Source organism: Mustela erminea, chromosome 7 (genome assembly GCF_009829155.1).
Source record: "Mustela erminea isolate mMusErm1 chromosome 7, mMusErm1.Pri, whole genome shotgun sequence".
Taxonomy (NCBI): domain Eukaryota; kingdom Metazoa; phylum Chordata; class Mammalia; order Carnivora; family Mustelidae; genus Mustela; species Mustela erminea.
The window spans coordinates 127,225,454-127,297,542 of NC_045620.1; the positions used below are offsets into that span (position 1 = coordinate 127,225,454).

Below are 72,089 nucleotides of genomic sequence, written 5' to 3' on the forward strand. Positions count from 1 at the left end.
TTCTTTGGGTGTCTTTGAGTGCTCCTTTATCTTTCTCTCTCACCTTACCTCATGCCATTCATGGAACTCCCTTCTTTAGACTTCAGTCATGCGACTTTCTTGTCCCTCAAACAAGCCTTCCTACCCCAGGGCCTTTGCACACGTCTCTCCCCTCTACTCTGTCCAAATTTCCTCTTATCTTTGCTTTTTGCCTTATGAATGTCTATTAATTTTCCAAAGTTCAGCTCATACTGCCCCTTTTCAGGAAGGCTGGACAGAGGTCCCCTGCCGCACACTTTCATAGCACCTATGTAATTAATAGTTTCATGTTGGTCAGCCTGCTGGAAGGTAAGCTCCTTAAAGTCTGGAACCCATTTTTTTTGGTCATTTTTACCATTGTATCCCCTGTGATGGATATAATAATTTGTATGCTCAGTAATGAATAAAAAGCTCAGATGTTCCTCAAAGGTAAATATGGTATTTTACTCCTAGAACCTGGTACAACTCAAACATTAGTGCTTAGAAAGACGACCAGGTGAGAGTTTGAGCTTGGAGTCCAGGGATCTGGCTTTCTGACATTAACCCCATTTGGGCCACGCAAGCAGATAATATCTTGAGCACCGTGGTGAAATGGAGAGGATGTGTGTTTCAGAGTCCAGATCTGATTTCAAATCCCATTTACTTATTAACTCAAAAAAAGTTTTTTTGGGTGCCAGACCCTGGACTGGGCATGAAGAGACAGCAGCAAACAGTATGCATGCCTGACTTCAAGAACTTGACATTTGGAAGGGGACATCTCTGGAGGCAGTGAACCTCCTTAATGGCAGGCATTCTAGATGGTTCGGGAAATTCCAAGACATTCTATATTCTCTCTCTCTCTTAGACATGCAGAGAATGGGTGATGGTGCCCTCTCTCCCCTACCTCCTTAAGACTCCTCCTTGAACTAGGACACACATGGTTTTTTCTGTATGTTAATGCAATTGCAGAGATCAGAGATTAGTCCCGCCTGATACGGCAGGGGCTCAGCAAACGCTAAAGCAATAAAACTAAGAAAATGGGTGATGGCAGTGCGTGGGTGGCTCAGCTGGTTAAGCAGCTGCCTTAGGCTCAGGTCATGATCCAGGGTCCTGGGATCGAGCCCGCATCATGCTCCTGGCTCAGTGGGGAACTTGCTCCTTCCTCTCCATCTGTTGCTCCCCAGCTTGTCATCTTTCTCTCTCTCGCTCACTTCACTCTCTCAAATAAATAAATAAATAAAATCTTAAAAAAACAAAAGAAAGAAAGCAGGTGATAGCTCAGAGTTTCATAAGTATTAAATGTTATTTTGAGGCTTTTATATGAAACCCCCCAAAGGTCCTGATAATAAATTTTCATTCCCTTTTCCACAGCCACTCCTCCTTCCCCATCCCCAATTCTTCTGCACTTCAAAGCCTCCCCCGGCCCCCAGACAGTCTCTCTGGCCATGAGCAGGGCAGCGAGTATGGGAACTGACAGATTTAGAGCCCTGTCCGCTCCCCTTTCAGTGTGAGAGCGCCTGTCAACTTGGGTCACTGTCCTGTGGATGAAGGCACATTTTAAAAACACTCTGAGCCAATGACTCTAGACATGTTGGTCTCCTGTTAATACAGGATAATAAATTCCTAAATTCGGCAATGACAAATAGCCCTTTGCAAGTTATTAATACTTCATAAAACAAAATGTTCCAACTTTTGTTTCGTTCCCGGCTTTCTCTTGCCCTTTTCCTTCTATTGTTCTGTTGTCCTGCTGGTTTCCCTGGTCCCTTCGTACATCTGTCTTTTCTCAGGCTCCCTTCAAAGTGGTAAGCTTGGTTCTTCAAAGGTGCCAAGTAGACAGTTGGCTCATCGATACTCTGATAACCTCTTGAATTTCCAAATGGGGTTTTTAAAAAATTGCTTGTCTTTGTGGTGCCTGTTGTGGCTTTGCTTCAGGATCTCTTTTACCACGAAGTTAAGGGGGATTTGGCAATCTGTAATTTTTTTTCTCGAAGGCTCTGTTTTTATTTGCTTGCTCTTTCCTGTTTATCCTTTGTTCCTCTCCTAAGCTTCCCCCCACCTCTCTTTTCCTTTCCCATTTATCCTGAAGTGTTGCTCCCACTGCTCTCTCTCCCTTCTCCTCTGTTTCTCTCCATCTTCCCCTCTTCTCTCTTTCTGGTGTGGATTTTTTCATTGGTAAGCTTTGCACATTACAGGAGGGAAAAAAAGGTTCTGCGACCAGACCAGCTGTGGCTAGAAGCTATCAGAACCTTCTATGAAGGTTCTTTTAAATTTTGTTTAATGTGACTTAAGGAAAAAAAAAAGAAAACAAAACAAAAAACCTTACAACAGAAGACAACAATCTGAAATCCTTAACAGAAGCATGTAAAAATCACCTATGCAAATGTACATTTCCTTTATACAGCTAGCATCAGCCTAAATGCTTCTCTCTGTTGTCCCGATTCAAGTTCCGTGTATGTGTGAGTTCAAGGGCACATGCACCATTTAAAGGCCAGTCCCTCCTCTTCTAATGTATGCATCCTACAAGTCCTCCTCGCACTTGCTCTTCTAAGCAGACGTCACTAGCACTTTCCTGCCTCTTCTTAACTCTCCGTGTTTTATAGCCTTCCTGGGAGAGAGGAGCCTGACGGCTTACGAACCCCTCAAGGCAGGATGGACAGCGTCTCCAAATATCTAACAGATGTCGCCCTGTATCTCAGGATGAATCCATTACGGATTCGGAACTCTCGCTCTGGTAACTTCTGCCAGGTTTCCTTTCACACTTGCGAGGAGGAAATGGACGGAGCATCAGTGAGGGGACAGGACAATAACAATAAACAGACCCAGGCTTAAACCCAGGCAGCAATAACAAAAACACTCCGGAGCCCCCTTGACAGTGGCTCTCCCTCCAGCGCCAGGCTGCAAATCACTTTCTGTTTCCTTCTCCCTGAGCTCACACACGTGCAGAGTCACAGGATCTGAAAACGTGCCCATTTGCGTTCTTGTTCGAGGAAATATTTGGATAAGGGAGACAGGACTAAAGAAATTCCAAGTCATCTTGGAGGAAGTTCTCGAAAGTGATGGTCGGTTGGGCTGGGAAGTGAGAGGGGCGAGTTAAGTCTTCAGTCTTGTCTGATCCGAGCCGCTTGCAGCCTCGAAAGCAGGCCCTGATTGCAACGGGCGCCGGAGGCCAGAGGCGTAGTTCCCATGTTCCAAGCGGAATCCATCGTATCTCGTGTCTTCCCCCTCCTTCCAAACCTGCAGTCTCCCATCCAATTGACCTAATCCATCACTGTCATCTCGTTTTTCTAAAGCTCTTTACTCTCGACTGCCTTGGATATTTTCAGACAGTTGGTGTGATAAAAATAGAGGAATCAGTTGATCCAACATTATGCATCGAATGCCTGCCTGAGGAGCACAGGGAACAGTATGCAATGGTGACGCCCAGTGGAGCAGGAAATGGTCCTGCAAACAACTACAAGGAAATGTGAGAAGTACTGTCACAGACCTCTTGTGTGGTGCTACCATGGAGAAGACACGTGGTATTAACTCGATAGGAGGAGTAAGGCTAGGGATTATCAGGAAAGGCTTCATGGAAGAGGTGATGTTTGAGCTTAATTCCCAAGGGTTCGTAGTATTTTCCCGGATGAGGAGGCTACTCACCCAGGGGCACAGAAGTATGAGAAATCATGGTGTTTAATGTGACGCTGATGAATTCTAGGCCAAAATACAGGGAGCACAAGGGACGTGTATTTGTGGAGGTTACGGGTAAAGTTCAGAAGATGGCAGGCTTTGTACACCATGCTGAGGGTTTGGATGTTATCCTACAGGAGAGAGAAGCCTACTGTTCGGTGGTCTCTCGGAGCTTACTAAATGAAGTTGCAATTCTGCACACTCCAGAATTGGGGACCCATCTGTTATTCTGACTTGATTTCCCAACATTCTTATGCCGGGAGAACAAGCTGAGGGATGCTAATGGCTTTCCCGGTTTTCCCATTTCCCTCTCATTGCTCACGCTTTCTGGTCCACGCTGACAAGCCTCTTAACACTTCTGGCCCAAAGTCTGCTGTGGCCCAACTGCTCTGTGCTCCTTGGTCATCATCCCAGTTGAATAACGGTCTGTGTTCTTGGAGAGCTCGTATGACCCCGAGTTTATTTCTCTTACTTCACGTATTTCTACAGGACGCTGTGTTTGTTGGCTAGTCTCGCCCTTCCACTCCCTTATCAACTAAGAGGTAATCTTACTGAGAGCTGAGATTCTCTTTTCCGTGTTTCTATCCCCATTCATACCTCTCATTACGGTCATAAGTTGTTTTCAAATTAAAGATTGTTACTTCAGTTGAATTTCCCTAATTACAAGAAATAAAGTGGACGCTTAGAGCACGTAAGTGAAGAATCCAAACCAAAGGGTCTACTTTGACCATGATATCTGGCCATTTCTAATAAAATCTCATGACAGTATTAACGTAGATGAGATTTACTAATTGAGCAAAGGAAAACACATATAAAGTTTTATGCCCCCAAATATCATATCCATCAGTAAATCTTGGTTATGTTTGGCACATCTCAAAAAGCCCAGTGGATTGTAAAGATATTAATGATAAGATTCTATAAGCTTATATCCTGCTATTAATTTTTATACCAAATTCCTATCGGCTTTAATGAGAATTCTGATATTTTTAAAAAAGACTTTGACTCCATAAAAGTTTTAAGTGATTTTGTTTTTAGTACTGTGGTGAGGTATGTGCGCGTACAACAGAGAAAAGTGCTTTTGGACATATTTATGGACCATATGTATTTATGCATCTAGAGACGTTTGAGTGAAAAGTGTCCTCAAAGACCACAGACATGAAACATTACATGAATGTTTGCACCATTAATATTTTGTTCCTCAGTGCGATTATCCTTATGATATTTATATGGTGTTTGTCCTTGAGCTACAATGAGTATACCTATTAAACCATAGAAAAGAATTGTTTCATCTCAGCAGAGTTCTTAAGGATCAGTGTTATAGCCATTCGAATAATGTGGGGCCAAAGGATAAAGCGGTGCAGCTAATTGCTTGAGAGTATGCAAGGTAGTTTGGGGAATGTCTTTATCTGGAGAGACTCTAGCACAGCCTTCAAAGTGGTTCAGTCCCACTTCCAGTTGGTTTGCCTGGCCATCCTGAGCCCCACGGACTCTATATTGCCTCTCTTGACTTTGTGTCTCTCTTCTGTTTTGTGGACATCGGTCATCTCTCCGCCTAGACTGTACATTCCTTTAGAGATATGGGAAGTGCTCATGTTCACTGAGAACTTAATACGTGCCAGGTGCCAGGGATGGTGAATGGAATAACCCAGTACAGTACCCTTGCAAAGTCTGTAGGAGAGACAGGAAAGTGAACCTACAGCTATAGTCTGGAGGGACAAATGCTTTGTGGAGGAAAGCATGGGGTGTCACTGGCTCACGGAGAGGAGTCTGCTCACACAAGCTGTTTCCATTTGCTGTAACAGAAGCTCCCAGAGGGCAAGTAACTTGTCCAGTGTCATGGCCCCGTAAAGGGCACTTCCAGGAATTGAACCCGATGACAAAACCCTAGATCCTAGGATTTTCTATCAGGTTACCTACCTTGTACACTTAAGGTGTCTTCCATGGGCATTCCGCACATAAACAGCACTCAGCGGCCCATAGGAAATGGGTGTTTTGTGGAGTTACTGAGTAGGTGACGAGATTTCTTACTGTATTTCATGTCAAATATTAAAGGAATGCTAAATGACTCACCAAAGCATTTTCATGCTTTCAGAAGGTGAAAACCACCCTAGAGGCATGCTTTTCTAGAATGAGGGAGGTTGGGGGAAGGTTAAGACAGGGCATTACCCTATTTTCCTTGTGCCGATAAAATCGAAAGAAAGAAACAGAGAAGGCCACTGTTACCCCCCAGGGATGGAAGTGGGAAGAACTGGGGTCTTGCAATGAGTGATAGGGAGAAGTCTACTGCAAAATTAGTACGGGGTTGGCTGCTTGTATCTCTATCAATTTCAGCTCTGTTTTTATGGGTATCCAGGAAGATTCCAGTGCGGGGTGCATTTTGGACATAAGTGGCCCCTTTTTTTATGCCCATTGCTCTATCATTAACCCTCCCACTTAGTCCTGGAAATGCAAAGCCCAGCATCTTCCATCTGCTCCACGTTATTTATGATGATGCCTCCAATTATGTCCAATTGAGTTGCTGTCGATGATTAAAGGTAATAGGTAATAATAACTTGGCCTCATCATTACCACCATTATTATTAGGTCATTGATTGCAATAATTTCTAAAATTACCCCTTGGAATAAAATATGTTAAGCACCTGGTTTATCCTTTTTAGGAACATCTGCTCTAAATGTGTGATAGTGTAGGACTGAACGTGTCTTGCTTGGAAAGGAAAGCAAACAGTGTTGACATTGGGAGTCTTGTCTGTGCTGGTATGAATATATTGAGAGATGATGAGAGGATGAAATAATGATCAGTCTCAAGTTCAATGCTGGAATTAGAGCTATTTAAGAAAAGGGAGAAGAAATACACACACACACACACACACACACACACACGCACGCACACACTTGAGAATATTCTGCAGCTACTACAACCTTTGCTCCTTTAGAAGAATTCACATCTTCACAGTGGCCCAAACTTGGCCATGGCAGTGCCTCTCCTGGCCCAAATAAGCAGGCCATTGTGGTAAGTGGGAGGGATGAGGAGGTGGGATTGATGATAGAGTCACATAGGGAGGTGGGAGGGAGGTGGTGTCTAGGAAACCCTTTGGGGAGGATTCTTTTCCTAACACTGTGTGTTCCTGCCTCAGTTCTGGAAATCTCACCACTGACTTTTCATTCCTTTTGATTAAGTGTTGCCTTCTTGAGGCTCCTCTTTGGGAGTGTGTGTCTGCCATGAGAATGGGGAGGTGCACTGTGTGTTTTAAATGCTCATTATGCTTTAATTCAAGACATACTTCCCACCTCCGCAGGGCTGGAAGTCACAGTGGAGACAGACACTGCATCTTGGTGGTGCAAGCTAGTAGGGAAAGCTCTGGAACAAGCTATTTCAAGCTTTTAGCCTGCCTGCCCTGTCTAGTGGGGGTAGCTACTAGCCATCTGTGGCTATTTGTAGTCAATTAATCTTCGACAAAACAAGAAAAAATATACAGTGAAAAACAGACAGTCTCTTCAATAAATGAGTGAAAATGAAATAAAACTAGAAATTCATTTTGTCAGTTGCATTGATCTCATTTCAGAAGTTCAGCCTCCAGTTGTATCTAGTGGCTCCCATTTTGATCAGTAAAAATACAGAACATTTCCTTCATAGTAAGTGCTGTGGAACAGCACTGATAGAGCCTCAGAAATAGTTATTAAGTAAGGGTTGAGCATGGTGAACTTCTGCTAGGTGCTAACTGCTGATTTGCGAAGGAGTCCCAGAAAGGTTTGAGTAACTGAATCACGGATAATCCATCATAGCTCTGCAGGACTCAGACTCTTTTTTTTTTTTTTTTAAAGATTTTTTATTTATTTATTTTATTTGACAGACAGAGATTACAAGTAGGCAGAGAGGCAGGCAGAGAGAGAGAGAGAGAGAGAGAGGAGGAAGCAGGCTCCCCGCTGAGCAGAGAGCCCGATGCGGGACTCGATCCCAGGACCCTGAGATCATGACCTGAGCCGAAGGCAGCGGCTTAACCCACTGAGCCACCCAGGCGCCCCAGGACTCAGACTCTTAAAAAAAAAAAAAAATCTTAAAAAAAAAAAAAAAGGCTAACTGGATATATGTCTCTGTTACCAATATATAAACAAATGAGTGATCTGCTCTCATATTTGTTATCTCATTTACTACTCATAATAATACTGAAAGAATGGATTATGCCCATTTTATAAATGAATAAACAGGCCCAAAGAGGTTAGATAATTTATCCAGGACCCCACAGAATACTAGTGGCAGCTCGCATGCCATAATAAGGGTAGAGCCAGTCAGCACTTTGAAATCCTATTTCAGGAGGCACCTGGGTGGCTCAGTGGGTTGGATGTCTGCCTTTGGCTTGGGTCATGATCCCAGGGTTCTGGGATCAAGCCTCACGTTAGGCTTTCTACTCAGTGGGGAGTCTGCTTTTCCCTTCCCCTCTGCTCCTTCCTCCACTTGTGCTAGCTCTCGTGCTCTCTCTCTCAAATAAATAACTAAAATCTTAAAAAGAATCTTATTTCAATGCCTTTTCCAAAATATCCTACATATCTACATGGAAATACACACACACACACACACACACACACACACACAGGTATATGTATTTGTATGTGATATGTATTATGTATGTATTTATATATTTCATATAAAATATATGTTACATATATAAAAATATAAATATATGCTCTTTTCATGTAAAGTATTGTGCCCCAAATGAACTCAATTATATCATGAACAGAACACATACAAATTAAATCTTGAAAATGAAGAGAAAAAAATTCTGTAAATTTATAAATTCTGAATTAAGTTGCTCTGCCAAATCTCTGACACTGGGCCAACAAAATGCAGTTCAACAGCTCTTGATCAAATGGTGATTTAAAAATAATCATTGAGTTAACCACAAAATTGATTTTCTAATTTTCTAAATGTTGCCACATTTTGGTACCAGAGGGGTGGAAGTTTAACTTCCTTTTTCATTTAAATCTTTAACTTTTCTCTTGGCTTTGACCAGCATCAGTTCTCTGCCATCAAACATGGCTGTGGACTATTCTGCCCAGATCTGGGCGGCTCTCGGACCCCGGGCCATGTTACCTCTGGTTTTTCAGGGGCTTTGTATATAAAGCTTCTGATTGCATTCACAGAGACCAAGGAATATATATGTCACTGGTATACCAGTACTTGTGGGGCTTCTATGTGACTCCAGGGGTACAATTTGGCCCTGGCATTTAGTCCTTTTAATACTTTCAGGGTCCCCGAAGAATGTCATATTTCAGGAAAGAGCTCTAGTCACGTTGTATCGTTAACTTTATATGGAGTGTTGTGGAATAACATTTAGTTTGATTCTGATAGAATAAAGGTGCAAATCCACATGCATAATTTAAAAGTAAAAAATCCCTTTTCTGGTACCACATAAATACATGCCAGGTGTGAAAAGAGAACTGAAGTGGTCTCTAAGGATGTTTGCAAGAAGGCGGCTGAGCTTTCTCCAACAGCTACTCCAGGTCCCTGGGGCACCCCTGTGAGTGGCTGCCCGTTCCCATGGTGCATGTGATGCTGCTCCTAGGGATTTTTCAGGGATCCCTTCATTCTCCTCACCCACTCTTTCTCAGCCAAAAGAAAAATTGAAAGTGAATTTCTGAAGGCTCAAACTGGGATACCTTGCTATCTATATTGGGTTGTGATGCACAAAGGTCAGAGAAGATAGTTACAGAAGTTCTCTACTAGCTTCTGTGCTGGGCTGATTTAAGGGAGTCATTTCCTTATTTGTGAAAGGGTTTAAGTTTCAGCTAAGAGTACGATGCTAAGAAAATCAATGGTAAGATGGAGATTTCTGGACTATCATTCTAGAACAGTAGATGAGTAATTTGGCTAACGTGGGACTACGGGATACGGGTGTATTAGAAAGCATCTGGGTCCACATTCCCTTCCTCTGTCCCCCATCAGGCATCCTGGTCTTTGACTGGATTTCCATTTCTTCTAGCCACATACAGAGGCAGTTCACTGCACACTTGCGCCTACCCTCAAGAAGTATGGTGGGCAGAGCTCCTCTGGCACCTCCAGACTCCCCCTTCTGGACCCTCTTTCCCCCTTCTTAGGGTCCTCATCTCCTTTCTTAACTCACTGTCTTTCTGCTTCTCTAGGTCACCCCTGTCAAAGAGGGAAAGAATATAAGGATTTCTTCATACTGAAGTGTTAGGGGCTTACCAGGGCCTTTACCTAGGAATGTCAGCATTTAAAGGCATAAACCAGCATGGAAAATGATTTCCTAAAGCAATGAGTAAAGTCAGGGTTTCAGGACCTGTCGACCATGAATATGAGAGAAGCTGTGTGTGAGCATCTTGGCCAATATTGGGAAACCCCCATAAATGAGATTGTTGTCTTCTCAGCCATTGTCTGGCAGAGAGAAGCAGGAGGGGGCTTCTGTGGGGCCCCAGCACCAATCAAGAGGACCTAGATGAAAAATCTGGATTGGGGGAGGCCCTTAGCCACAGAGCACTTGGAAGAAGAATAGGAACATGTGGTCCACTTGTGATCTGTGTTTACTCGTCTGTCTGGTGTGTCTGAGGAGAAGGCGCAGGCCAGCCAGAGGTCAGCGAGTCAAAACCCTTTGAAGACAGACCCAGCTTCTGAAATGGATTTGGCATTCCTTTGCTGGCTCAGTGTCCCACAGTAGTCTGCATCCTTCCTAGTTCATCACCTTCTGCATGTGTCCCTGGTAGAAATGCAGGTGTGCAAAACTGTGACGTTCTCAAAATTTCTGGAACCAAACACTGACTTTCTTGAGCCCCTTTCTGCCCAGTAGCTGGAACTTTAGTCATTTCTAGGCAGGCTTAAATTGCATCCCAGTCACTCAGTGTGCTTCCGCTATCCTTTGTAATCCCAGAGTGCATCTAAGTGTTTTTGGAGGGGTTGGTATGCTGATGATGGCGTTAGGGCAAGGGGCTAGCGTAGATGTCCTTGACTGTTGTGGTCACTGATGAGGTTTATCTCATGCACAGTGACACTGACCGTGTCTCTCCTGTCCAGGATCTATCCGTGGCCTTGGGTTTGTCCCACCCATCACTGCTGATGATGGCCTCTTACCAGTCCTCTCTCAAGGACAGGGTATGTTTGGATGCTCGCCTGCTTCCCTAGGGCTGGAGGACATTCAGAAGATGGTCTCAGTCTCTTTCTCTCTGACTGGTCCCAAGTCTTCCCTTCTTGTTCACTATACTGAGTTTGGAGAGGTCACATCAGATAGATTCTCCACTCAGCCTGCTGGACAGGATGTGAGATGCCAGTCGTCTGTGGTTACATTTCCTATATAGTTACAGTTCTTATCAGCCTTCCCTGGGGCTAGGCCTGGCCATGTATGGAGGGAAGATGGAGACATGCCTCCCTCCTCTGAGATCTGTGCAACAACTACTAAATCTTGCCCCCTTTTCCATCTCAATTCTCTTGTTCCTCTAGCAGTTCAAAGCTATGTAATTTCTGGAGAGAAATCTGCCTTCTTCTTTACACTACTATTTATAGTATAAGATTTGTATTCTGATTCCATCCAAGTTTTTGAAGACTCAGAAAAACTTTTCTCTAACATAAAAGCCTGGCTCTCCCAAGGAAAGCCTTGGCTCTCAAGGTTATGCTCTGTTTCTAGAGTATATTTTAGAAATATAAAGTCAACATCTGATTCTTTTATCTTCTGCATTTTCTCTTTCCCTAAAGCAATAGCTTCAGTTCAAAAACAAAAATTTAGGTTTTTAGGTGATGATGCTATGAAGAAACAAAGTTTGTAATAATGCATTGATTACTCTTCCAGAGAATTACCCTGCTACACTTAGAATTGCCACAATTTGCTTTGCCCATTTTAACAATTGTCATATTTTCATGAGAAAGGGGAAGGAGGTAGACCATTGGGAGTACCAAGGAGATAAAAAAAGGGAAGATTCCAAAAAATGAGTAGTGAATGGATGTTGAAGTTATCTTTATGACTATGGGTCTTTGTAAAAAGCATCATGAAACGGTGCCCTGGGTAGCTCAGCTTGAGCGACTGCCTTCAGCTCAGGTCATGATCCTGGAGTCCTGGGAAGCGTCCCACATCAGGCTCCTGCTCAGTGGGCAGTCTGCTTCTCTCTCTGACCCTCCCCTCTCTCTCTTTCTCTCTCTCTCTCTCATCGCCTCTCTCTCAAATGAATAAAATCTTTTAAAAAATCATGAAAAAATGGGAGGCAAACTAACTCTACCATTTAGTATCCATATTATATTGACAAGACAAGCTTATTAAACAAATAAGTTACACCCATGAAATGGGTATAATAATACTTACATCCCTTGGGGCGTATGGGTCACTCAGTCGGTTAAGCATCTACCTTTAGCTCAGATCATGATCTCAGGGCTCTGGGATCGAGCCCCAAGTTGGACTCCCTGCTCAGTGGGAGCCTGCTTTTCCCTCTCCCTCCCACTTTCCCACTGTTTGTGTTCTCTTTCTCTCTCAAATAAATAAATAGAATCTTTAAAAAATAATACCTGCCTTGTCTACTTCAGAAGTACATGTGCTCATAGAAATTGAGGAGGTATTATTTTTTAGTAAGTGTTATTCTGTGTGGAACAGACATAACGAGGCCTAACAATGATTGTAGGAAACATGATAATTAAGGAGGACCATGTTCCTAAAATGATGGTTGATCATATTTTCAACTTAACGGACAGTTATTTTCTTGACAATCTCAATATATATTTTTTTCTCTCTCTTTCTCTTTCCTCCTTTTCTTTTTTCCTCAGGAAGAATTTAGGCAGTGCCCACTGTAACATGGTCATGGTATGGTATTTGTCTCCAAGGCTGACATGCAGCTACAGTCTGTGCTGGGCTTCTGGCTGACTTCTCAGTTCCTGGGCATCAGAGAATGGTGAGTGCTTGGTAAAGAGGATGTACCCACAGTGGATTGTGGGGAGTAAAAATAAAAGGGTAATAGTATGGTCCTTGCCCTCGAGAGGTTCCAGGTTATACTAGGGAGGCGTTGTTTAATGATGTATTCATTCAACAAGTATTTATCAAGTCCTCGCATATGCCAGGCACTTTTCTAGGTGCTAAGAATACAGCAGTGAACAAAATTTGCATTTTAGGGAGACTTGATCAAAATGCATAGAACAAGAGTATTCAAAATATAATCAATGGCTGTTACATGGTCTGAAGGATCAGTGCTATAGAAGTGAATGTGGGGTGTTGTTTCCAGAATGCAAACTTCAAGGAACTACATTTCAAACTGGAGTTTGAAGTTTGGAAGAAATCCTTCAAATGGGAGGCAGGAAGAAATGGGAGGAAAAGACTCAAGAGCAAACATGGCTATTCTGGAGATTGGGAGAGTCTTTCTTGATGTGAATGGCAGATGTATTTTAGAGAGGACTGGGGCATTTGACTAGAGAAAAAATGTGGAAGATAGAGAAGTTTAATTGTAATGGTTGGGAGTAAAAGACCATGGAAATTTTGGGTGCAGGGGCAGTAGGGTGATGTGATAAATGTTGTTGTTAAAGGATTTAGACTTGGTGCATTAAAGATCCAGGCCACAGAGAGAATTGCACATACATTGTCATTCACAAAGGTCTACTACATGCCATGAAAAAGATTGGAAATTACCAGAACAATTATTTATTTGTATAATGGTGATAAGTCTGGATAAGAAAGTAAAAATAAATCCCCTGAAGTCCAGATTATTTAATTAAGTGGACAATCTTACTGTAAGCCCCATCTGGTTTATACAGATACATATAATTCTGTATATCCCCTTTCATGACATTTATATGTGGGTCAGTTGATGTGGATTTAATGAACTGATTTATGATTTTTTACTTAGAGTTACCAAGTCATATTTCCACTGAACACCAGGGACTAACAATATGAATTTCAACTTCTTAGGAAAAATCCCACCGCACATGGAGGAAAAGGGCTTGTGGTATCAACTTGGAACAATTTTCTTTTCTTGATCAAGTGGCCAAGGGCGAACTGGTGACCAGGCCTTATTTTCCAGAGACCCTTAAGGAACTTACCATTGAAAAGCTAATTACCCTCTGTTGAGAATTTAAACCACAGCAGCCATGGTGTTTATAAGACTTCACTGTATTCAGGGAGGAGGTTTCTTTTGCCACTAAAAACTAGGACTTGGTTAGGGATAATGTGGTTCAGGTTTTCTCATAATTGTTTGGAAATTCCCTGGGTGAAATGTATGGGTCTGGGAAAGATCAGAGCTGACAGTGCTCAATGACTTCTGATTTTCCAATCCATCAGAATGCCTGGTGGTGTCTCCTTGGCTATCTGCTCATCAAGCTTTACGTGGGTAAAATCCTTAGCCGCTAAAACAATGCTTCTCGCTGTGTGCTGTCATTGAACTCTAAAAGGAGTAGAATGTGTGTTTGGTCAATGGAATTGGCAAACAGAGCAGGCTTCTGGGGCATCTGGACATTGTTCATACTGAAACCTTTTATTTGTTCATTTAGAAACGAACAACCAGGAAAGCTTCTGCATTTCGGAGATATTTGCAAAACGAGTTCTTTCAGGTTGGGTTTGGCTACAGTCCCATGTGAAGCAGTCACACTTCTTACTTCTTACTCAACGGATTGTGGATAAAACAGGAAAGCTTTGACTCCTCAAATTGTTTGATCTTTGTTGCATTGGCCATTTTTGCAGATTCTAACATCTGGAATATAAATTAGAACTACACATTTAATATTTCTGTTTAATGTTCATTATTAGTCTCCCCTGAAGATTGTTATTCAGGATTGACTGCCAAGGGCCTGCTATTCTAATTGACAAAATTCTTATCCAGTATTCTGGCTATTTTTTTCTCTCCCTGAGTAGACCAAGAAAGGAATAGTGTACTTCTTCAATTTTCACTGCAAACAGTAAATCATCAGAGCTGTGTAAGTTGACATTTGTGTTGAGCATATCATAAATGTTTGTTGAATGGGCCATTCTAGAGGCTTCTAGAACATTTCTGTGTGGAAAATTCTTATTTACACTCTAGGAATTTTGGAAAATCAATATTCTAAACCCCAGACACATCATGTTATACATCTTGTTTCACTCAATCCTGTGAAGTTTAATCAACAAATACTAGACATGTGGCTCCAGATGCTATTGGGAATGCAAAGCAAAAGAAGGAATAGCTTCTGCTCTTGAGGTATTTTATTAGTTTGCCATAACAAAATGCCACAGAAATAAAATACCACATAATCAAACAAGAGGAATTTGTTTTCTTACAGTTTGGGAGACTAAAGTCCAAGATAAAGCTGCTGACAGATTTGGTTTCTTCTAAGCCTCTCTCCCTGGCTTGTAGACCACCACCTTCTCACTCTGTCCTCACATTATCTTACCCTTGTGTGTGGCCATTTCTGGTGTCTCTCCTTGCGTCCTAATCTCTTCTTAGAAAGATACCAGGCATATTGGAATATGGTACACCCTATAAAGTTCATTTTAACTTAATTACTTTTTTAAAGGTCCTATCTCTAAATACAGTTACATTGGTTAGGCTTCAATGTGAATTTTCAGGGGACACAATTTAGCCTATAATGGTACTTTTAGGGATAACTGGGAAGCTATACACTGAAAGACTATTATACAAACATAGAATCAGCCAAAGGTAGGAGCAAAGTTCTATGATTAAGGAAGAGAGTATTCCCATCTGTTTGGGAGAACTGGGGAAACCTTTATGGATGAAATGGTTTTGAGATGGATACTGAAGAACAGATTTTAAAGAATGAACTCTTAAATTGAATTATATGAAATTGCTGTCTTAAAAATCAAAACGGTCAAATATCAGCAATTTCATATGTTACGACGTATTTCTTTTTTTAAAATTTAATTTAATTTTTTTTCAGTGTTCCAAAATTTATTGTTTATGCACCACTACTGGAATAAGGGAAGGATTGGCAGACTTTTTCTATATAGATCCAGATAGTAAATGTTTTAGGCTCTCTGGGCTATGTGGTCTCCTTCACAACTACTCAACCCTGGCAAAGATACATGGACAATATGTAAACAAATGAGCGTGGCTGTGTTCCAATAAAACTTTATTCACAAAAACAGGCAGCAGACATAATGAGTGAGTAGATGAGTCAGGGCAAGAACGCAGTTACCCTGACTTCCACATTAATGTCCTTTACTTCTATGCTATGTTAATTTTATTTCCTAGGAACTAGAGCGATTCTGAGTAAATACAAGAAAGTGTCTTTTTGTTGTTGTTAGTTAAAAAAATATCCATTTGGGAAAATAAAAACGAAAACTGCCCCCCCATCCGCGCCCCACCGCCCCATAAAAGAGGGCAGGCCAGATTTGGCTCTGGGCCATCCTTTGCTTATCCTTTTTATAGGGGAAACTTTGAATTTCCTAACTCTTCAATTTGTGGAAACACATCTTCCCTGACACTTTCACACCCCTGCACCGGGCACAGAGTTCCTCCTCTGTGACATGCTGGTTCCCTCTGTTCCAAAGCAGAGCCTTCCAACATCCAGAGACTGGAGAGAACAGAAAATACCTTGGCTCCAACTCAATGTTGTCATGTGGTAACAGACCACAAACCTAAGCCACTTCCGTCTTGTCCCTTAACTCTTGGCACATGTGTGTTTTGTTTCTATTTTATTGGCTCCTGAGTAGAACTGCAAAAAGACTCGTGGCCTCCTTTCATCCAGCGAGGGAAAACAGGCAACCACCTCTCCTCACAATGTTCTTGGTATCCCTGTTGCAGAAAGGGCTCTTTCACAATACCAGATTTTTCCAGATGACTGAGAATTTCCAGCAAATACAAACAATCCGTTGTGGGCAGGAGATGTACTAAGTGCACATAGATGCCTCCTTCATGGCGAGGAAGGACACTGGCAATAATGTCACCTCCTAGGGAGAGCTCGGTGGCATCACTGGGGACCCCTCTTCTATTAGTTCTTCCCAAGTATTTACAGAGCAGCTACTCCCCACCTTACTAGTACTGGAGATAGAACTGTGACCAGTCAAGACAAGATTCATTTTTTTCATGGAGCTTTCATTCAAAGGAGAGAAGACAGAATATAAACAAGCAGAAAAGTATAGAAATCATGGAGTCTCAAATTGTAATTGTCATTTCTACAGAAAATGAAACAGAGTAATGGGCTGCAGATTGGTGGTGTCTGGTTAAGGAATGGCAAAGGGCTTTGAACAGAGTAGGGGCTGGCTATGTGGTGAGCTGCCTCAGAGCATGAGAGGCAGAGGCAAAAGTGAGGTAGGGCTCTGACCTGAGGACAGGTTTGGTTCCCACAGCAGCCTTGAATGGAATGAACCGGAGCGAGAGTCATGGAGAGCAGGGTCGGAGATCTGCTCTGAGACAGTGAGGCCCCAGGATACCCTGAGTAGCAGGACTCTGTCCCAGATCCCAGTAGCCTCGTCTGAATACTTTAAAGGCCTCATGTCCTTTGCATATGTTTTCTTTCTTTCTTTTCTTTTTTTTTTTTTAAAGATTTCATTTATTTATTTGACAGAGAGAGAGATCACAAGTACACAGAGAGGCAAGCAGAGAAAGAGAGGGGGAAGCAGGCTCCCTGCTGAGCAGAGAGCCCAATGTGGGGCTTGATCCCAGGACCCTGAGATCATGACCTGAGCCACCCAGGCGTCCCATATGTTTTCTTTCTTTTCCTTTTCTATCAAGTTGGCTTAGCGTATGGCCACTCTTTTTGTGCCCTGCTTCTAATCTTGGAATGAGCAACTAGATAATTAGTTAATTATCTAATAATTAGATAATTATTAAAACCTGTTGCAGGAGATCAAATTGGGCTCCAAGGAGGGTGTGGGAGACTCTTCTATGGTCAAGTTTGCAGAGAGTGTGAGAACCCCTCGAACACAGTGTCTTTTCATACTGACCTCTCAGTGGTATCTCTGCTGGCTAAGGCTGCTGAGTGTCTGACTTCTGGGTGAGAGTGAAGAAGCTGTAGGAGCACAGTCCCCTTCCTTTACAGACATATCTCCCACACTCCTGTGTCTTCTGAGAGAAATCTAGTAGATTTCTAGAGGAAAACCATTGTCCTGTGCAATCATTATGCCTTCCCAGATTCCAAATAAGCAGGAAAGACTGTGGGAGCTGGATGTTGGGCTTACTGTCCATTTTGTTCCTCCTTCCCTTTTCTCCTTGAGTTCAGATGAGGATTCATTATAGAAAACATATTTTCTTTCTATTTCTTCTAATGCCGTTAGTAACAAGAAGGAAATAAAATCCTATCTATGGAAGGAGCGGCAGTTGAACAGGCATGATTTCTATTGGGATGAGGAAGATGTTGAAGGTGAAAAGGCTTGCAGCCCTCAGAGCCTGAATGTCTCTGGGCCTGAGTATCCTTCCCTGTTGCTCTTTCCGCCCTCATATCCTTGTACCATGATTTTATACTGTGGGATCCTGCCAATACTGTTTTTTTCCTCTGCAAACTCCGTTTTTAAAGCTCAATTTTACTGTATATGTTCAGAAGCACTGAAGACCAGAATATTGTTTGGCAGGACCAACCTTGATATTACCACCAGGTGCAGGAGACAAGAGCCATGAGTGACCTCAGGGACACATCATAACCACACTACATCCTCCCCATGCCCTGCCCTGAAATCCTATCACAATGGCTATAATATTTGACTTCAAGTTTTTATCTTACATTAAAATATAAATGCCCAGGGGAAGAATAATGCCTTATACTTTCTCTACACATTTATCCCGTAGGGGGAGTTAGATACTTTACTGACATTAGGTTTTTATAGGAGGAAGAGAGGAAAGTGTGAGAACACTAGAAGGCTTGAAACTCAGGAAGCTGGGGTTGAGATTCAGGGTGGTTTCTGGTGCAGGTGAAAGGAAGATGTGTGGGAGAGGGCTCAAGAAGAGAAACTAGAAACACTGAAGACAAATTTGGCCAATTTCCCAATCATCTAAAGCTCTGGCCTCAGAAAATGCCACTGGGCCAACTGTTCCCTTCCTTGGCTCATTAATCTTGGTCTCTTTCCTTACATTGCTTTCCTCCATTCTGCCCAAGGCACCATATCCTAGTCAAGTACTTCGACCTCTGTGTGGACCGATTTGCTAGGATTGCTGAGTCTGGCTTTCAGAATCATCTCGAGACTTGGTGCATTTGTCCTGTTGTTTGGCTCTCCTTCAATGCATATTATAAATAAAAGCTATCCCAACCTGGCTGACCATTTTGTGTTACTACTGTCCCCTCCTCCAGGCAGGTAATCCTTTCCCAAGTCACAAAGCTCTTCCCTGCCTCATCCATCTCTCTGTCTGGAGCCGGTTTTGTATCTTGCACCCTACATTACCCACCTTCAATGACTTCTCCTTGACCATTAATCCCAGATGTGGAATCTTGTCAGATCTTATTTAAAATCAAAGTTCTCTTTATTCAGCCACTAAATCTCCTTCATCTTTCATGACAGGGATATCTCAAGGAAACTCCGTCTGATTTGTTCGACATGACCTCCTCTGCCTGGGTCCCTGCAGCCTTCCTTCAATAAAGTGGGCTTTTCCAGGTGCTTTCCTTCCACATCTTTTAAGAATGCTTCCAAGAACTCCTCTACCACATCCCTTCTGTTCCTAAACAAACCAGATGTTACCCAGGCTGATCTTCTATCTCCCTGCTTGTCTTAAGAGGGATCTTAAAAGAAATATGAAGGATGGATCTGGCTATTTTCAAATCCTTGGGAATTACTTCCAAATAAGTGAAATTCGGTTACTGCCTCTTTACCTTGTCTGCTCTTCCTGTGGTTGTAAATTAAAAACAACAACAACAACAACAACAACAACAACAACAACAACAAGATAAACGGCCATGTGTTTTCTACTGTGTTATATGATGTACTTATATTAGGTCATAGTTTATTGAAGCTTGCCTCCAGGTCAGTTATCCTCAAATGTAAGTTTGGGATTTGAGACAGCTCAGTACATTCCTCAATACATAACATGCCTCAGTTCAGAACCAACTGAGAGAGAGGAACGTGGGTAACCTAGAATAAGATATCACCTTTAATACTTGGAGTGAATAGATTGATTTTCTATTGTTTAAATCCTATATTAGATACACTTTTTAACTCGGGCTCCAGAACAGTTGGATAATCACAAGTTTCCTCCCTTGGGGCAAAGCCTACCCCACAGAGTGAAATATACTCTCTTAGCAGCAAGAAGATCCCAAAGAGAGAAGAAAGGTGCAGGATGTGAGCCAAGTTCACTGCTCAGGAGAGGCGATTCTCCCTAAAGAGTAGATAGAATACATTAGGCCTGGGGGAGGGGCCAAGGGAAAAATGTCTTGATATGGAGGTTCAAATGGTGGGGAATAGGCTCTCCAGGAATGTCAGGTTGTATAAGAATTAGCTGTTTGTTTTAAATTTCAAGTTTCCACTGGCCCAATCTTGACTCGAGATCTGTGTCCAAATATATAAAAGAATCCCAAATCATCTGATGTAAGAGGTTAGTGAACCCCACTTTGATAAGGTATTCTCCACAAAAAGGATTATATAGTTGAATATTTTAGCAACACTGGATTTAAAAAAAAAAGCATATTTCTTCCCCAAGTTATAGTGTAAATATTTGAGAGGAAGGCACATGGTATTTTTCAAACTTTTACCTATTAATCACTTGAAGGACACTACTAGACTGTCTCACACAGTTTGAAAAGCATTGAGTTGAATGTGTACAACAAATGGAATAACAGTTATAATCTCTACTGATTAGAACACACCTGAAATTCACTTTGTGGTGCTATTATACTTGAAAAAAGAGTAACAGGTTGAGAGAAGAGCAAATAGGATCTTTAGGGTGTACTAATCATGTCACCTAAACAATGGTTGAAAGAGACTTAAGAGACTCCTACACTAACATGGAAGCTCAAATGTGCATATCCAAAGTCATCCCCTTGTCAAGACCCCATTAAAGCCATGGGGAGGAGATTCGAAGAATTGGGAAATAAAGAGGAAGACAACAATTATACTTGGAAGCTGGAAAGCATACAGAAAATCTTAACTGAGCTAGCAAACCAAACAGCTGGTCCCAAACCAGAGTGGTTAGCTATCACAGATTCCTCAGAATGCACAGGTTGGACAGCTCCAGTTACCCTTGTAACAGTGCATAGTGGTGGGAACAAAAATAAATAGAACTGGGTAAAAACCATTGGCAAAGGTCAGATTTCTAGTTCTTCCAAAATCTGTGCCACTGGCAAACTGACCCTTCCCAAGCCCACAGAGGCTTAGATGTTTATTCTTTGAAGAGAGTCAAACCAAAGAACTTTGAATTGGGCGTTGCCTGACAGAGATGTTCATGTAATTGACGCTGTAGTGTCCCGCTGAAGACAAGGAGATAACCAAGCTCTATGCATATCAGCATCAAATGCTGAGTGCCCCAGTCCTTTCCCCTCCAGTCCCCATGAGTCTTCTAGGATACAATCCCCCCAAGCAGGAATTTCAAAGAATATACTTCAAGGAATCTGATTATTCCCAAAGGAAATACTAAAACCAATGCTTCCCTGAAAACAGCCAACCAGATCACCCTTCAAGGGGAGCTCAGAGTCAACAAACCCCATTCACAAATGGCTGCAACAAGACCCCCAGTCCCTCAGGCAGCTCCAGCACCTTACTTCTCCCCATTAAGAGGCAGTATCTATTTCTCTTCCTCTTGAGACTGGATGGGATTTTATGACTACCTCAGTGAATGGAATGTGTTGCATAATTTGGTATAATAGGTCATAAAAGTTGATGTGGCTTCTGCCTGGCCCTTTGTCTCTCTGGATTCTTGACCTTAGAACCTTGCCATCATGCTGTGAGGAAGCCCAAACTAACCCACATGGAGAGGCTCCCTAAAGAGAAACTGAAACCGTCAGCCAAAAGCGAGCCTCAACCACAAGACCCATGAGTGATGGATTCCAGCCCCCACCCCTGGGAGATTTCAGCTGAGGTCTCTGACAGTGTGAAGCAGAAAGACCATCCTTGCTCTGCTCTGTCTGAATTCCTGACCCAAAGAATCCATGAAAATTAAAAATGGTTGTTTTAAACCACAACTCTTTGGAATAGGCATTAATTAAATATTTAAAGAGTTAAACTTACAATAATTATTTTGGAAGTCACATTCCCTAAATGTTTCAGGATCCTTAGGGGAAGCAATTTGCCATCTTGGAATTTAGAAGAATGGTGTTTGTGTGAATAGGAGGAGCAGGGAGATCAGACTATGATGGAAGGTAAATTAGTACAGTATTCAGTATGATCCAAAATTCTCCTAAGAGCTTTTCTGGAATTTTAAACTCTTTTCTTTTTCTTTGGGGAAAAAAAAAAAACAAAAAAACCAAAAAAAACCAACCAAACAAACAACAACGACAGAGGATGAGACATGAACTCATTACGAGAATAAGTTTCAGGATTTCATAAAATGAAGAGAAAGTTTTGAATAGGCGAATATGAATTCAAAGACTACTTATAATACATTCCAGAGCTCAGCAACTTTTTTTTCATATTGCCTGCTGTTTAGGATTATAGTCATCACTGCTGAATTCAGTTACAGGTGGGGACATTATTTTGGAAACCTCTCTTTGTATTGTCTTTGTAACCTAGATCTATTGCCCATGACATTTTAGCTATTTAATAACTCTACTGTTCCAACAAAACCTCCCCAAGGAGTACTTCAAGCTCCCAGTGTCCACCAACCTAAGCTCTCCATAGGAGCAATGAAAAACCACAGGTGCGAGAAATGAGGATTCTTTCTCTGAGGGGTCTCTTTTCAGTCAGTTCTTTTTTGTCTTAAAATAGATCTTAAGCTCTAAGGAGTAGTTAATCTTAGAAATTCAGAAATGGATGATTAGCCCCCAAAGATTAAGTGATTATCTAAGTATGTTAATTCCATGTGATTGTTAATTTATTACCTTCTGTCCTCATGATGAATGTCAATCTACCTCACAAACTTCACACCAATTATTTTCATCAGAAAAAACTTCCTTGCGAGTAGGGGAAATAAAAATCTTTTCTCCAAAATGAATAACAGAAAGACAAAACCATGCTCATGTAGCTTATAAAAGGTGTGAAAGAGACTGAAGTTTTTTGACTCGCTCATGTGGTCTGACATTTTTCATTTGGCAAAGCAGTGTTTTCAGTTTGTACTTACTGTAAAAATAGGATTCTGATAGAAGAGTATTAGGGAGGGCATGGATTACGTGGAGCACTGGGTGTTATTTGCAAACAATGAATCATGGAACACTACATCAAAAACTAATGATGTGGGGCGCCTGGGTGGCTCAGTCGGTTAAAGCCTCTGCCTTTGGCTCGGGTCATGATCCCAGGGTCCTGGGATTGAGTCCCGCATCGGGCTCTCTGCTCAGCAGGGAGCCTGCTTCCTCGTCTCTCTCTGCCTGCTTCTCTGCCTACTTGTGATCTCTGTCTGTCAAATAAATGAAATCTTAAAAAAAAAACAAAACAAAAAAAAACTAATGATGTACTGTATGGCTGACTAACATAACACAATAAAGAAAATAAGTTAGAGAATTTTTTTTCCTTTTTAAAAAAAATTTCAGCTTAATCTACCTTTTTTTATTCAAATTCAATTAACAACCTTACAGTACATCATTAGTTTCAGATGTAGTGTTCAATAATTTATCAGTTGCATATAACACCCAATGCTCATCACATCATGTGCCCTCCTTAATGCCCATCACCCAGTCCACCTCCCCTGCAGCAACCCACAGTTTGTTTCCGATAGTTAGGAGTCTCTCATGGTTTTTCTCCCTCTCTGATGACTTCCTGTTCAGTTTTCCCTTTGGTCCCCTCTGCACTGTTTCTTATATTCCACATATAAGTGAAACCATATGATAATTGTCTTCCTCTGATTGACTTATTTTGCTCAGCATGATACCCTCCAGTTCCATCCATGTCGATGTATATTGTAAGTATTCATCTTTTCTGATGGCTGAGCAATATTCCATTGTATACCATTGTATATATACACCACATCTTCTTTATCCATTCATCTGTTATTGGACATCTCAGCTCTTTCCAGAGTTTGGTTATTGCGGACCTTGCTGCTATAAACATTGGGGTGCAGGTGCCCCTTCAGATCACTACATTTGTATCTTTGAGTAAATAACTAGCGGTGCAGTTGCTGGATCATAGGGCATGGTGGTTCTTCCAGAAGTTAAAAATAGAAATGAAAAATCTTTATCAGCCTTTCTCCTCCTAATGGGACTTAGGGTTACTGAATCACTGGCAAACCCTTCTGAGTCAAGAGATACTTGACTCAAGTGTGTCAGTTTTTCCTGGACTTTTTGATTGGTCTGGAGAGACAAAGACAAGTTAGATGTGGAATGTGCCTTCAAAATGCTTACAGGCTACTAGGAAGGTAAAAGCAATTAAAATGTAAGGTAGAACGTGAGATGGACCATATGGAAGGTAGAGACACACTGAATGGGAGTAGAGAAGAGGGAGAGAAACTTAGCAAGTTGGTAGTGAGGAAGGAGGCGGGGATTAAGGGGAAGTGGAGTCAGAGAAAGGCAGTTTCATGATGGAGGTGAGCTCAAAGAACCTGCAAAAGATTAGTTCAAATGAATAATAAAGATGGAATTTGGCTGGAACATCCAAACTAGATGTCTTTCAGTATCAGTGGGGCCCTAAAGGGGGCATCTAAAAGATCAGCATCTAAAAGGGGGAATTCCTAGACCCTACACAAGATGTAAAGACCCAGCTTCCATAGGGAGGATAGGGGAATCCATGTTTTTGAAAGGCTCTTCTTGGGGCTCTCGCTACAGCTGGATTGGTTAATCTCTAAAGTGCAAGGTTCATAATGAGGGATGTTGGAAACAAAGTTAGAAAGGTTGGTTGGTGCCAAATCCTAAAAGGCATTGACATCTAGAATGGATATGGGCTTTATTCATTAGTTAATAGAGTGCCAAGAGAGACCATTGAAGAATGAAATAACACATCAGAGTGGTGCTCCAAAACAGGGATCTTCTGGTGTGTCTCGGATGGATCAGGAAGGAAGGGGACCAGAGGTAGGGAGAGTAAGTAGACACTAACTATAATTTCTTAAGACAAAGTAATGAAAGCATGAACTTATGTGGTAACAGCAGGGCTGGGTAGAAAAGCATGGGTGGACTTCTAATCTCATTCACTTTTGTTTACTTGAATTCCTGTTATTTCTCTTGCTTTGATGTTGCCTCCCATTGAAGATGCTTTCAGTAAACCCTTAAGATACTCCAACTCAAATGCTTGCTTTTAGGTTAAAATACATTGTGCTTAATTAAATGTATGAGATTGCATTTGCTGTCATTATTTTAAGGAAAAAAATATGTTCAGGCCATTGAGTCCTCTGGACTGCAGGATGCTTAAAAATGTCTCAACTCTGGGTGCAACTGATTCTTTACCAAATAAGAAAAGGCAAAGAATGGCAGAGTTGTTGACTTTCTATATGTGCCATAATTACACCACGTGCTGGGCACATACAAAATTTTAACAGCCCCAGCCAATTCTCATAGACTTAATGAGCCTTACTCAGGTCTCGGATCTCCCAAAGTAGTTCCTTTGGAGGAGTAAGATGGAGCCTGTGACTTCTCATAGGAATCACCTTGCTTTGAACACATAGTGTCTATTTGGCAAAAGCTGCAAATGTTTGGCATATTACTGGCCTTTCATATGAATTCTTGCAGTAGGTAGAAGCAGGTATTCCTAGTTTCTCTGTATAAAGGGACATAAATAAAAGAAAAAGATAAGTACTATATCCTTTTATTTATGTATGCATTTATTTATCCATTTATTTAAAGTTTTTTTTAAAATTCCAGTTAATTTACATACAGTGTAATATTAGTTTCAGGTGTACATTGTAGTGATTCAACATTTCCACATAGTACCTGGTGCTCATCACAAATGCACTCCTTAATCCCCATCACTATTTAACCCATTCTCCTATCCACCTTCCCTCTGGTAAGTTGTTCTCTATAGGTAAGAGTCTGTTTCTCGGTTTGCCTCTCTCACTTTCTTTCTTTTTTTTTTCTTTATTCATTTGTTTTATTTATTAAGTTCCATGTATAAGTTAAATCATATGGTATTTGTCTTTCTCTGACTTATGTGACTTAGCATAATACTCTCTAGCTCCATCCGTGTTGTTGCAAATGGCAAGTTTTCATTCTTTTTTATGGCTGAGTAATATTCCATATATATATATATATATATATATATATATATATATATACACACACACACACACACACACACACACACACACACACCATATATGTGGTATATATATACCATATCTTCTTTATCCATTCATCTGTTGACGGAGACTTGGGCTGTGGCCATAATTTGGCTATTGTGGATAATACTGCTATAAACATAGGGGTGCATGTATCCGTTCAAATTAGTATTTTTGTATTCTTTGGGTAAATACTTAGTAGTGTGATTGTTGGGTAAGGTAGTTCCATTAACTTTTTGAGGAAACTTCTACTGTTTTCCACAGTGGCTGCACCAGTTTGCATTCCCACCAATAGGGCAAAGAGGGTTCCCTTTTCCCCTTGCCAACACCTGCTGTTTCTTACGTTGTTGCTCTTAGCCATTCTGAGAGGTGTGAAGTGATATCTCATTGCGGTTTTGATTTGGGAAATGCTACATCCTTTTAAATGGAAACATGAGAGGAAGACAAAAAAACTACCTGTCTCAAAATATGTTGGTTTAATAAATTCGGTTTAAGCTTAACCTCCAAAATAAAAAGAAAAAATGGAAATCAATTTTGAGAAAAACTTAAAATTACCTCTTGTGATCTCTACAGTGCCTGAACTGTGTTTCTCCCCCCAAATTAATATGTGGAAGCCCCAGGCCCCAGGACATAGTACAGAATATGACTATATCGGGGGAAAAGGGCCTTTAAAGAAATGATTAAGTTAAAATGAGGCTCTTAGAATGTGTCCCAATCCAATCTGACTGGTGTCCTTTTAACAAAAAGAAATGTAGACACGCAGAGATACCAGGGATGCTCACAGAGAGAGGGATGACCATTTGAGGACATGCAAGAAGATGGCTCCCTGCAAGCCAAGGAGCGAGCCCGGAGAAACCACACCCGTTGACGCTCTCTCTTGGCCCTCCAGCCACCAGACCTGGGAGGAAATACACTGCCATGGTGAGGCTGCCCAGTCAGTGGTACGTTGCCGTGGTGGAGCTAGCAGACTAGCGCAGTACCCCACACCTATAGGGAACCTGAGGGCTCAGGTGGGAGGCCCATCACGTACCCCACAGGATATAAGTGGTGGTGCTTGGTGTGACTGGATCTGCCACTGTCACCACTGAGCATCCCAGATCCCACTGACAGAAACCTGGAGGGACTAGCATTTCAGGGCACATCCCCTTTCTATCAGATGCGTTCATGTCACAACGCCAGGGATGGAAAAGACCAAAAGGAGAAGATGTTCCAAGTCTCCCTCCCTGTGAGCACCTGTGTCACAGCTGAGATGAAACGGAGATTGTTACTAAGGATCAATTTTCAGGTCATAGTAGACTGTGCCCCACCCTCGGCTTTCTTTTGGGAATTCTTCTCTCAGTGTCTGAGCGCTTACCTCCCTCCCCACTTGACCTTGGGGAACCCCTTCACGGTGTATTTATCTCTTATCTCTCTTTGCCCCCTCCCCCCACAGTTACTATGTGTTTCCACTGCCACTTTGTCTTCTCTTTCAGAATGTCCCCTTGATCCTCAAGCCTACCTTTCCCCATGAAGGTTTCCTTCTCTCTGACTCCACGACTGTAAACCCACCCCAGCTAGTTAATTAATATGCACCGGTAATGCCAAGTGCCATCAAATCTAGGACACAGTCAATTGAAACACTCAATATTATTTTATACACTAATGAAAAGGAATAAATGCTGACAAACTATAACACATTATCAACTGTAAGGTGCCTTAAATTCCAGGGTAGTTCCAAAGTAATAGTAATAATAATAACAATAATAATAAGTGTTCCTCTTAGAATCCATGGCATGAGACATATAAGCATGAAAATATATTACTTAAGAACAATGGTGTTTTTGGTGTTTTTTAAAAAACATATCGCAAAGCATGGTAACCAGCTGAGGTCAGGTGAAATCATCACGCTGTGTTTCAAGTTTGTAATATGTCCACTCATTTCCCAAACGTGGGGGGACGGAGAGGGGCAGGGATGTTCAGTGTTTGCCTTCAGGTTTCTATGACTTCTGGGTCACTTATGTCCCCATGCTCACGGCCTGCCGTGCTTTTCCGCTACTCTTTGCTTCTCATGCCCCAAGGTTGTTCTCTTTTCTGTGTCTCAGCTGAACAGAGCCTCTTTTCCTCCATATTTTAGAAGATTTCTTGTGTTTTATTTTCATATGTATTCAGTTTTACTGTAGATTTGGGGCAACAAAGGTGGTTAACATTGCAGTACTTATAAGACTTCCTCCCCTTAACACAAAGAATGTCCTGGCAGATACCTCCTCATGATGGCCCCCAGCCACAATTTGGTTTTCTGTCCACTTCCTCCTTCCCTCGCTACTGTTCTCATCCAGCAGCAAATTTCTCCTCTATCACGAGTAGTTTAACTTTTCTCTGACTTTCTGTCAGCTTCTGGGACTCCGTGTCTTCTTTTTTCAGTCTAACTCAGCTTGTCAATGTATTTCCCCCAGAAAGAAATAATGGTCGTCCTCCTAGGAGACAAAAGCAGGTTCCTTCCCTTGTGCCTACTGTTTGTTTGGTCTAGTCATAGACAGTATGATACACAGATCTTCTATATCCAGTTTGATGAATTTTGACAATTGTATCCCTCACCACAAGGTCCCCTGTGTCCTTTCCAGTGAATCAACAGCCCTCCTTCCTACAGGCAACCACTTCCTAATGTCTATCACCACAGATTAATTTCGCCCACTACTGAACTGTGTATAAATGGATTCAAACAACATATATTCTTTTGTCTCTGAATCTTTCACTCAACCTGCTTTTGAGATTCATTCTTGTCATTGCGTATTTCAGTCCTTTATTCTTTTTTATCGCTGAGTATGATTCTGCTCTATGAGTATAGCACCGTCTCCTTTCCACTTCTGTGGATGAACTTCTGGGTGTTTCTGACTTGTAGCCATCATGAACAAAGCTGCTGTGAATATTCTCATCCAAGTATTTCTGGGGACTTCGGATTTTCTGTTGTGATTTTTAAATTTACAATGTAATTTCTCTACTGCCCAAGAAATAAGTAAAGTTCCCTAAGCTATCATCAAAATCTACAACAATACCATGTGCAGTTTCCCAGGACAAACTAATGAAGGCATGAATTCAGGGTGAATAGAGACATTTTCATGACTGTTGAAACTTGTGACTCTTGTGTTTGAGACTGTTTCCAGAGGCTCTGCCTGGTCTGTGAGTGATACTTCATTGATGAGGTCACATGACCACCCTGCTATCCAAATTCTCATTATCTGAGCTTTTGTTATCTAAACTTGGGGACTAAATAGATTTATATACTTTTTTATTTCTTTTCTTTTCTTTTCTTTTTTTTTTTTTTTTGAGATGGTCTGACATCTCTCAATATCTCAACCCTCATTCCTATTTCTCTGAGGTCCGGGAGCAGTCTGATTTGGGTACTGTTTTCACCATCTGTGATGAAAAATTTTCATACCTAAATGGAACTTTCCAATGACAGAATTGCTTAGCTTCTGTTTAGCACCATACTCATTTTAGCTCTACCCATCCTCCTCCTATGAAGAACCTAGCAGTTCTGTCTTTGGAAAGCTCCATTGTCTAACAGTGGAAGGGTAAGTTACTTTGCTTTTCTAGCCCTCAGTTTTCCTCTTTGTATTATGGAATTATAACTGTGTCATTGAGTTGCGGTGAGGAATACATGTGACTGATGATATATGGGAGCTCAGGAGTATCCAGGACTTTGGGGTGGACTCATTCTTGTCTCTGACTAGTCTCTGCCCCTCGTGACCCACTCTTCCCCTCCGCCCTGCTTCCCCACACTCCCAGAATGCAGCACCTGAGTCTATCTTCCCTGACAGTTACCAACTGGTTTTGGCCAACGGGAAGCACCAGTAAGGGGCAGGGAGGAAATAGAAGTTCGGGTTCTATTTCCCTGGAGTCCTCCCCTCCCCTCCAGATGAGGCTGTGGGTACACAGTGACTCCACGGTTCCCACTCAGATCCATGACTGTCCCTCTAGCTGGCTCCCTTCTGGCCTGGAAGTTGTAACAGGCTCTTATTACATATAGTCCCCGAGAGCTCCCATTCTTGGTTGGTTCCTTTAACTCATACCTTTGAGCACAGCCTTTTTTGTTAAAACATCTTGAGCTACTCCTCTAAGTGTGCCATCTGTTTTCTGCTAGGCCCCTGACAGGTGCCCTTTCCTAGGCATGCAGGGGGTGGCATTAGCCCCGATAGAGTTCACTGCTTAAGTGATTGTATCTCAGCGCAACCAAGGGATGTCTTAGCCAGAAAAATCCACCATTTGGAATCTGGCTCCATGCAGGCTTAAGCATTTTGTTTGTATGTTGAAAATCAGGAGAATGTCATTCTTGAAAAGAGATTCCTTTTTTTTTTTTTTTAAACTTTTAGCCAAATACTCTTTCCCTCCCTCCCATCTGACATGCACACCTTAAAAAAAAAAAAAAAAAAAAAAAAGGAAAAGGAAAAAAGGACGCTCTGGCTCCTATTTATGAGGGAGTTAGGCGTCCAGTTCTCCTTTCAAAGCTCTCCCACGGAAAGGAAACCGGCCCTGACATTTACACACTCCAGGAGAATTCCAAATAGAATTTGGACAGTTGGGAAGTTACCATCTTGAAGTGTGTGGGGGAAACAATCCTGGTGGGAAGATGTGGTGACATATATGAGACAATCCATGGATGTCAGGAATGCGCAGCTCTCTGTGTGCCTCTGCACTTCGAGATCTGACGGGATTGCCAGAAATATGCATATGTTCTTTATGATATCACATGAGAAGGCCGGCCAATTAAAGCACTCCGCAGTAAATGCAAGGAGGGTAATTTCCAAGTCTATTTATGATTGCTTAATGTCAACAGAAGGGTCTTTTAAACGCAGCACATTCCTTAGCCTGCACTCGCAGATCATGCTAAACACATCCAAATGCACAAACTATAAAAGGAGGAAGAGGCCGGACCGGCACACCAAGCTCTTTGGTTTCTGCATCTGGCCAGCGTCCACTGGGAGAAATGTAAGTCAGAGTTTACCACATGGATTACAAATGTGCTGAATTGCAAGAATGATTATTAAATGAAAATATCCATAGCACCTGCAGCTTGTCCCGGAAAATTCCTCCAGGGTATTGTGGGTGCTTTTAAAAAAAAAAAAATTTTTTTTTTTGAGGAAAAAAAGTAAGACATGGTGAGATGCAAATGGGAAGCCCAGCTGCTTCTAGGAGCGGCTCCTTAATGTGCTGAAGGGCTCGTGGAGGCGATCTGGGCAGTCGGAGCTGCATCCATTCCCGTCACGAGCGTGGTGACGGAGGGGTGACGGGAATATCATTAGCCTCTTTCCTTTGAGGTTCGGGTGATCAAGACAGTGAAAATAATACTAATGTAAATGGCAAGGGCTTTAAAAACCCAAGCACATCAGTGCTAAGGGAAGCACGAGCTGGCCCCATAGTTCTGGCTGGCAGTACTCTTTATTCTGTCACAGGTCAGGGAGTCTTCTGGAAAGAAAAACTGAGTGGCTGTGTGGATTTTGTTGATTTAAGACATGATTGTGCATGTGTGCGTGTGTGTGTGTGTGTGGTGTGTTTGTATATCTGTGTGTGTGTGTGTATATATATATATATATATCACATTTTGGACATATGTAATATTTGGCCATGTTTCAGTTAGCTTCTCTCTCTCTGTGTGTGTGTGTGTGTGTGTGTGTGTGTGCGTGTGCATGTGAAAATGAAAAGAATAGAGTTAGGAGAAATTCAGTGAAGTAGTTCATTTCTGCAATGTGGAACCAGAACAGCTAGAGTCAGTTACCACCCTATCCCTGTAAGCACCTGGACGAGTCACTTCACCTTTCTCAGCCTCTCCTCCCCCATGCATAAAATAAGAATGATATTGAACCCATACCCCTCTCACAGGTGGACACAAAGATCAAATAAGGTCATTGGTGTGAAAGTGCTTTGCATATGTTATGTCGCTAACTAAATATTGGTTGTTATTACCAGAAGGAATTCCCTGCCGCTAAAACTCTCACACCTAAGTGTGATTCTGTCAGATGTATCAGCATAAACATGGTTCACACTTACGTGGAAACTGGGATCTGAACAGAACACTTCACCATGTAAGTAACCTTATTATGGGTTATCGATTAGTAAAGAGAACGCATACACTTAAGTTTCTTTTTAGGATTGGAAAATCAAAGGTAAATCGATGTAATACATGTTTGTACCTTTTTCAAAAAGTGAGCTTTCGTAACACAGATGTGACAGAGATCTTTAAAGAGCTTAAAAAGGTGACACCTGGGTGGCTCAGTCAGTTAAGCATCTGCCTTCAGCTCAGGTCATGATCTCAGGGTCCTGGGATGGAGCCCTGCACTGGGTTTCCTGCTCAGATGGAGTCTGCTTCTCCTTCTCCCTCTGCCCCTCCTCCCTGCTCATGCTCTCTCTCTCTTCCTCAAATAAATAAATAAAATCCTTTTTTAATAATAAAAAAAAAGAGCTTTAAAATGTGTTTGCGCCCCTTTCTTGCCCTCTGCCTTCTCCCACCCATCTTCTAAAGGAGATGCCTGCGGTGATTTTGGACTAGGGCCTTAGTGGTGCTGATCCGGGTAATTGGTGGAAAGAGGGCTGACATAAGCCTAAGAAAAGCCAAGCAGATTTACCTTACAGAAAAGCCAGAAGAAAAGCAGACATAGGAGGAAGGTGAGAGCTATTGATTGTTGAGTTTTTGGACTGCTTTTGAACAATTTTGAGATAATAGGAAAAGATATTTGGTTAAGACGGTTATGCAATGATGAGTGGAATTTTGGCAGACGGCTAGAGCCAGTTCTGAAGATTATTTTCCTGCCCATTGTGCCCTGCCATTGCCTTTCACCATTTTCTCAGACTTTAGGAAATAATTAAAGTTTTCTGCAATTTCTTTTGAATGCCAGTCTTCGATGACTTCTGAATTTCACTGTGTGTTGAGCTAGAATACGAGCATCTCAGCTTTATGTAGGTTATGTAAAGATAATAAAAAAAAGTGATCATCATAAGAACTGCAACATAAATTTTGATGTTGAATAAATAACAGGTTATATTTTCAGCTATCAAAAGATTCTGGCACATTTTGATGAGCAATATAAGGTAAAATGAAGGAAAACAAGAAATTCACCAGACATATATGAATTATCTGTATCTCCACAGCAAAAGGTGGGAGGACAGAAGCCTGAAGAAAAGTCCCAAACTCAGGCCTACTGAAAAGTTCCTCCTCCAGTGCCGACCCTCTGCATGGGTCATCAGACACCTTTCCTGCTGCTCTGCGTCTTTACCTGTCTAAAGGGAGTTCTGGACCCATGGTCTGTTCTAACTGAATGAAATTGCTGGGATTATCTACTCACATCCCCTAATTTGATATACGAACACTCAGGCAAAAAACTTGGAAGGACTAACCCAAGATCAAATAATTAACTAAGGACAACTAATCCCAGAGGTTCAGGGTCCTTGGGACCACACCAAACTTCCCTGAAAAGCATCCTAGAAGGGATGCACCAGAGAGGTAGGTGATGGAAAGTGAACAGTCGTGCACACACCAGAACCACCTTAATAATTGTGCCTGTTTTCTCTGCTTACCTCCAGCCACTAAGGAGCATCAGGAAGCCAACTGCTGTGGGATGCAGTGTGACCTCCCACTGGGAAAGCTTCCTTCATTCCACGAATCCATTTCTAGTACACGGCTATCCCTGTCTATCCTGCAAAGGGCCTACAAAGTTCTGTTAATCATCTCCCTGCCCATTAAACTGAGCTGTCATGCCTGTAATGTTCACCTCTACTTAACATGTACACATAATAGTAGACAGGAGGTAAGCCTAAAGCTCTTAAAATGACTGCATATGATAACATACAGGATTCCTTTTATCTTCTTTCTTACAACAGATTGGCAAAGGTCTGATGTGACATGAGTGTAATGTAGCTGGAAAACCATAGCTTGAAATTCCTAGATGATATGAAATACCTTTTGAATCTTCTTCTTATTCCTAAGAAATTATTTTCTAGATTTACTTAGAGGGGCTTTGCTCACACAATATGAAAGAGAAAGTCCGAACACACTATATTTCCTGACTATAACCAAACTGGAAACATCATGTAAACACTAGCTCTTATATTTTAGTTTTTCTGTTCTGAATTGCAATCTTCCATCTCTGAGTTATGTGCTAACCAAAATGAGAACCGTGGGAAGAAAATGCATGGCTCTGTTTAATTCTGAGTGTTTGAGTATTGGCAGGAGTTAGGATTGATAGGGTCACAGGAAATCATGAAAAATCATTTTGTCTAGCTGCCTTGCCTTCTACATTCATTCTCTATTATGCATGCCTCTTTAATGATCACAGTTCCCTGGAAATTTCCCCTGGCTTTTAAAGGAAGCAGGAGACTACTCCTGCCTTTGATGACCCGGTCTAGTATCCAACAATATTCACAGAACAATACATGTTTTTCTTATATCCAACCTGATGTCTAAATATAGATTCCTGCTTCTGACTATAATGAAGTAGCTTTTGACAGACTTATCTTCCTGCCAAGAATAGCTAGAAGCTTGATTTTTAAAAGTTGTCAAAGGCATGAGGGAGCTACTGATATAACAAGAACTTGAGGGGCCAGATGTTGAGAGAAAGGAAGTTCAGGGAGGTGAGCACACTGGTTTCCTACTCAGGGCACTGGGCAATTTTTGTTGTAGAGTAAGAGGGTGAGAAACCAGTCAGAGAACCACTTCTAATGGGCAGGGAAGTGGTAGAGGTTTGGGGAATATTAAGAGCTAGAGAGTAAAAGAACTTTGTGTTTTCAAAGCAACTAAAACTTGAGGGTCAAGATTCTGAAGAGAAGAAATGTACAGAGAAAGGACACCAGGCAATTGCCAATTCAGCTGCATAGGGCAAGAGGCTGAAAGGCTAAGAAGAGAGCTGCTGAAATGCAGAGTGGAGCTTTTGGTGGTTATATGATGCCAAGAAATTAAAAAATGGAATATCCAACTTGGAAATGAAGACGTGACCAATGCAAGCACTTCAGGCTCTCAGAGGGCACCGCTAGAGGATTATACTCTCTAGAGGTGGAGCCAGCCAGAAGTAGACCAAGATATTGCACGGAACACTGGGTGTTGTACATAAACAATGAATCTTGGAACACTGCATCAAAAACTAATGATGTATTTTATGGTGACTGATGTAACACAATAAAAAATTTTAAAAAAAGAAGTAGATCAAGACTTCTCATAATGCAGTTTAATCTCAAATCAATTCAGTCTCTGATTGATGCATCCAAGGCATTGACAGAATTTTAAACACAATATCTGACATTCAATAAAAATGATCACCTTTGCTGAAAACAGAATTGAGAAGTAAATAGACTAGAGAAACAGACACATGACAGAGATACTGGAATTGTTAGAAATGTGTTTAAAAGTAATTGTGATTAATACATTCAAGAAGATTGAGAATTTCATCATGGAACTGAAATCTATATAAAATAATTATATGGAATCCTAAAGATGAAAATTCTAATATTTGATATTAAGAAATTAATAGATGGATTTAATTCCAAATTAGATAGCATTGAAAGGACCTCAGTAAACCTGAAGATGGCTTAGTAAAAAATATTTAGAGTGAACCATGAAGACAAAAAAAAAAAAAAGACAAGAATTGTGGAAAAGAATGTAAGAGAAACAAATCTAGTGGAAAATCTAATGCAGTGTTTCTAAACCTCTGCACTATTGACACTTTTTGAATCAGTTTTTTTGTTATTGTTGTTTGTGGGAGTGTTTTTGCCATGGGGAAAATAAATATATTATCCTCAGTTGATAGCTATGAGTCTAACATAAAATGATGTCATAGGGAGAATGGGACAGAGGTAATACTTGAAGAGAAATGGCCAGCAATCGACTCAAAAAGTTATAAATCTAACACCTACACATGTCATAGTAAAACTGTCAAAAACCAAAAATAAAGAGGAAGTCATATAAAAAAGAGTTAAAAAGATCCATTACTCTTGAAGGAGTCACTTTAAGACCACTCACTTCTCAATAGAAATGAAGGAAACTGTGCAACACCAGAATGGTATGTCTAAAGTTCTAGGGAAAAAATGACAACTTAGAATTCTATAGCCAGCAAAAATATCTTTCGAAAATGAAGAAGAGGGGCGCCTGGGTGGCTCAGTGGGTTAAGCCTCTGCCTTTGGCTCAGGTCATGATCTCGGGGTCCTGGGATCTAGCCCCGCATCAGGCTTTCTGCTGGGTGAGGAGCCTGTTTCCCCCTCTCTCCCTGCCTGCCTCTCTGCCTACTTGTCATCTCTCTCTCTCTCTGTCAAATAAATAAATAAAAATCTTTAAAAAAAAATGAAGAAGAAATAAAGGCATTCTTGACAACAGCCAACAGATCTCATTCCCAGCAGGAAATGACCTACAGAAAATCCTAGCAGGAAATGCAGGAAGAAAAGAAGAATGGAAAGGTTGACTGTGTGAATAAATCTAAAGACATATTGACTCTAAAAAAAAAAAAAAACACAGTAACAATCATACCTTATGGGATTTCAAGATATGTAAAAATAAGATATATAGTAACAATAACACGAGATAGGAGGATTTGTATAGAAAAGACCTAACTTAGGAGTTCCAAGACTGCTCTCATTAGGAAGACCTGCTTGCAAGGTTGACTACATAGGCATCTTGGAACTTAAATTTTGGGAAGGTCACCAGCATTCCCTGAACTGAAAGAGTGGCTCACTGTAGCTAAACGCTTTGTGCAAACAATGTGGTTTATGCTGAACGCCTGCTTTATTTCTGGAAGTCTGGAATGTTGTTAAGTGTCTATGTGACCAGTACCCAATCTGTACCTTGGGTGCTGAGTCCCTGATGAGCTTTCCTGGTGGACAGCCATTTGACATGAATTGCCACAACTTCTTGCTTTGGGAATTAAGCATGTCCTGTGTGATTTCACTAGGAGGCAACTCTTACTATTTTGTGGCTGGTTCCCTCCAAACTACCACATGCCCCTTTTCCCTTTGCTGATTTTATCTTGTCTCTTTTGACTCACTCAATTCAGCCAAACCTATAACTATATTCTGAGTCCCGTGAGTCCTCCTAGTGAAATACTGACACCAAAGATCGCAATTACGTTAAGTGTACATGGTCTATATATCCTATTTGAAAGATGTATCTGTCTAAATTTTGTAAAATGTCCAACCATAGTCTCTTTAAAGGAGAGACACCTGAAATATAAGGAGACAAAGTGATTGAAAATAAAAGCATGGAAAACCAGTAGTTCATGGCACCATCTCATAAAGATTTACAAGAATTGATTTTTAAATATTCAGGAATTTTGAAGGTCTGTTGTTAAAACTTCAGTTGTTTGAGATTGGCTGTGGTGGATGCATTCACCATGTGAATGGATGCAGATTCACTGTAAATTTGCAAATGTCACAAATTGGGTCCTCTTGATTTTCAGAGAGCCAGTTCACTGGTACCTCACTGATGTAAGCCTTACTTAAGGAAAGCTGATGCGGCTATGTTAATAATCTTTTCTAAGGTATGAGGCCTTGTAAAGATATAGAAATATGGGGTGCCTGGGTGCCTCAGTTGGTTAAGCAACTTCCTTTGGCTTGGGTCATGATCCTGGAGTCCCAGGATCAAGTCCCACATCTGGCCTCCTGCTCAGCAGGGAATCTGCTTCTCCTGCTGACCTCTCTCTCTTATTCTCTCTCTCTCTTAAATAAATAAAATCTTTTAATAAAGATATAGAAATTCACTTCCTAATTACAAAATAATTAAGCCACTGGTAAGATAACAATTTCAAATTTGTAAACATCTAATAACAGATCTTCAGAAAATAAAGGGCAAAAATTAACAGAATTTAAAGGAGCCATATGCAGAGTCACAATCATGATAAAGATACCAAAACACCTTTCTCAGTAAACTCAAAATATATTGGAAGGATTTCCTGCCTCTGTGACCCTTATGGTGGAATGGAAATACTAGAATTTCTCATCTATGATATTTACACTTAAGTCTGAAGAAAAAGTATCCTAAATAGTGGCCTTCACCCCACTCATCTTAAACTGTTCAGCAAAAGAAATTCTGGATATTTGATATGGGGAATGACTGTTCATGAATGTTTTTATCATTAGTCAACATTTATTGAAAGTCATGTTGTGCATTCCCTGATTTACTTGTTGATTGTACCAAGAGGAGCAATATATTGTTCTTATTCTCAAAAATTTAATTTGAGATGTAGACATATAAACAAGTAATTGAAGAATAAGGCAATAAATAATTGATTATCAGCTGGGCTACTTCTCATTGCAATAATAAAATAATAAAAATAATAAAACCCCCACACAGATTTATTTTTTTAAAGATTTTATTTATTTATTTGACAGAGAGAGATCACAAGTAGATGGAGAGGCAGGCAAAGAGAAAGAGAGAGAGGGAAGCAGGCTCCCTGCCAAGCAGAGAGCCTGATGCGGGACTCGATCCCAGGATCCTGAGATCATGACCTGAGCCGAAGGCAGCGGCTTAACCCACTGAGCCACCCAGGCGCCCCAGATTTTTTTAATGTTATTCTAGAACTTGTGAATTCCTGAAATCACAGAAAGTTAGAGATAGATGGACAGGACCTTTGAAATAAACTAACTGGAGTGCTGTAATTTTGACATTAAAATATAACACAATACAAATGCATTAAAGTTCAGAGTGGTGAAGTGATTTATTTATGTCTATCTAACAAATTAATTTGTCATACCTGAGATGGAAAACACCCTATTCTTTATTCAGTACTATTCTTCTTATAACATATTGCATACTTGAGTTCCCATTTGCATCCATTCTATTTTGAAGTAAAGCAGCAGTTTCTTCAGCCAAAAAAATAATCAAGTTGAAAAGAAGATGCAGATGATCATTCAAGATTTATATGGATTTTCCTTCATTCTGAAATCTTTACACATTCATAACCAAGTGCAGTTAAGAATCCTCAAGGCAAATAATATGTTGATTCACTTATTTATTTCACTATCAAATGTTTTTTAGTAAGATATTGTACAAAGCACTGGGGATGCTGATTTTTGGATTGGTGATAAATTCATTTAAAGAATGACTTCACAGAGTGCATTATCTGGGGGAGGGGAATAAATGAACACATATCTAAATATTTATAATAATGGTAAATGATACTATAGATGTATGTACAAAGCAAGTATATGTAAGAGGAGATAAGACTGATTTTGAGTAATCTTTTATGGCCAGAAGCTTATAAAATATGGTAGACACATCACAAACTTTGTGGAAATAACTGTATATGAGAAATGTATATGAGTCTGGATGTATGTATGAGAAGGTGGCTAAGGTGACTGTAGAAGTGACACAAGAACTATACTCAATATTATTAACATAAAAGTAGTCACCACATCACTGGAAGATAGTAGAAACACAAAGGTAGTCACTAACTCTTTGGTTAAACTAAGATTGAGAGTACCAGTATAGCGTAGGTAGAAGCTTGCTTACTAATACCATCTTTGGACAAGCTCAGGAGAATGGATTATGGGATTCTGAGTATCCTCCTTGTCCTAGTACCTTTCTGAATTAAATAGAGACAGGTGTTTCTTTTAAAATATTGTATCATGTTACCCTGTTATTCTGACCGATAGTGGTGACAACTAAAGATCTGTCCTCTAGCCAAAAGTAACCATCTATGAGTATACTATTCAATATGGTAACCACTAGCCACATGTGGCTAATAAGCACTTGAAATGTGGCTAATATAATTGAGATAGTTTCCAGGTATAAAATACACATGGGATTTCAAAGAATTAATATGAGGAAAAAGAAGGTAAAAATATCTGAATAAATTTTTACTTAGTACATGTTTAAAATGTTAGTGATTTAGATACACATATTAAATAAAATGTTATTACAATTATTTCACTTTTGTGTTACATTCTTATTTGTTATTGTTTTTTTGGAGCATTTGCTTTTTTTGTTGTTGTTGTTAAAGATTTTATTTATTATTTGACAGAGAGCACAAGTAGGCAGAGCAGCAGGCAGAGGAAGATGACGGCTCCCTGCTCAGGGAGCCAGATGTGGGACTCCATCCCAAGACCCTGGGATCATGACCTGAGCTGAAGGCAGCCACTTAACTGACTGAGCCACCCAGGTGCCCCTGCTTTTATTTTTTTAAATTAAATTTTTAGTTTTAATTCCAATACAGTTAACATGCAATATTATTAGCTTCAGGTATACAATATAGTAATTCAACAATTCTATATGTTACTCAGTGCTCATCATGATAAGTGTACTTTTAATCCTCATCACCTGTTTCACCCGCCCCCCACCTACCTCTCCTCTGGTAACTGTCAGTTTGTTCTCTATAGTTAAGAGTCTTTGAGGGGGGCCGGGAGAGGGTGGTGGGGATATAGACATTGGGAGTGTATGTGCTATGGTGAGTTCTGTGAAGTGTGTAAACCTGGCAATCCATAGACCTGTATCCCTGGGGATAAAAATACATTAGATGTTTATAAAAAAATAAAAAATTTAATAAATTGGGGGGAAAAGAGTCTGTTTCTTCATTTCTCTCTCTTTCTCACTCTGTTTTCCTTTGCTCATTTGTTTGATTTCTTAATTCCCATATACGAGTAATACTATATGGTATTTTTCTTTCTCTGACTTTTTTTTCTCTGACTTATACTTTCTAGCTCCAACCATGTTGTTGCAAATGGCAAGATTTCATTCTTTTTATGGATGAGTAATATTCCAGTGTGTGTGTGTGTGTGTGTGCCATATCTTCTTTATCCATTCTTCTGTCAGTGGACACTTGGGCTGCTTCCATTTGACTATCATAAATAAAGCTGTAATAAATATCAAGGGTGTATGTATCCCTTTGAATTAGTGTTTTTGTATTTTGGGGGTAAAGACCCAGTAGTATGGTTACTGGTTCTCTTTTTAACTTTTTGAGGAACCTCCATCTTGTCCCCAGTGGCTGTACCACTTTGCATTTCCATGTTACATTCTTGATGTAGCTAATAGAAAGTTTAAAATTGTATATACCGGGGCGCCTGGGTGGCTCAATGGGTTAAAGCCTCTGCCTTCAGCTCAGGTCATGATCCCAGGGTCCTGGGATCGAGCCCCACATCGGGCTCTCTGCTCAGTGGAGAGCCTGCTTCTGCCTCTCTCTCTCTCTCTCTCTGCCTGCCTCTCAGCCTACTTGTGATCTCTGTCAAATAAATAAATAAAATCTTTAAAAAAATTGTATATACCTCTTATATTTGATGCTGGCATTGTATTTCTGTTGGACAACGCTGCTGGTCTATCAGCTAGACTAGAAGCTCATTAGGGGTCCCGAGCAATGACTTCACCCAGTAGAGGCACCCCATGTTGGTTGGTGATGAGTAGCCAATTAGATTTTTTCTCTTGAGCCATTTTGAAACACAGAGAAACACAAACGAACAGCGGGGTTGGGGAGAAGCATGCAGAGAAAAGGAAGCTGGGTCAAAGACTATGGGGCCTCAGGGTAGGGAACCATGGCTGGCCATCCCAGAGGAGACAGGTTGAGAGAGAATCATCAGAATTGCCTTAAGTTATGAATGCCATTGTGCTTTCAAGAGGCCCAATGTGTGGTTTTCGTATTTTATTTCTTCCCTATCTTATGATAAGTCCTGTCATTTGTGGTCCCTAAGTGTTTCTCTGTTCCTTGTACTTCAGAAGAACTTAACCCTTAAATTGAGTAATAGAAAGGACCAGCGGAGTTGGTATTTTCTTGGGAAGAAGGAGAGGAGATTTTTAAGGACAGCAGATCCTTTCACGGAGCCTGCACCCTGTTCTTACAAGGGTACAAGTGGAGGCAAGTGCTTAATGTAAGGGCAGAGTGCATCATCATCATTACTGTTTTGATAATTTTTTGCATTTTTTATGAGAACTAAGTTAATGAAGGTACAGGACCACATAATAGCACTCACTAGAGAATTCTCTTTCCTTTGAGAAAAAAAAAGTGAATGAGACTCAAGATGGCTAGAAAGAGGGTTAAGTTGAAAATGAGTAATTTTTTTAGCATTAAAGCGTTCTAGTTAACACTGTCAAAAAACAAGCATCTTTCTTGGAACTGCACTCTCTTCCCTTGTATATGAATCCTCTCAGAGCTAAGTCAGCCGACACTAGATCACTAAGAGCTATGTGCAACCTTTTCTGCAGGTCAGTTGTTCTCAAAGTGTGGTCCATGGGACAGTAACAGCTGCATCAGCTAGAAACCTGTTAAAGATGCAAATTCTTGGACGCTCGTTTCAGACCCACTGAATTAGAACCTCTGGGGGCCCAGTAACTGGTTTTAGCCGACCCTGCAAGTGACTAGGGTACATTCAAACTGGAGAACGACTGCTCTGTAGCTTTACTGATGCAGTTTCTCCAGTTTGAGTTGCTCTGTGGGCTTGACCCTCCATATTCAATCTGTGAGGCTAGCTGCTCACTCTGCTTTCTTTGGGAAATCGTGCTAAACTTCCTGGGGCCAAAGGAAGTTTGTGTTGTCTTGCTGAAATGTCAACACACCTGAGCTAATTCATATCCAATTTTAACTTGCTCTCTAAGTGGTTTCATGTGTGTGAAACAGTAAGCTTGAATACCCATTGAGGGTAGGAATTTTGCAACCTCTCTTCCACCTCTCTGTAAGTCCCCAGTAGGTATGTTTTCTGCACCAAACTGGAAATCGCATAGAAACTCCTTTGTCTTTGCATGGAAAATCATGTTAATCCCCTTGAAGGTCAGGAGTGACATCCAAAGACTGCTCTTTTTGTCTTCTTCCTGCCTGGGATGCAGGACGTCTAGGACCTAGGTGAATGGATTTTCAAAGCCTCTTTCCCTTCACTTAAAAACTTCCTTCTTCATTGAAAAACATGCCAGGGAATCCAGCTTTTCTTCTCCTCTTAAAACACTGGGGTGTTACTGCAGTTTCAGAAGTGTTCCTGAATTTTTAAGAGCGCCTCTGAGAATAGGAGATAAGGCTTAAAAGTCCTCGGTAATTTGCCTGCTCCCTTTAAGACCTTCAGAAACTCTTTAGGTACATTAAAATGTTTTCCTTTAATTTTTAATTTTTGTTTTACGATAAGGCTAATTAAAGCAACACCTGTTTGGAATGATATAGTTGGTGCTGGGTCAACATTTCCATTGGTTTATAATCCAGCTGTGAAAACTCAATTTGAAGTAAAACTTGGGTGTATAATGTCCAAACCCAGGGGGATTCAAAAGAAACACTAATATACCAGTGTGCATATTAGGGGGCAAAACAAATAGAAGCAAAGTGGTTTCAGGTGCTCTTTAGCACTCACATAGTGTGCAAACAGATTTTACGACCATGGTTTGTAGGCCTTCAGCTCCTCATGGAGGTAGGATGCCTTTGGGTATTTAAAAGGAATGAAAACAGGCCAGTTAGTCTATGTAAAATACTAGCTACCGTGCACGCGTGGTAATGAGGCTTCTCTCATCAGAGGGGTCTTAAGATGTGAAATGACTCCTCTCATGTTTCTCTGGATTTAAGACCCCCTGAGGGCGTCCTGATGTGACAGACGACAGTATGTCTCGAAGACCAATGAGGTGCGTCTGTCCTCCCTTTTCTATTGGGAGACCAAAGCAGAGATTTATTAGCATGTCAGGTAAAGAAACTGGAACTTGGGTTCAGGCTGGAAATAACATTGCAGACTAGAACTTGCCCTACAGTGGTTCTCCGACACTTTTTAATACCTAGAGAGAGACCAATAAATAAAGCAGATAAAAGTGGAGCTGTTCAGATTAAATTAGGGGGAGAGTCTAGAACCCCAGCTGCTCGGCTCAAAGACACTCAGAAGCCTGGAAGAGGCTTGGTGGGACCCCTAAGGGGTGAGAAGCGCAGGCAGAAGATTATTGTCCTGTCAATGACAAAGTAGGTAACCCAACTCTAGGCTTTATTGTGAGACACTCTTTTTGGAGAAGTTTGGCCAGTTGAAGAAGGTAAAATGAGTGTTTAGCAGGTTTTGCTTGCAGATACCTTCAAGATACTCTACAGCTCCAAAGAACTGGTGTAGAGGGGGTCTGGCTTCAGCTGACCCTGACAAGTTTCTTAGGTGGCAACTTTTCCTCAGTGAGCCCCAGGATTTTTCCTTAGGGAATGGAGATGGGAATTCCTGCCAAGTACATTGTTTGTTTATTTGTTGTTTGTTTGTTTTGAGGGGCTTGGGGAATCAAATGAAATGTTGGATTTTAGATGACTTTGCTCTTAAATTAAAGCCGTCGAGAGAGTCTAGGGTAAACTAGAATGTGAGCTCCTATACCAGAAGTATGAGGCAGAAAGGAGAAACATTTTTCCTGGAACCTTTCAGAGAAGTTGTATGGATCACATATGAGTTGAACCTTAATGTCTTCAATCCCTTTTCTCTCCTCATCTTTCTTGCAACCAGACTTTCATGCTACCCATGTCTCTCCTACATTTCCTGTCATTCTAGCGAGATACCTGCTTAATCTAAAGGAACCATGGATCCTTCAAGCTGGGCAAGATGTTAAAGATGATGCTATCAGCCTTCTAATTTTACAGTGGAAAATTCCAACTTTAAAACTCGGGTCCTAGGGGTCCTAGGCCAGACTTTTCTGAAAAATGGTGGGCAGTTATGTTCCTGCCATGGATGAGGATGTTGCCACCATGAGACTGGACATTTCCCTCTGGTGTCTCTTACTCTCTGTCCTTGGGATTATGAAGAGCCAGTGGTCTCCCACTCCTAGACTCCACTGGGGAGCAAGTGGCTGGCCATTTCTTAAAGAACGTGTAGCAGGAAGCAAGCAAGGGTCCCATGCCAACTCTCATCTCAGACTCATGATGCTTTACCACCTCTAGTAATCTCCCACCTGACATCAGAGCCTTCTCCTGAAGGTGGCAGTAATTGAAAAAACCCTTTGGGTCCAGACACTCTTGGATGTTTTGTTTAATTATAGGTAAAAATGGGTGTCAATCCATTTGTGATCGTTGGTTATTAAATATGAATAGATCCAACACTGGGACCAGTGGTACTTTGTACTCCTCTAATCCTTCTGGGCCACAGTCTTTCCTGCCTGTAGGTGAGTTTGGCCAGGTGTTTTCCTCGCTCCTCTTTCCACCTTTCGCCTTGACAGTACACTAGCTCTTGGCAGTAGTGATTGTAACCGTAGGAGGAAAAGGGAAAAGAGAGGCTGTGCAGGGCACCTTGCATCCAAACTTGCTAAAGTAGTTGTAATTGCAACTCTGTTTGGTTAGTCCCAGAAAAGATGTTAAAAATCATTGCAGGAATGTGGAAATAATATCTTGGTACCCAAAGTGCATTTCCTAGACTGTTTTTACAGTTGGGAGTAACAAAAACACTCTTTGTCAGATGATGTGTGCTGATTTTTTGTGTTTCAGAAAAATATGGTTCATGTAGATGAGGAGTGGAAGATGTTCAGATGACTATGGCATAGCTTGTGTGTTTGAGATTATGAAGCTCAGAAGAATTCAGGAGAGAAGATGAGGTCAATGAATGGCTTTTGTTTGTAATTTGACAACCCAGTGATGGCTGAAGAACACTCTGGAGGCCCAAAGAGCCATCCATCATGTGAACTCAGCAGCAAGCTAACCCCACCTGATGAGATGGGGCTGGAGGCAACGGAGGGCTGCCAAGCCTCCTGTCCCTTGAGAAGAAGCATGCATTGTCTCTTGAGAGGTTAGGAGCCCCTTCTTTTCACTGGGCTTCCCCACATTTATCTCATACAACTCACCAAGCTGGAATTTGACCTCTGCAGCCCTAATCCCTTTTCCATGTGATTCTTCTGAGATATGGCTTCTACGTAGGATTCCCAAAGCCAATCACACTGTCCTGTGACTCTAACAGAGAAGCCCCAACAATGAAATCAAGTGGTTGGTGCTAATAAAGCAGCTGGTGGAATGAACTGAATTCATTATAATCAGCCCAACTCCTTCATTTTATCAATGCTCAAATCAAGGTATGAACGTTGGAAGGGTGAACCCTGGTTTTCAGAGTAAGTTAGTGGCAGAACCAATCCTGGAGCCCAGATCTTCTGCTTGTCATTTGAAATCTAAGGCTGGACTCATCCTACAAGCATCCCACAAGCAAATAATTCTTGTGTAAACGTGTATTCCTGGAAAGTTTCTGTGAAAAGTGCCAGGAAAGGGCTTTTTATGAGCCATTTCCTCAGGACGAGCTCTAAGCTACTAAGCCATCTGATATTCATATTGACCACACAAGAGTATGGTGATGATACAGAGGAGGTTTTGTCTCTTTTGCGGTCTTTCTGTTATTTACCAAGAGTTGGGGCTGAGGATGGGGTTCAACCTGGAGGAAAAGGTAAGCAACTTAAGGGTCAGTTGATCTAAAGAGAGTTTTATCAGTTATCACCTGTGACTAAATATGAGATGTTTAACAGGTAAATATGAAAGGACATGGTAACCAAATGGGTCAAGGAAAGAGAGAAGTATAGTAGGAGTCCAGATTAGCCATTGAATTGTTTGACCTGGAACCTTGAATAACACATGGAAAATTGATGAATGAACAAAATAAAGTCTCAGAATTAAGTGCTCTATTATGTGCTTGAGACTCCAGATCTTCGAAACAAAATAAGAGGTGGAGCTTAATCCTACCTCCACTCCCATCTCACATGGAAGTGTGGGCTGACTTGGCCGTGAGTCACTTCCAAAGAATAGAGTCAGGTAAGGGAAAGCAGAAACTTCATAGTTGAGAAGACACTACATTAACCAAGTGATCAAAATTAACATCATCAGTGTTGTCATGTAGCCCTGATGGGAGGTGATGGAGAGGGTACCTCTGTGGTATAATTTTCCCCAAACTCATAAGCCCAGTCTAGCCATGAGAAAAACTCAGATTGTGAGACATTTTATGGCTTACTGGCCAGTACTCCTCAAGATTGTCAAGGTCGTGAAAAACAAAGAAAGACCAGAAGATATTGAGGAGCTATGAGAACTAAATGCAACGTGGTACCCTGGATTGGCTCTTGAGACTGAAAAAGAACATTAGTGGAAAAGCTGATAAATTCCAAATAAATTCTAGAAGTTAATTGACAGTAATGTTCCAATGTTGGTTTCTGAGTTTTGGTAAATACACTATGGTAATGTAAGGTGTTAATATGGGGAACTGGATAGCTGGTGAAACTTTTCTGTAATCCAAAATTATTCCCCCCAAATGGTTAAATCAAAAATAAAGCAACAGGATTGCCTCGCTGAGTCAGTCGGTTGGATGTCCAACTCTTGATTTCGGCTCAGGTCATGATCTCAGGGTTGTGAGATTGATCCCTGCGTCGGGCTCTGTGCTGGGCATGGAACCTGCTTGGGATTTCCTTTTCCCTTCTTCCTCTGCCCCTTCCCCCACTTCTCTAAAAAAAGATTAAATAATAATAATAATAATAATAATAATAATAAAACAAGCCACTAACCAACTAATTATTTCTTTTGGCCCTATATCTCTTCTTTTGTAGGTTCAAAATATCACACTCACTGCTCACATTTTCTTGTCTCCCAATTCATTCCCAAGCCCACTTCTTTCTGATTTCTGCTCTCCAGGACTTCACTTGTAGTTTGGTTGACACAAATGACTACTTTCTCTTTGAAATTTTATCTTCCTTTGGTTAGTGATTCCCTAGGGTCTCATGGCCAACCCTCCTACTTGTTCCTACTCTCCCTGCTGCCTGGATGATCTCACCTTCTCTGTGTCTTCAGTTTTCACACACTGCATATATCAATGACTCCCTTTCCCTGAAAATTATCCTGCCTACCAGAAACTCTTTTTGAGTGTCCTACAGGCACTCCTTCAAAATGTCCCCAAGCTAAATTGTTTTTTCTTATTCCCCTTTCTTGCAAAACTCCCTCTATTCTCTACCTTGGTGAATGGCATCATTGCTCATCCAGTTGTCCATGCCAGAAACTTGAGCATTTACTCAAGTCATTCCTTCCCTCGGTCCCCTTTACCCCTTTAAAGATCTCTTAGCTCTGTCCTATCCTCTCGGTCTCCACTTCGCCACCATCCATTTTCACCTGCCTTACAATCCCCTGACTGAATTCTCTCTAGATTCAGATTCAGCCTCTAGATTTCTAATAATATTTTAAAAAACAGAAAGTCTAAACAAGTGATACCCCTTCTTAAAACCTTCAGTGTCTTCCTATCGCTTTGAAAGACCGATCTAGACTTCTTTACATAGTGTTCAAGAACTTTCATCATCTCACTCCCTGTGCCTTTTCTGTTTTGTTGTCTTCTGCTCCTTGCCTGCTTCCTGCATTCCAGCACAGCAAACTCCTTCTACTTCTCCAGTTCTTGGACACATAATACCTTTCCCTTTCTTTTGACTTTTGCTTACCAAAAAGGTCCTTCCTTTGCTACCACTCAACACAGACCAGTAGATGTTTTATGAATAAACTTCTTCTTGCCTCCTACCCTGATAAATAGAAGTGCAGAGAGATTTAGTCACATGTTCACTGATAATTGTGGTCTTCTCACTGAGCACCTTGAGCTGATGGGAGGTTTTCACTGTTGGTTGGTTTGTTTGGTGATGAATTCCGAGAGAAGTAAAAGGGGTTAGAGCATATAGTCTGCTGGGGACCAGAATTCTTTATGAAGGGAGGAAGGGAAAATGGGATAAGTAAGTGGGCCCTTTATACATTTGAGATGTGTGAGATTAGGAGAAAGAAGGTGAAATGCTCTCCAAAATGGCAGCCTGGACCCCAAATTTAAAACATTAATTTATAATGATAATCCCCAGAGAAAAACATCCACCTTGGCAAGCGATTCCCAAGTTGGAATGGCTGATGGATGGCCAGGGGGCGACTGCTGAGATGAGGTATGATGCTGTCCATGGAGAGGAGGGCGGACATTGGTGAATTATGGACTCTAATTCCACCTGGGACCGCGAGTAAATAACAAAGTGCCAGAGCAAGGCTCCAGATGGTTTGTGTAGTGAGTGTGACCAGAACTCCAGCGAGGAATTGGAGCCTGGTAATTCAAACCGGGCCTGCCTTTTTATGTTGTAGCAATTCACAGACTTGCCAGAGAGTGTCGGTTGGGTGTGATGGTGGCCCCTTTACAGAAACAGGCTTCCTAAGAAATAGCTGATACCAAAACGTGTAGGCCATGTCAGATGCTGGCCAAAGCCCACTGCTCCCTCGAAGGTGATTACCAACAAATTTCGGGAAACCTCAGGCTCAGATCAGTAAGCTTGTATACAAGTCAGCCCATGTGATCTATTGCGAAGCGAGTGTTCTAGACTGGAGGAGGCAGAACTGGGATAAGGAGGTGAAGGAATAATCCTTTCTAACCGCCTTATTCTATCATGCCTCATTTTATAAGCCCCCTGTTGTGTCTACCTTGATTAGGTAATAATGAGGATATTTCTCCCCTCCCCCCCACCCAGAACTGTGTGAGAGACATGAAGGGCCTCCAGAAGCCCATGCCATCTGTGAACCACAGGTGCAGTTATTCAGATAAGAGCAGACTTCTCCTGAGCCTCCTACTGGTAAGTCCCAAGGGGCTCAAGCCCCTGCAGCAAGCAGGGTAGGGTGGGACCCCTGCTCCACCATCACAGGGCGCCGTTGGACTGCCTGGAGGAGGAGATGGACAGGAGGCAGCAGGGAAGGCACATGAGCCGCAGACAGCCTCCCAGGGATGGGTAGACTGGACGAACTACTCAGAGACAAAGTCCCAGATTGACAGCATGGATGCGCAGACCTGCATTGGTCTGAGGACGAAGCACAGATTCTTTAAGTTGGGGAAACATCGTTCTTTGGTTTATTCTGTCGTTTACAAACCACTTGAAGCATCTTTTGCCTGGAAGATCAAAAAACAAAACAAAACAAAACAAAGGATACAGTGTATTCCCTGCACTTAAGAACGACTGGATCCACGCACGGTCCCAGAGCACATCCGTTTCACTAGGTGTTGTTGTAGGCGTGCAGAGAAGACAGTGACTGCCCCGATATAGACCTCACAAACTAGCCTGAGAGACAGTTTTAAAATTTTTCTCGACAGAGGTCATTTTCGGAACACGGTGAATCTTCCATGGAAGAACGCTCACTCCTTGGGGTCATTGGAGGAGCCAAAGAGGGTTTTCTGGAGGAGGTAGCATTTCCGCTGGGGCCTCGGCTCTTTGAGACGGGGGGAGGTGGCCTCAGAACAGGGAAATGCACAGTCAACGATCACGAGGTGAGAGAGGACCCGGGCCCTGCCCGGCTTTGCGGCCCTGGAGTGCAGGATGCAGTCAAGAGCATGTGGCCCAAGAAGCCAGTGGGCCTTCTGAGGGTCCACGCTGCCACACGGGGCTGTCCGTGGCAGGTTCCCAGGAGCCTGGCTGGGGTGATTCCGTGTGGGGCATGGTATGTTCAGAGATGTGTTTTGAATCACTTGGCAGTTCAGTGGAGGATGAGTGAGGGACACAGGACCAGAAACCCGGGGAGACCAGAGAATGAAGGTAATAGGCCTGGTGTTCCCTGAGCTTGTGTTCTAGACTTCCGATCTCCGGCGGTTACACAGATACACAGAATACACAATGTTCAACAGCTGCCCTGAGCAGCTTAAACGTAGAATGGCTTGTCCATCCTTGTAGATTTCCCAGGCTGCTTTCGGCAGGAGGGGAAGCCCATCTGCTTCTTTGGCTTGAAGGGGAGGCGGCAGCACAGGCTAACCCTTCCCGCCTCATCCTACAGGCCAGTGGTGGCCTGCGCCTTAGGTTGTGGGGACAGGAGATGGCCCGGTCACCAAGGGTCTTTCCGTGACAGGGAGGCAGAGGACTTGGGGCTGGCTGCTCCTGTGTTGGCATAGGCTCTTATTTTTCTCGTGTTGAATTGCAGAGAAGTGGTGGAAATCAGAAGCAAAATACCACATTGCACGCCCACTGAAGTCTGGGCTCAGGGGAAAGGAAAATGATTGCCAGAGTGTTAGCTGTTCCTAATCCACTCCTGGACCTTAAGCTGTCTTGAACAGAGTTGCCAAACAGCTTGGTAGAGACTGGCCTTTGGGTGGGTGTGGGCAGGGAAGGGGAGGGGAGGGAGGGAAGCATTGGCTCTCCGGCTCAGTTACTTGTTCAGAAGCGGCTCCTTTCCCAAGAGGCTGGTGGTGCTGGTCTGCAGCAGGGTGAGTTTATGACTTTGTGTGAGAACTCGCTGTCTGAACTAACGATGCGGCCATAGAGGCAAGCATAGCGTGGTTTAGATTGCCTTGGAACTTTTCATCTCCCCCTTGTTATTTTCATTGGGAATTTCTTGGTAAGATCAAAATCTACTGCTGAAGCCTTGGAAAGGAATTCTATCATGAAAGAATGACCCTTTCTTTCCATGGATTTCTGGGTTGGGGTTTTGCGTGAAAGAGTCTGTGATGTGATGATGATAATTTGGATATCGGGCCATGATCAAGCACCATGGAAAGAGCAACATACTGGGCTCCGTCGACTGCGGTTTGAGTCCTAGTCCTAATTCATTTGTGCTACATTGTGTGAGGGCCCTCACTGCCTCGGGTCCTGCTCACTCTGGGCAAGACGAGGGTGTCAATTCTTAGGCTCAGATCTTCCAGCAGAGAAGAACAAGGTCTGGAGAACTGACAGTATTTATGCAAGGTCTCGGAGTGGGATGTCAGAGCTATGAGCAAATTCATTCACACATGGGCACTGCATTCTGTAATGAAAGCACCTGGTCACACGGAGGCATGCCTGTGTGCTCTGCCATGGAGCAGGGCACCCCGGTTTCCTATCTTGTGTGGGTGCTGGGGAGATCCTGGGTGGTAGCTGAATGAGACAGCAGAGGTCTTCTAGCTTTTCTGCTGGGTACTGATTTCACAGGGTGAGGTCAGGAGAAGGCACTCAGGGGCAGAGAAGAGGTGACAGTAAGGGAGGGTCTTCTACCCTTGAGGAATGAGCAAAGAGCTGGTTCCTCGAATGTGTCCTCATGCTTCTTTCATTCACTTTTGAAACACCAAGAGCTCTGTCTGCAACGCTGGCGGGACAGCAAGTCTTTTCCTGATGACCACAGTGTCTCGCATGATCTACGACTTGTTGCCTCTGAAAGCACAAGCCAAAGCCAGATTCAGTGTGTTGTCCCTGATACTGTGGCCTCCAGCCAAGGAAGGGCTGGGAGGATGGCGTGGGCCACTCGATAGACACCCACTGGGGGTGTTGGGGAGGAGGTTCAAGGCCCCACCCCTCTCAGTAGTTGCTGTGTTCTTGGAAGTTCTCTGTGGGAAAGGGAAGGAACAGAAATTGGTGCTGTTAGGGCAAATTGAACGTAAGACTCTGACTGTCACTTCATGTGAAGAAAGAGCAGAGTCTTCAGAAGCTGAGCCTTTAGAAGTAAAATTTGCATTACTGCTCAACTCTTTTCTATTTTAATTTTAGTTTTTAAGTAATATGTGTATGGAGTTTATTCACAAAAATAATAAATAGTTATGAAACAGTAAGTACCACTTTGTTTTAATGTATTAATTGATTCAAGCATTCTTATTACACCTGTTTGAAAGGGGGATTTGAAGCATGGGGAGGTTAAGGTTCCTGACCAGATTCACAGAGTCAACAAGTGTCAGAGCTGAAATCCAGCCCAAGGTCTGGGCTTTGAAGCACCATACCCTACTGCTTCTCAGGAAAGCATGAGTCTAATAACATTGTAAATCTTCTAATACAGAACAGCAGTTCCTTGTTTCACCCTTCCCCCACCCCTGACTTTTATCCTTCAGAAACAGCCACTTGTATTCCTTGCTGTTGTTCCCTCTGGAATGTTCTTCCATATCAGGATCAGGTTTATGCTGACTTTTTCTCCATGTTTCCATTTTAGACATTATCTATTGACTTTGTTCTATGAACGATGGGGATTTCACTCTGCCTATACCTCCCCTCTGCCCCTACCCATTCCACCTTTATATTCAAGCCACCGTTAGTCAAACCAATATTCGGTATTTGATGGTATATAATCACGTAAAGGTTAATAAAAGATGAGCTATACAATGTAGGATGATTCATTATGTTTCTCTACAACTTTCTGTAGTCAGTAATTCCTTCTTTTGTTTCATATGTTATCTGCATAATTAATTAATTCTTCCCTGGCCCTTCCAATGGGGCTATTGAACACTTCTCAGTATGAACAAATACTTCTGGTGACCTTTCAGGCTTTGTTTTTTCTTAGAGTCATTCCTTCTAGCACCATCTGTCCCGTCCTTCTCTTGCCAGTCAGGATTGTTTATGCTCTAGGGCTGATGCATTGCTGGTATCCGAGGATTTGTCCTGATTATCATCCTGGGAATTTCCTTCATCTGTCTCCTAAGCTAGATCCCTGGTTTCCTGGACCTCATGTCTTCCTCTTTCTTAGTTTATGTCTTTATATTGGAGGGGGAAATCATATCTTCTAGTAGCATCCTAAGGATAAAAGTACAAGGCAGAAAAATATTATAAGACCTGGCATGTCTGAGAATATTTTTATTCTATTTTCATATTTGATCATAGTTTGAGTATAGATTTCTAGATTGGATATAGTTTCCTATTAGAATTTTTAGGCATTTCTGTCCTTTCAACTGGCTTCCAATGCTACTTTTTGAAAAGTACGAGGCAGTATTTTATTCCATATTCTTTGTGTGGGAAAAATTCTTGGTATGATTTTTCTCTCTGGGAACTTTTAGAGCTTTTCTTTATCCTGAATCTTGTGATGATATGCCTTGATGAGTCTTCTTTTTAATTCAACATGCTGGGCAGACAATAGTCCCTTTTGATCTGGAAAGCCATATCTCTTGGCTCAATAATATCATATATATGTGTGGTTTCTGTTTTATACAGTTTGTATTTTTACAGTCTCTTTCTCTGACCCTTCCTTCCAGTTAGCTAATCAGTCAAATGTCAGTCTTTATGAGTTTATTTTAATTTTCTAGCTTATTGCTTTCCTTTTCCATCCATTTTTGTGTTATACTTTCCAGATTTCTTTTAATTTAATCATCTATATATTCTATTGAATTTTAAATGCTAATTTTAAGTGCTATAAGATTTTGAGTTTCTGAAAGAGTTCTTGTTCACTGTTTTTTTTTAACTAGCACTTACTCTTTTCTGCATAGATTTAATATCTTTTCTTACATCTGAGAATATTCATTCTTTTATAAAAATGTTTCCTGATTTCTCAATTGCTTCTGCTTCCTCTGAGTAACTCCCCCCTCCCTTTTTTTTTTTGGTTTAAATTTATATTAGAAACTTACTGCAACTGTCTTAGTGCAAGTGAATGGCACAGAGATTCTTTTTTTTTTTTAATTCCAGTATAGTTAACATACAGTCAGAGATTAATTTTCAAGTAGAGTCCCTAAAAAGCTGGTCTGAACCATGTATATATGTTCCATAGCTGTGACTAGGGTGGAAAGTGGAGTGCTCATTAATCCTCAGACTTTGCTTTGGGATTATTGGGTGAGGACCTGTTTCATTGGGTCCATGGGATCAGTAGGTTTCTCTTCCCTTGAGACTGATCAGCTCCCCCAAGAGGATTCTCCAGTCCCTGCCTTGCAAGGACAGGTCTGACTACCTGGCAGGGAAAGATGGTGGGTTTCACCATTGCACGTGCAGATGTTTGCTTACCCTCTTATCTTTCTATTTTGGTGCCTCACCGTTGCTTTTTTTTTTTTTTTAACACTATATATATTTTTTAATTTTATTGTACCATGGGCAGGAAAGGGGAAATTTCTGGGCTAGGAAGTGGTAGGTGTTCCCCAGTAGGTAAATTTTGAGTTGTGCTCCAAAGTCAGGGCTAGGGTCTGTAGATGAAGAGGTGACTAGACAATCTAAGTTGTCAGAGGATTCAGTAAATGCTTTGGAGAGAATTCACAAAGCAGCAGGCAAGAAGGAGGGGAGAGCTCTCGTGAGCCTGCTGGGGAAGATGAGACAAGAGAAAACATCAGAAACAGATGGTAAAGAAGCTCTCTTGCCAGAAGAGGAAGTGCACCCGGAAGTCTAGAAGCATGGCCTCTTTCAGTTTTGTAAGGAAGTAAACGGGTACTTACATTTTCTCCTGGCTTCAACCCCAGAGGTTGGGTGCAAGTAATGTTCATCCAAAGGCCAGAGTCAAGAGGAAACAAGCTGCCACAGCTGCTCTAGTTTCCCTCTGGGCCTTGTGGATGGACCAAGGTGGGTTTATTGTCCTGGGGACATCCCGGAGAAGAGTAAGTACACGTGTCAGCAAGATCTGATTGTCTACTGAGGGTGAGTGGAGAGGCCCGTTGAGGGCCCTTGACAGATGGACAAAGGGGAGCCTAGCGAACTGAAGCAGGGTCAACAGGCAGTGCAAGGTTGGTCAGGAAGGATAAGGCTTCTTCTGTGCCCATGGTGGTGGTTTGGCCATAAAAATCCTAAGAGGTTAATTATTTTTCCTCTTCTTATACTATGACTATGGACAAGTTGCTTTCTTTGCAGAGGTTTGGTGAAAATCAAGGAGCCAACTTCTTGTTGCACACAGTAAATCGGATAACTGATTCCTCCCCAAACTCAGCCTGAGACCCTAGGACTCAGGTGCTCCACCTCTCAGATTTCACCACATCAGTGTCCAGAGTCTGCTTAGAATCAGAAGAGTAAATAGTCTGCTTACTTTGGCAGAGGGTGTAATTAATGTTTGTATTAGTGGCAAAAGGAGAGAGAAGCAAGTGTTCTTTTCTTGCTAAAGGCAGCCCAAGTACATTTGTGAGATAGAGCAGGTCTGGTGAAGAGAGTCATTTGTTGAATGCCTAATTTCCCAGGATGTCCGGATTCTCCTAGGTTTCCAAATAACTCCTTGTAGTGGCAGGCACTGATGCCCTGCCTTCCTTCCCAAATTCATTTTTGAAGCCCAGAAGTGATATCAGCTCTATTCTTTGCAATCACAAACATCTCTACACCATAGTTCATATAGAAAGAGCTCAGTCTAAAAAAGATGGCAATCTGAATACTTAATCATATAACCATGCTTTTAGAATTATGATGTAAAAGAATGGAAAGTTGCCCAGACAAGTGAAAAAAAAAATCGCAGTAAATAAATGCAGTATTGGATTCTACTATAAAGTATAAAATGAATTTCAAGGTTTATAAGTTAATGGAAGGGGAAGAGTAGACACATATCCCATGTAGAACTCCGAGTAATTTATGTAGACAGTCTGCCCTCAAGGAGGTGTGAATAGTGACTTCCTTTCAAAGAGTACAGTATAGAAAGTGGGGGGCAGGGAGAGATAACTTTACAGTGGAGAAACCTGAAAAGCACTACTTCAGCTTTGTGATCTAGGCTAATATTCTGAGTGGCTCCAGTAAGCTACTTTTACCATAAATAAATTATTAAAAAAAAAAAGAATTATCAACAGCAACAGAAATGTGGTCTATGTAACACAAAATTCTATGTTGTATACTAGCTTTATAAGAGAGTATAAGGTTCAAGAATCCATTATAAATAGCTGCCTAGGGCATTTTTAAATTCCTCATAGTGTGGGAATTTGCAACAAAGTAAATTAAATGTTCAATGAGAGTTTATTTAACAGGCTAAATAAAGTTCCCAACAGTTTCATTGGTAAAAATAGTAGCTATCTTCTAAATGATTTATCTTCTTAAAACACGTATCATAGGATCACTTTTCATTGAGAATAAGATTTAAATTATTACCATGGCATTCACAAATGCTTTAAAACTTGGCCTGAATGACCTTGCCGACTTCATCCTCTGTATGTGACTATACAGTACTTAAAGATACCTTCAAAATTCTTGAACTTTCTTGTCTTCACACTAATGTTTATTTTCATTTTTTCATCCCGAAGTGTTTTTTCTCCCTTGTCTGATAAAAATCGTCCAAAACCAAATTCAAAGCCAGTCTTCTCTGTGGAACTCTAACCATTTGTTCCCACAGAATTCACCCAACCCCGTATTTGGCACAGATAACTATGCAGCATCTTAGACCACTGTGGGTTCTAGTTAGGCGTGTATATCTTGCTCCCTATCCCACCATTCTATGCTTCTTGAAGACACATCCTCTTTCCCTATGCTTTTTGAATCTTCTGTTGGCCCTAGTAGGGACTCATGCATGGTAAGTACTCAAGAAATATCCACTTAACTCAGTAGTTCTAAAATTGGGGTGCACAGTGGAAGAACCTGGAATGCTTTTAAAAAATACCAATGCATAGATTGTACCCAGAATAATTAAATTAGAACTTCTAGAGTGGAGCCCAAGCATCAGTATGCTAATAAGCTTCCTCAGGGATTTTAATGTGCAGCCAGGTAATTGACGTAGGCAGGGGGCATCTCAGAAGTGAGAGGGGCACTAAGGTAGTCTGGCTCTTGCAGCCCTCCCTGAATCCACAGTTCTGCCCTTGATCACCAACATCTCTGAAGACTCATCACTGCACCTGGAAAAGTTTTTGACTCCACTATGACTTTGAAGTGAACTTTAACTTCTAAAGAAATCTGTGATGACACAAAAGGCAGGTAAGATATATAGTTGAAAGATCAGCCCCCACATGTGGAAATGGTTTGTTACACTCTGGAATGTACCTGCGAAAAATGTAGCTTTGAAAATGTTAGTAGCAGATGCTTCTGTTCATCCCTGTGCAATTTACTGATTATGATGTGTAATCACTTCCTCTCAAATTCCAAGTCAATTGTCTTCTGGAGGTGTTTCCCTCAATCAGGACTGCAGTGCTAACATGTAGATTGGCCAGACTACCCTTTAGATACAGGGATATTTTCTGGGGGCCCGCCACAGGCTCTCACGAGTTGCTTCATGTCCTATACAGGTGTGATGGCTAAGGTGAGAGCTGTTCTCTCTGAGATGCCAAGATATTTAGTTCCTACAAAACAAAGCTACTGGCCCTTCAGTCAGCAGTTCTCCAACTTGAACATGCGTCTGAATCACATGGAGGGCTCGTTACTGGGCGCACCCCTAGAGTTTCTGATTCAGTAGGTGTGGGATAAAACCTGGAGAATTTGCATTCCTAAGTTTCCAGGTGATATTCACGCTCACCGCACTTGGAGAACCAGTGCTCCAGGTAGCAGAGCCAAAAGGTTATGATAAAGGGAGTAGAAAAAAATATAATTGATTTGGTTTCTAAAGGGGTATGCATTAAGGCTATGAATGCTTATAAGGCTGAGAAGAGAGAGGAATGGCTCTGATTCTTACTGTTTTAAGGATTATTCTGTGGCTAACCTATGTTCCCCTCTAGCAACAAGGAGTAAGGAGTAAATGTGTACATGATTTTCAACCACAGGCTGCTCTGAGTTATGAGCTTGTGGATGAAGTTACGCCATGAGATGAGAATTTAGAGGGAGGTTATGTCTCTGCCACAGAATGTTTTTTTTTTAAATCACAAGTGTGAAGCTTTATCACAGTATAAAACAGACTTTTCTAATAAGAAAACCAACTTTGCTGACCACGGCCCTTACCAGACACACAAAGCTCCCAGCCTTTGCCTGAACCACTAGGAGGGCAAGCTCCTGGCTACATCCAGAAGGCTGCACTGCGGTAGGAAAAGAGAACAGAGTAAAAATAAAGGAGGTGGGTAGTTCTCTTACTTATGGCTTACGTTTTTATGTACTGTTTGGATCAAGTAATAACTCTCTTCTAGGGGATTGAATGGGTGCTGAAAAAGCCCACAGACAAAAGATGAATCAACCCCATGTTTTCTCGGTGCCCCACCAGGGCTCACCACCTGCTGTGTACACAGGAAGTCCCTTGTTAGGCTATGACCGGAAAGAAAAAAAAAAAAAAAAGTCCAAGAGATGACCCCATCCATCAAGAAGCTACAGACTATTTTGTGAATTCAGGAAAGACAGAGCTGACAAAACAAATGCAGACTGGAGGGGTGGAGAGAAGTAGGGTGTCGGGGAATTGGATTCCTGGACAGAGTAAGCAGCTAAGCAGATGCCAACCAGATCATAAGGCAAATCTGTAGATTTCTGGTGACAAAAGAGCAGGATATCAGGCTGCATCAAGGTTGGGTGAGGTCTTCAAATTCCCTTTTCAGCTTTTCTTCCCAAACTAGTTTCCATAAATACCTCCCCTCCTCCCCCTTTCCTACCCAGTAGCATGCGGAGTGTTTCCTGGTGCAGGCTCTCTGACCAAACAGCCATGGGATTTGGGAGAATCATTTCCACACTTTAGCCACTGGGTTGTTGGGGGGAATCTATGTTGGGCAGGGAGGGGAAGCCTACAAGGGCTGCAGGAGCCCTTAGGAATTTCAACTAAATCTTTCATCTGTATGGGAGTCCCTCACCTACGCAGGAGTTTGGTGTGTGTCCTCAGGGTCAGGATCAGTGGGGAGACCCCCATCAGCTACATCTCTTTCCCCTCTCTGCAGGTGAAAATACTACTGTGCAACCTCTATTTAGGAGGCCCTCCACATCTATCTGTTTTTCGCCCAGCAGAGGGTATAGGATCTTTTTAAATTATATTTTTTCAAAACTGGGATGCTCTTTTGAGGACCCATTAGGGGAGAGATATTTAGATATTCTTTCCATTAGCACCTTATGATCCAAATTCTTGCCTGTTAAGTGCAAAAAAAAAAAAAATCCTAAAGAATTATTTCTTTAAAAGGACCCAACTTAAATACATCTGTGGAAACTAAGCATAATTTATTTTTAAATTAGGTTAAAAATGTTTGCAGTGTATGCCCAAACTTTTCCAGATGTTAAAACAAGTAAACACTATTAGATCAAATTTAATTTGGTTTGGTGTTTTAATCAACTTTTACCTTGATTTTCTTTTTTGCTTATAACAAGGTTGACTCGTGTGTCGGAGGTGGTCTTAAAAGTGTTAATTTTAGCTTTTCTTTACAACACAAATACATGCACCAAGGCATTTTCTTATTATAAACTGAGTTAGATAAACTTTCAGTGTAGCTCTGCTTCATTAAACTAGGAAGTTTATACACCCTAACAAAAAAAATATGTATTTCCATTTGATGTTGGCATCAATGGTGGTACTGTGTATAATGTCGTTAGTACTGGTAGCTGGAATTCTCCATGGGAGACTGATGAAAGACAGATGACAATAAAAAGGGCATCAGAAACCAAAAATAAAATGTGAGATGTGGCTTTAGAAGCAAGGGCACTATTTCCTAAGACAGGAATTGTTTCTTCGACGTGGCCTTGGGAGCTTGGAGGGGACTGAGATTGGGGTTTCCCATGCAACATGGCAGTCAGTGGAGGAGGCTGGACCTGCTCAGGGAGAGCAAAGAGTGTTCCCATATTCCAGATTTTCAGGGAGGAGAGAGGATTTATGGACTATGTGGTGCTTTATCTTAGTTTTCAAAAGCAGTTTTCTGAATTGCTTTGAATGTCATGAAATGTGCTGATGAAGTTACCATTTTGGGGATTGAATGACACAAATTATAGTTTAACCAAGTTAAATTGGGGGGTGGGGGCAACGTGGGAGTTGACACTGGATCCTTACTATAGCAAGCCTTGTTTGAGGAAGAGTCTCCTGGATTCTCTGTGTTAATAAAGGCACAGGAATGCATGTGTCTAAAAGTGTATTTTAATTATGCATGTCTATGTGTAATTAAAAAATAATAAAAGGTAATGTTAAGGATTCTCATTTTCCTTTTCATGATAAAGATAATTTTGTCTTTGCAAGTTCTAGTCGTGGTGTTGTTGCACAGAAATGGATAGTGTGGAAGAAAGAGAAATAAAAGCAACCAAACCAACTTAAATTAGTTACTTCGGAAAGGACACAGAAGCCCTTGCACGAGAGAATAGATTATAAAGGTGTGAGGATGCGGGCCAAAATAACACGCGCAGCTCAGGAAAAATTACAGAAAAGTTTTGGGGGTGCATTTTGAAGGAGAGAGAAGCACGGGAGCATCATTTTAGGATGAGAAGGACTTTGGAGTGTAGGCAGCAAAGGGAAGTCTAAATAATTCGGTAGTGTGTTATGAACAGGTTTTGAAAAGCCCTTGCTCAGTGTTCCCAGTGAACCCCCAATTACCAAGCACCAATCCTCCTCAATGTTCTCATAAAACCCTTTCTTTCCATGTTTTCCTTACGGCACAGTTGAGCAGTCCTCAGTTTTGAAATCTCTTTCCTTCGATTCTCAGAAGTTCTACTAGATTGCACATGCATAAAATTCTGTAAAAACTTCTCAACCCTGTCAACTAGGATTGCATTTGGCTATATGTAACAGAGAATCATCTTTAGTGGGTTTATTTTTTCCACATAACAAGAAGCCTGGAGACTGGTAGTTTGGGGACAGTGCAGCTTCCCAACGAAATATCCTGATCTTTCCTATCCTTCCAGTATTTTTGCAAAACGGCTGTTTCATCTCCATGTATCAGAAGTGTGTTCTAGACAGAAGCAGGGTCAAGACAAAAGGACAAAATGCATATACCAGCTGCATTTATGTTTTTAAGCAGAAAGACAAACTTTCTCTATCTGACACACTTCTCCTTCAATTCCAGGCACAGTTGTGTCTCCTGGTCAACCCCTAGTTGCAAGTAAGCCTGAGAGACAGCGTTTTATCTGTGTTCATGATTCCCCACTTCCCCAAACAACACTGGGGTTCTGTAAATAAGGGGCAGGAGGATAGTAAATATTCAGTAGGCTATGGTAATGTCTCCCATTTATCCAGCTCGTTAGGTAAGGCTAGATAGGCAGATGGAGGTTGGTGGAGACATTGACCAAGTTCCTCCCACAACCACTTACAAAGATAAATTTATGAAAAACAATCTGAGGGGTTTGAAGTGGCGGGGGTGGTGGGAGGTTGGGGTACCAGGTGGTGGGCATTATAGAGGGCACAGATTGCATGGAGCACTGGGTGTGGTGAAAAAAAATGAATACTGTTATGCTGAAAATAAATTAATTTAATTAAAAAAATAAGTTTCTAGTCTGTGACTCTCATAGACTTTTCATGTCTTTCTAAGTGTACTAGATGATATTGCTAATTTTATATGTCCTCTGTTAATTAGATCAAGATGGAGAAGGCTGCTTTCCCCACCAACTGAGGCCTTTGTGCCAAACCAAGAAAGAGAGTCTCCCTATTTTATCGGAACAAATAAACACGCTTATTGTCTATAACCCCAAATACTGATTCCTTTAGGTAAGAGATCTGCTTGTTGTAGAAGAGATCACTCTCACGGCAGACAAGTGAGGAACCATGTCAGGGTCGGAACCTCCCTGGGCTTTCCCAGTCATAATAAGTAACTAAGTTATCTGCTTTGCTGACATAGAGGTACATACAGTTGTCTTCTCAGTATCTTTTGATATGGTGGGCCTTTGCAAACCTACTTATACTTTTTTTTTTTAAAGACTTTATTTCTTTAAGAAAGAGGAGAGAGAGCACAAATTGGGGGGAGGGGCAAAGAGAGAGGGAGAGACAGACTCTCCTCAGGGCCTGGAGCCCAATGCAGGGCTCAATCCCACAACCCTGGGATCATGACCTGAGCCAAAGACAGAGGCTTCACAGAATAAGCCACTTAGGAACTGCCCTCACCTCCCAAAAAGTCTTAAAGCTTCTGGCTTTTAGCAGTTTCTAGTTCTTAAGAACAAAGAGCTACCAAGTGGAGTTAGCTGGGAAAGAAAACCGGGAAGAATAAAACACCAACAAGGAGTGGTAAATTAACACTAGCACCAATAGGCACTTTTTCTTTGGGGATTTTCATCAGATTATGGCCCAGAGAAAGGCTTAAAATCCAGACTTGGTTTCTGGCAGAAGGCTACTACAGAAGACAGAACAGCAACAAAAGTTTTGGTGATCATCTGCAATTGTAGCGTCAAAATTGGAAGCCTTTCACACATGAGTCATCACCCCTCAACGTATTTATGAAATTTCAAAGCACAGATTGCTGAAGGAAGCTACATATTAAGCTTTTGTCTTCCAGCGTGGAGGACAAAAAGAATTAAAAGGCTATTGTAATCAAGACTGTGGCATTAGCACAAACAAAGACACATTCAACAGTGGAACAGAATAGAGAACAAAGTACAGACAGACTGGAATGTCACCCAATGTATGACACATTTTATTGTTCTACCCAAGATTCTGAATATATTTATTAGATCAAGTTTGAGAATCCTGTTATTCAAGAATCCTACATGCTTGCTTTTTTGGATCAAAGTAGTTTCTGAGAGAAGTATGTTAAAATCACCCTTTCTGTCATATTTTGATAAAGTGTCCTCTATAATTAAGTCATATTGAGTTTTATATATTGTGGACCTGTTTGGACAGGAAGATTATAAAGGGCCATTTCTTTATCCCTCCTTGTTATACCCTGGTAGATTTTCTCGATTCTGTCTTCCAAGGAATTACTCTTTCTTCAGAATATCCTGTCTAGCTTTTTCTAATTTTTTTATTTCAGTTCTAATTTTCAAATGGTTTTTAATGTCTACCTTTAATCTTCCATGGTTTCTAATTCTTCCATGATGTTCGTTTCTCCTTTGGCTCTTTGAGAATTCTAAACATCCAGTATTTATTTTAAAGTCTTTTCCAAATACCTCAATCCTCTCTACATTGTCAGGAGTAAACAGTCCCATCTGTTGTCGCTCTTCACTTCCTTTCTTGGCACTAGAATCCTCTTTCCGTCATTTTTTCTCCCGTCCCGTCTACCGTTGGAATGATCAAGTTTTCTTTATTCTACCTTGTCTCATGCTCCCTTGGGTTGGAAGTTTTATTTTACGTTGTTATTTTTGAGATGGTTAGACTTAAAATTTTAACATACATGATTAATGTAAAATGTCATTCGTAGCAGATCTGCATCACTTCAAAACTACGTGGGAACACTTAAGCCTCCAGCCATGTTGGAAGCTTAAGTGGTAGCGAAATTTCCCTCACATCATAAACAACTAGAAACCTGGATAACATATATGAAGTAACTTGTTTTCAGAACCGTATTGTGTTCCCTGAGAGAAAGAAAAGAAACAAAGTGAAAGTCATGAGCATCCTGGCTTTCTCCCTGGAGACATTTTTTTTTGTCCTGAACCAAGCAGAACACGGTGATTTTGCTGAATTTCAGAGACACAGATTGGAGTTGTCGAAGCTGATGGAGCTGGAGTTGGATGGGCAGGATACAGCAAAGGACAAGACCACAAGTGGAAAGAGTTGCAGAAATGTGCATAGGGGTTCTCTTGGATACTTTCTTGAGTACTAAGCTACATAGATAGAATAGGATGCCATGAGGACAAAGAGCAACTATTGGAGAGTTGTCGGCTGAATAATTCCCAGAGCTCAACAGACGGACTTGGAAGAATTCAAGTTCCAGCCAGCTAGAGTGGAGAGACCAGGTTGATAATGCAATTTCTCAGTATATTCTGTTTCATGAATGATGACTTTTAATAAAGCTCTCATAATTACAATAGTTCTCTCCTTTGTCCTGGATACTCTTAATACTTGTGTTAGCAAACGGTTCTCTCCTTTGTTCTTGTATACTGTTAATAAAATGGTAATCATCGCTGAAAGGACCAACTTCAAATACAACTCCTATGATTTCTATTGCCATCTATAGGTGACGGGTCCTAAGTCTTACATTCCTTCCATCTACATCCAGTTATCTATTGGACATCTCTTCTCAGAAGCATCTCAAATGGATGGAACTCATTAAATCATGCAAGAATGAGTTAAATTATCTATTGTGCTATCATATGTAATTTACTAATTCTTTCAAATGTTTATGTTTTATCTCTCTAGCCACACTAAAAAATCTTTGAGGTCAAGTATCGTATCTGGGTTGTATCCCGGCTATGCTACTTCCTATATCCCCTTGAGCAATGTTTGTTTTCTCACTTACGTACTAAGGATAAACACTTCTCAGATTTGTTTGAGGACCAAGATTTAAATGAGCTAGTGTGTGTTCAGTGCTTTGTAAACTGTAAAGGATTATGAAAGTGAAGGATGTTATTATATTCTACACAACCACCCTCTACTTTCTACCCTCTCTTTTACCTCACAGCACAACTACCCTCTACTTTCCCTCACACCCAGGAGAGAGCATTAAGCATAAAGAAATTGCTCAATAAATGTGACATGTAGATGAGCCATTTAGAAATTATATGATAAGACTGTAGGGATACTCTTTCAGTGTTGGTGGACCCAGTGCCAACTTGGAGGAGGGGGTTCCCCAACACATAACACCCAATTAATTATCAGACCCCGAAAGGCTGTCTGAGAATTCAACTCAATTCTGACACTTCACCTGGAGATAACATCAGATTCCACAGGTTAAGGGCTCAGTCCTCCAAGACTGCCTTCCATCCCCACTTCAGATGCCAGCCCAAGCCCCAGGCTGTTACCTGTGATTCTGACCCATTATGGACTGGAGGTTCCAATGACCTCCTCCTTACATTTCATTAATTTGCTAGAGAGACTCACAGAACTCAGGGAAACACTTGTGTTTACTGTTGTGTTAATGGATATGAAGCAATAACCAGATATTAGAGATACATAGGGTGAGGTATGGGAAAAGGGCACTGTGCCTCCGTACCTTCTCAGCACCACTCTCCCTAACCTCTGTTCCCCAACCATGAAGTTCTCAAACCCAGTCCTTTTAGATTTTGGGGGGACTTCATTACATAGTCATGATTGGCATTCAACCCCCACCCCCTCTACCTCCCCCGAGGTCTCTACTATCTCTTTCTCTTCTCCCTCTCAAATATTACCTGTGGTCAGGGATCTGGAAGCCTTTAAAGACAGAATGGAAAGAGAGGAAGCAATGTTGATAGGGAAAAAAATATACCACTGCATTTAGATCTTGATCTAGATCTGGATGCCAGCCTCCTAAGAAACTTGGGTTCTTGGCTACTAGGTGTCTTGTACTGACATTGATCCAAGCAGGTTGCACCCAAACTTGGGACCCAACAATAATCTAAACCTGGCAGCAGCTTTTTGGTGCTATTCTTCATGAGCAAAACTGGAGTTGTCTTTGGGGATTTAGACCTGGACATTTGAAACACATACATTTCTGATGTCAATGGCAGGCTGGAGATGGTTTGGGCAGTGGTGGTGGGGGTAGTGGTGGTGGTGGTGGTAACAGGTGTACAGAGAGATGGAAATTAACTGGAGCCTCCTGAAACAGAGTTGAATATACCAGAATTAGTCAAAGGACTGAGTGATTGGTGTGGCTGACACCCTGCAATTATGGAAAGAGATGATGAAGAATTAATTTTTTTGTGGGGGCACACTCCCATGTTGTTGGTTACTTTGGTGCACTCTGTTCTTCATCAGATAAGAAAATTGTAACCAGCAGGTGAGCCCTTTCATAGAATGAGCTAGATCTATTGTTTCCCCGTATCTTCCTAAGCTAATCAGAGGAAATGTATTAGCTTTTAGTATATGGCACTCTCAATTCAGTTGACGAAAAAATGTTCTGATCAAAGTTAAAAAGAGATTTCCTATTATTACCTTGTTGTATTCCCAAACTAGAGATTAAGGTCCCAAACTCAGAAGCTAATGACTTATAGGAAGCTGCTTCTTTCCTACCTGAATCTGACATATAGTGTTTCATTGTTGTTGTTATTTTAATCTACAATTCCTTGCAAAATAAGTCTTGAAAATATTTCTAAATTAAGATATCAAAACTAACTCCAGATGAAGTAGGAAAGTTAAATAGGAGTAGCACTGTAATCAACATAAAATGTTTTTCACAAACTACACTACCTAAAAGGGAAATTTTGGCCATAGTCCTGGAGTTTTTTCTAGTGAATTCTTTCTAGCTGTCAAGAATAGATTTTTTAATATCCTATCTAAACTGTTACACAGGATAAAAAGGAAGTTACTAATACACATTTAAAGCCACAATATTAAATAAGCCTCAATATTAAAACACAAAATATAACAAGAAAGCTATAGATCAACATTACTTGTGAATATCGACTCACAAATACCAAATATATTATTAGCTAATTAAATTCAGCTACATGTGAAAAGAACTACATCTACCACCAAGTTGAATTTATCCCAGAAATAAAAGGATGTCTCCATGTAAGAAATCAATTGATATGATACAGTGTGTTATTAGGTGAGGTAAGTGAAACCATGTGGTCATTTCTTGAGATGTTGAAAAAACATTGTTACAATATCTATTTCTATGGCAATAAAAAATCACTTAGAAAAATGAATGGTAGACAGTTCTTTTTTTAAAAAGATTTTATTTATTAGAGAGAGAGAGTGGGAGAGCTAGCGTGAGCAGGGTGGGGGACAGAAGAGAAGCAGACTTCCCTCTGAGCAAGGAGCCTGCTGTGGGGCTCAAACCCAGAACCCTGGAATCGGGACCCAAGTCGAAGATAGCTGCTTAACTGGCTGAGCCACCCAGGTGCTCCTGAATGGTAGGGAATTCTTAACATGATTTTTAAAAACCTGAAAACAATAAGAACTATTATATTTTCTAGTGAAAGCTGAAATAATACTTCTTAAATGCTAAATGACTACCCTGCCTTAATTATTAAGGCTTTTAGGGGCACCTGGGTGGCTCAGTGGGTTAAGCCTCTGCCTTCGGCTCAGGTCATGATCTCAGGGTCCTGGAATCGAGTCCTGTATCAGGCTCTCTGCTCAGCAGGGAGCCTGCTTCCTCCCCTCTCTCTGCCTGCTTCTCTGCCTACTTGTGATCTGTCTGTCAAATAAATAAATAAAATCTTTAAAAAAAATTATTAAGGCTTTAAAATTACAGCCAGTAAGGGAATCAAGTGCTTCCCTCCATGTATTTTATCAGTGTTTTTGTGGTTATTTTCAACTCTTTCTTCTCCCATGAAGACTCTATTTGAGTTGAATTTGATGTTATTGCACTAAATGTAATAGGTTAATTTGGAAAAGAATGGAAATATTTATGATATTATCTTCCCAAGAATGAACTTGCTCTATTTGTCCTTTTATTCAGGAAGCTTTGTAATTTTTTCCCATAAATTCCTTAAATGACTACTGTTAGATTTATTCCTAAGTACTTTTTAATTTATTGCTCTTTTAAATTGGATATTATATTTTAATTAGACATTGTTCATTTATAAGACTGTATGAGTCTTCTATGGCTGCTGTAACAAAATACCACATCTTAGGTGGCTTAAACAACAGAAGTTTATTTTCTCATAGTTTTTGGAGGTAGAAGTCCAATATCAATGGTTGTCATGACTGGTTTCTTCTGAAGTCTATCTCATAGGCTTGTAGGTGGCCATCTTGCACTGTGTCCTCACATAGTCTTTGCTCTGTGCATGAATACCCTGGTATTCTCTTTGTGTGTGTTCTAACCTCCTCTTCTTATAAGGACACCAATCATATTGGAGTAGGACCCATTATAACAGCCTCATTTTAATCACATCTTTAAAGGCTTTCTTTCTAAATACAGTCCCATTCTGGGTTGCTAGAGGTTAGGGCTTCAGTGTATGAATATTGGCAGAATACAATTCAGTTATAACAGTACTTTCTAGAAGCTGAGAAGAAATTTTACACCTAATGACTACTGTACAAACATGGAATCGGACTGTAACAAAGACCATTATTTATTTCTGAATGTTAATCTTATTAAAACTAATTATATATATATATGCTAATATGTATATATGTATATATATATTAGCATTTCAAAATGGACATTGTCTGAAAATAACATTTTCTCTCATCCTTTCCACTTATTCCTTATGTAAAAACTTTTCTAGCTTTATTGCACTGGGTACACTTTCCAGGGCAATGATGAATAGAACCAGTGGCTGTGATCATCCTGATCTTTGCTTAACAAGGGTACTTCCAAAGTATCATATTAAATGTGTTCCCTGTAGTTTGGATTGATAGTATTTGTCAAATTAATATCGTTACCTTTTTTCCCAGCTTACTGAACAGGCTGGATTCAGCATGACACTGGCAGAAATAAATTTTCCTTTGTTTCTCCCCTCATCACTCTTGATTAACTTTGCTCTGTTCAATAGTTCTTTCTTACCAGAGATGAGAACATGGTCAGATTCCCTGGATCTGCCAGTTGTTTCTGGTCATAAAACATTCTCCAGTCACTTTAAGGTTATAAATAGTCAAGTCCAGTTTAATAATAAAACTCCCGACTTTAATCCAATTTAAACTCCTCCTGCTGCACATGGGGTACACTTCAGATTATAAGCTTCACAGTGAGAGAAAGAGGCACCGCTGCCTCCTCACTGTTTCTTCACTATTCCTTTTCTCAGACTGGCTGCTTGGTGTTTTGGCCTTTCCAGGATTGGGCTAGAGGGGCAGAAAGAAGTTAGGAAGTCTTCTTGACTGTCATTGCTCATCTCTGGATATGGTGGATGTTGAAAAGCTGACTTTCTTTTCTGGAGTGCTTTTGTGGCATTTAGAAGTGATGCTCTCAGGACGTTTCCTGGATTTAGCCCCTTTCATTCAGGCAAAGCCTTCGCCCCCCAGTCTTTTATGACTCAGCCTCAGGCTGCTGCTTTTCAGGGGTCCACCACTCACTAAGGATGTTCTCATTTATTTTGACAGCCCTTTTAGACAGGGTTCCTTTTAGGATGGTTCATGCTTGGCCCCCTTCTATGGTACCTTAAGATGGCCCATGAGATATAAGAACTCAGTTCTTACCAAACTGAGGGAGAAGGGCCTACCTCATGAAGCACTTTCTCTGCTACCCTGAGGCACCTCAAGACACAGCTTCTTGTTTTTGACTTCCCAAGGCAAGCCCCCATGATACGTAGCAATCCTAAATCCTCAAATTAAGGGACACATTCAGATTTCCCAGGTGTTCTTTTGAAAGTCCTCTCATTTGGTTTGAGGTAGAGAAGAGTACCTTCTTCCTTTCCACAATTCATGCATATCAGATTGCACAGCACAGCTGTCTGACTTTTCATCCTTCTCAAGAGGACAGAAAAAGAATTTGACCATTCCTTCTCCAAGTTCATCAGCAGTGAATTGAGCAACTTGCTTTAGAAAATATGAAGATACTCAAAACTTTTTGCTTTATTCTAAGCTTTTGGAGCCTCAGCCCTAATCTAGAGACAACAGGAAAGATCTGATGTCACATTCTCTTATGCCAACATTTTTTCTCTTTTTAACATGAGTGAATGTTAAACTTCGAATGATTATCCTTACTTATTGAGATGATTATGTAATTTTTCTCTTTAATTATTTAATGGGATCATTTTTGTCAGTGAATTTTCTAATGGGGGACCATCCTTGTAATCCTGGGAAAGACTCAGCAAGTTCATGTGTTATTTGTGCATATTGCTCCCTTTAACTTGGTAATATTTAATTCAGAGCCATTACAATCAGCTTTATAAGTCAGATCAGTCTACAATTTCATTTTCTTATACTGTTCTTGTCGGATTTTTGTGTCATGGTTATGCTAGTCTCAAAAAATCTTAGAGAAGTATCTGTCTATATTCTGAAAGAATTTGTTTAATAATTATTCTTTCCTTGAATATTTTGTGGTCTTACAAAATAGCCTCAGCTTGATGTCTCTATGGAAGAGATATTTGTGACTACTAACTCAATTTCTTATCAGTATCTTTGGTAATTATCAGTCTATTGAAATCTTTATTGTATCTTTAGTAAATTATTTTCATTTGTATTAAGTTTTCATTTCTATTTTTTCCAGAAAGTTGTCCATTTCATCTAAATTCTCAAATTAGTGGCACAAAGTTATTCCCAGAAATTTCCAAGATTATTTATATCTCCCCTGAATCTGTACAAATGTTCCATTTCTTTTGTTCTTAATGTTGTTTATTTTTCCCTTCTCTTTTTGTTATTCCATTTTGTTAGAAATATGCCATTTTAATGTCTTCTAAAAATGAATACATTTTCTCTCAATTATTTCTATTGTACTGAATTTACTTTCTATTTGTTAAATCCTCGCTTATTTTAATTTTTTAAGCTCTAGTTTGAGTTTTCTGCTTTTTCTTAATAGCTTCTTCTTTTGAGTACCTACAATTTTTCTTTTTTTAAATAAATCATTTGAATGTATAAATTTCCTTCTAAGTACTTTTTCTGCAAACTACAAGCTTTGATATGGTGTGCTAATTTTTAGTTACTTAGTTCTAAAAATTTCATTATTTACACCATTATTTTCCCCTTATATCCATGAGTTAAGAGTGTATTTTTAATTTTAACACATATAAATTTTAAAATTACTTTTTTTTTTTTTTAAAGATTTTATTTATTTATTTGACAGAGAGAGATCACAAGTAGGCAGAGAGACAGGCAGAGAGAGAGGAGAAAGCAGGCTCCCTGCTGAGCAGAGAGCCCGACATGGGACTCGATCCCAGGACCCTGAGATCATGACCTGAGCCGAAGGCAGCGGCTTAACCCACTGAGCCACCCAGGCGCCCCTTAAAATTACTTTTTAAATGTCAGTTTCAAATTTAACAAAGTTGTGACTAGAAAAATGATCTCAAGTTTTTATTGTATTTTGAGTCTTTTTGGCTTAATACATGGTCAATCTTTATAAATGTTTACAGTGTACATAAAAATAATGTCTATTCTTTATTTGTTGGTGGACAGATAACATTTTAAATTTTATTGTTCCCATTTTTACATTCTCCCTAATTTTGTATGCAATTGATTTGTCTGGGTTTGAAAGAGGTTTGAATGGTTGATGTTATTAGGGAGAACACTTGTGATGAGCACTGGGTATTATATATAAGTGATGAATCACTAAATTCTAGCCCTGAAACCAATATAACATTATATGTTATCTAATGAGAATTTAAATAAAAACCTGAAACAAAATGAAAAATACGAAAATAAAATAGCCATTTGGAATAGTTTGGACAGTTTGACATTGATATGCCTTAACATGAGCTTCTTTGGGTTTATGATTCTTGATTTTCATTTAGCATCTTGTTTCTGCAGATTTCTTTCTTTCGTCAAGTTTGTATGTTATACTGTTTGATATTATCTAAGAGATCCCCAGGGCCTTGTTCTTTTTAAATGTTTTCCTCCCTGTTCTTCATCTTGGATAATTTCTCTTGCTCTCTCTCTTCAAGTCTACTTACATTTTTTTTTTTTTTTTGCCATGTCCATTCAGCCATCAAATTCATCTAGTGATTTTTAAAAATTTCTGAAATTGTACTTTTCAGATCCAGAATTTCCTCCCTTTTTTGTCCCTATTTATATTCTATGATTTTTTTCTCTGCTGAGATTATTATTCATGAAAAGTCTGCTCTTTTACTTCACTGAGCATACTTATGATAACTTTAAAATCCTTGTTTGTTATTTCCAACATCTGGTTTATCTCAGAATGGGACTCGATTGATTTTCTTTTGAGAATGTATTCCTTTTTTTTTTTTTTTCTTTGTGTGTTAGATTTTAAACATGATGCTTACGTTTGAGTGGCATGCAACTTTGGGATCATATGAAAGTAAGACATATTTGTAGCTTCTATCTTGGGCTCCCCTCAGTCTCTGCATTCCT

The 72,089-nt window shown here is 40.9% G+C and overlaps 1 long non-coding RNA gene across 1 annotated transcript; it reads left to right on the forward strand.

Annotated features, from left to right (window-relative positions):
- The first annotated feature begins 12,427 nt into the window (after window positions 1-12,427).
- LOC116596145 lies at window positions 12,428-57,190 on the forward strand. The gene is made up of 3 exons (XR_004288018.1): window positions 12,428-12,546; window positions 49,193-49,294; window positions 57,080-57,190. It is a non-coding gene; the product is annotated as an uncharacterized LOC116596145 (long non-coding RNA).
- Window positions 57,191-72,089: the final 14,899 nt, after the last annotated feature.